The sequence below is a fragment of the Pterocles gutturalis genome, unplaced genomic scaffold (assembly GCF_000699245.1).
Source record: "Pterocles gutturalis isolate BGI_N339 unplaced genomic scaffold, ASM69924v1 scaffold25797, whole genome shotgun sequence".
Taxonomy (NCBI): Eukaryota; Metazoa; Chordata; class Aves; order Pterocliformes; family Pteroclidae; genus Pterocles; species Pterocles gutturalis.
In genome coordinates, this window is record NW_010110944.1 from 1 (window position 1) to 51,117 (window position 51,117).

The following is a 51,117-nucleotide window of genomic DNA, read 5'->3' on the forward strand; positions in this document are numbered from 1 at the left end:
GGGCGGGAAAACGGGGTTAGTTTTCATCTTTCTCCAGGCAGACAAAGGTTTGCAATGAATTATTCAGTGCTCAGGGGGAAGGAGGTAGCTTGCTACTGGTGTGGGGGCTGAGTGAAAGCTTCATAGTTTCATAGCTGAAGCCAAATTAATGTTGAAAATTACAGGTGAAAAAATAGAGAAAAGTTGTATGATCTGAGAGCAGAGTTTGTTCAAACTCAAGAGGAGTAGAAATGTTTACAGGCTGTTTTTTTATTCCAGGAAAGAGTTCTTTATCCCTAGAAGCAGTTCCAGTGGTTATGATAACTCAGAGGCTGCGGCGTTCTGTCAACTGCACTACAGGTAAAAAGACGACTGTGAACTAAAGAACCCTGTTGCATTGTCTAGGAGTGGGAAATGGAGGAAAAAAAACAAAACAAAACCTGCAGTGCGGGTATTGAATGAAAAATTGTTATGGTTTAAAGTTCCAGTGATGTTACAATGAACTTTTACTGTATTTCAGGTAATTACTATTAGAAGATTGAATGAATGCGATCTCTTCTTTGTGTGCTCCTTATATTAGGCATGTAGATTTACTAAAGGAGGGAGGGCTAATCTAGAGGAAAAGGACCCCAAATGTCAGTGAAAGGAACCACCACAAGAAAGAAGTCAGTGTTGGTAACTATTATTTTTCTAACTGTAATTAGCAGCAACTGAACGTGTAAAACTGTGTTTTGCAATTGAGAAATTATATTGGCAAGTAAATACAGAAATTATTGTCGAAAATACCTATAGTAAGCTACTCTGTAAACTTGTAGGCTGAGAACTATCCCTTTTTTAAGGGGAAAAAACCCAGGTTATTCTAGTAATGGTCTTTACCTTAAAAATAAATCAGTTATAATCCTGTAGTCCTGAAAATAATATTCCTGTTTAAGAAGAAATAATAAGTCTGTTAATAGCTTTTCAGTAGCTGAATGCTTCAGCAGATGAGAGGCTTTCAAAGCACCTAACGAATTTCACTGAGGGTTGAATTTCAAAGGTCAATTCATAGTATGTTGTAAAGAGACAGTTTATAACTTCTGTGAGTAGAAACCCTCACGTAGGTATATGTAGATATTGATAAATATAACATGAACTTGGACTCGTGGGTGGTTTCTTACTAGTAACAGTTGTTACTAGGAGTAACAGCCAAAAACTTTGCTGATACGGCTCTTTGCTTAAGAGGATTGAGTCTCTTGCTTTGTTTACTTTCCTTTCATTTTATTAGAGGGAGCTATCAGGTTATATTTACTTTACTATGAAGTGTTTGTTTTCTCCATCTTTGCTCCCAGTTGGTACAACCAAACTCCTCATTTATTCAAATAATTAGTGGGAAAAGTAGTAAGGGCTAGTGGTTTGGATTAGAAAAATAGGAGAGGTGTCAATCCCTTGGAATTCTTTGCATCATCATCTGCATCTCCTACATCCTTCTAGTCTGAAAACTGCATTCAGCCTGATGCCTGGGGGGAATACAGTAATTCTCTATCTGTCCAAAACAAAATATTTCGTATTTATCAATACTGTATTTATGGAACAGAGTTGGAATCCTCAGCAGCTGATTTTTCTCATCTAATTTGTCATACTTAGTAATAAATGTAATACAGCCTTTAGACATGTAGAGACATTTCTCAGCAATGCCAGTGGTGCTTCCTTTGTTCAACCAACCTGGTGATCGAGTGTGCATATGCCCAATTCTGTTTCGTTTGCTACACACCTTGCATCCTTAAGTCTGTGGTGGTTCCTAACCAGCAGTCACATACCTGTTTCTCAGGTCAACAGCTGGTCTCTCTTACTGTTCTTTCCCTTCCTTTTCCTCCTGCCACATGTAATATTATGATTCACCTTGTCACTTTTTACTTGCACCATATCAAATTTGCTTGGAGGTATAAACAGGAAAACAAGAATTTCTGTTCTCTGTAAGTAGGCAGGACTGGACTGGGAGTAGGGAATAATTAGCTCTTACTGCCTGTTTCATTTAACCACCAGAGGACTGCCTTTGGTTCTGAAATAGGTATTCCCACAGTTAGCACAAAGCAAGAGTCAAATTGTGGCCTCCCACTTGGCCTTGGGATCACATAGCATCTTTATATGCTCTAAGAAGTATGCATTTGCCTTTTAATCTCTGCTGTATGAAATACTCATAGAATCTCCTTGTTTGCATTTCCATTTTTTATCTGGCCATATTACCACCTCTCATTTATCATGCCTTCTAAAGAAACTGTGGAGCTGTTGTTGGAAGCAGTATCCTGGAGACACAGGTAAGAGTACATCTGCTGAACTGTAGCTGCAGTTTCTTGCAGGACCCTTGATTTTTGTAAAGAAGTTCCAAGAATAACTTTAATCACAGAAACCTGAAAAAAGTCAGGAATCTGTGGTCTTGAAACTCCTGTATGTTTTCAGTCATGCTAAATTTGCATAAATGTGCTTCAGTAGTCCCTCCAGAAGGTGAAATCAGAATCAAAACAGACTTTCTTTGGTGTTGAGCTGGATTCTTTCAACATCTAAACCTGAACAGGTATCATGTTTTCTACAAAGCGATCAGGAAAACACCCTTTGAATAATATTTTTAACCTATGATTTTTGATCTTATTTAAAATACACTTTAAAAAGGCTATTTAAAGTGTAACAGTTTAATGCAGTGGTACTTTAGTGGTACTGGAACTTTTTCCCCAGATGAATATTTGAAAAGGATGTTTTGTACAGAAACAAGCTCTTAGGAAAATCTTTTTGCTCATGATGGAAAGTAAAAGGTCTGTATCTGGAAGGAAATTTCATTGATGGCATTTGTTTTGAGCTGGTTCAGGGCAGTGTATAGTGAGTGAATAGCATTTTTAGAGGATTTTTCTGAGGGAAGTTTTAATTAAAATTGCAACAATCTGTAGTAACTAATTTTAAGTAATAGGAAGACAGAAGACCTGTTTTCATAGTGCAGTTTCGATTGGTTAAGGGCTGGGCATCTCTAAGTGGTCTGGGCCTGTAGAAAATTTGACTGCAAATATGACTGGATAATGAACACCTGTAGATAAATGTGAAAATGCAAGCTACTTACTTGGGGTCCAAAGCAGTCTTTTCTACAGAAAGGAAGCAGCAAAACTGTTCCTAGATGTTGCCTCTCTTCAGGCCAACTGTTGTTTTGACCTGACAGGATGTTCTGCCTCTCTCCAGTTACTCACAAACAGCTGCTTCTTTCCCCAGGTCGGCATTTTACAGCTGCCTTTTTCCCCCCCTTACAATTCTCTTCCTTAATTCTAGATCATGTTCTCCGGCTCTGAAGGCAAATGGCATGGTGCAGCTAGCATCCCTCTTTTCTTTGTCCGGACAGGGTAGTCGTTAACATCATCTCCCAGTAACAGCCCCTGGCCTAGGCTATCCCCTGGCTTAGGGAAATGGAAGCCTGCACAGGCTGAAACCATCCCGGGGGGGGGGGGGGTCGCGTGGGTAGCTTGAGCCATTCCCTGGATCTTTTGAGCTCGCTGGTACGGAAGTAGCCTGAGTAGCTACACTAGACTTCCTTATGTCCTGGAAAGTAATTTGTTTAGGCAAGTGTAGAAACTTCCCCAGTATATGATGGGCCTGATTTGGTGAAGTTGTAGAAGTGCCGGTGTAGTTGTGATGCTGGAGGAGGTGCTTGGCTGTTGTAGCACTGGGTTTCATAGGTATAATTGACTTGAAGACATTTCCTAATGTAATTAATCTGCATTTTCTTTAAGAAAATAACTTAATTGAATGTTCTTTTTTTGAAACTAGAGTTAATAAAATCAGAATTGCTTCAACTTGTGTGAATAAATTAGTTTGAAATTTTGGCAAAAGAAAAGATTTGCATCTTAAAGCATTGTAGACTCATTAAAATTCTTCTCATGGATAATTAAAGAAAACTGAATAAAAGAAAGTTTACCAGTAAGCAGCTCACAGGCACCGCGACATTTCAAGCATGTTAAAATCAGAAATAAATAGCTTTTGTAGCTGTAGTCTCCTCCTCTTGTATTACGTGTTGGTTTTTTAACAAATAACAAGCTACTGTTGGTTTCTTCAGTTGTCCAAGTAGCTTATTTATGCCTGACCCACACAGTTCTTTACCATCTTTGTGACCAGCTTTCGGGGGTTTGTCAGCATGCCTCACAGTGGGGAGACTCTTATGGAAGAATCACAAGATGAAAATGCAACAAATATTTCGGAAAGCCATGAAAATGGGTAAAGTAGCTTGAGTATTTATTTTTACAAACTGATTTACCAATTTTTTCATGGCTTAAGTTTGTCTTCCACTACCGCGCAGATCCACAAGAACCTTGCCTGCCTAATGATGTCTCTCCTGTGTAATGGAGAATAAGGCGTATCTTTTGAGGGTAGAATGAGAAAAAATTGTAACAAAGATTGTAAATGGATTTCTTTTCTTATGCTAACTTTAGTTTGGCATTAAAGCTAATAGCATCATTCAGTATGGACTATGTTGCTTGTATTCTATTTGTATATATCTTTTTGTATAATGTACATTTTATAGCACAGAGGCTTTTAGTCCCAGCAGTGGGCTCAGCAGAAGTTGGTGTAGAGCAGCTCTGACAGGAGGTATGTTTAGCTCGGCCACTCACAGCTTAGCAAAAATATGGAATGCTAGATGAAAGTCCTGGTAAACTATTAGACTTTTATGCTTTGGTATATTAAATGATTAATGGTTTCTCAACCATGTGGTGAGATTACAGGCATTCTCAAGTACCAGAGAACAGCAAAGTTCAGATAGTCAAGAAAAAAAAAACAGTCGATTATGCTGTACCATCCTTTCATGTCTCTCTGATGATAAGAGCAGCACTGAAGACTCTAGAAGTTCAGGTCCGATTATTCTTGCATGAATTACAATGCATATAATCTACTTTGAATGGACTTTCAAAAGTACCCAAGCTGCAGAAGGTCTCTCTTCCCTTCTGAATTTGGGGGAATAATCCTTAGAGGATAATAGGCCTTTGTAGTTGAGCGTCTTCTTCCCATCAAAGGCAACAGAACTTAATCAGGTAACGCATATCTCAGTGACAGGAGTGGGTAACTTACTTTTAGAAGAGGTTTTTTAGGGTTTATATTACCTTTTTTACGTGTAAGATAACGCTACTGGCTGCTGTCTTTCTGTCCTATCACAAAAGGGAAAAAATACTTTCTTTTTCCTGTTACTCCATCACTGGAGTATTTTCTGTTAGAGAAACCTCCCCATCTCTGGAGTTTTTTGGAAATACCTATTTTTCAGAATAGAACAGCGCATCTCACAGGAAATATTTTGACTTCTAATTGTTATAAGTTTGTCAGTATTGCTGAGTACTAATTATCCATTCCCAGAGACTGAACTATTGTATTGGGTAGATACTTACATTTCTGTTAAGTTAAATATAACTTCACATTTATTTAGGTAACAACTTTTATGTTATGCCACTTGGAAGATTTGCTTGATCCTTTCAGGTAAGCTGTTGGTTGGGATAATTTTTATCATAAGTTTTCTTCTGTTCTGGGCTTTGTAATCCTGGATAAGCATCATTAGGAGCAAACTGTAGACTTAACATTTTTGGAAGAGAAAAACGTTTAAGAAATCTTTGAAAGCTTTTGGATTTGTTGTTGTTGCTTCTGGGGTCCTAATGCAGTTATTACTAGAATTGTCATTTTTTTGTTTAATCTGTGCAAAGATTAACAAACAGTATTTGACTTGTGATTGGTGTAGGTCTATGTACACACTGACCCATGAAAGTTAGGATTTTGCTGAACTAGTAATGATGCCTCTGTTTTAGTCCATCCATGCTTCTATTTGTGGGCTGCTTAAGCAAAAACCATTTCCAGGTTTTCTTTATTAAAAAAAAAAAAAAAAAAAAACAAAACTCAAAAAGAGAATTGAAAAACATACAGTGATGTGCAACCACTGCAAACAGGAAACTTAAGCTTCCTGTATTTTGTTTGAATTCATTAGAAAGATGTTTAGCATGTGGTTTCTTTCAGAATTTCTGTTGAAAGAATATCACAGAGACTAGAACTCCAAATACTTTTGATGCATTCAAACTTGGCATAAATAATACTTTGTTAGTTTTTTGAAGAAGTCTGCATGTTGTCCTGTCAAATAGTGTTGTCTGTCTGGTGTGGTTTGAAGTTGGGTAGCAAACTTTATATATAATTTTTGTATGCTGGAAGTAGTTTTCCAGGTAGAAGGAACTAGGCAAAAGAAAATAAAATTCTAGCAAAATTGAAAGATGGAAAAAAAAACCCCAAACCTTTTATAAGGCTGAAATTGAATCAGTGTGACCTAAAAAATGAGGAAGAGATGAAATAATGAGTTCTGTGTGACCTAACTTTGCTTCATTCCCTGCAAACAGCCACACAGAGGCAGCTACTGGAAGATTTCAGCTTCAGGTCTGGGGTTTTGCTGTGCAGGGGAGAACAGAGCCAGAAAATCTGTGCCAAGGTCAGTGAGGGGTTGTAGTACACTCAAACTGCTGAACAGAGCCTTTTTGGGAGGGGAATAAAAAAAGGCTGGATACATTGTTCATTCCTTCCCATTCACCTACACAGTTCTCAGCTAGCTGTAAAACTGGTCTGCTCACCTAAATAGATGGCCTGATTTTTGAGGCTATTTAGTCATAACAAAAGAAAAAAGTACTTCAGTTTTATTTTTTGCAAACAAAGAGATAGGCTTCACTAGAAGCTGTGTGCCAATGATGTTGTCTGCCAAAATAAGTCATAGCTGTTATATTTAATGCCTTGTTCTTTTTTGAGCATTTGTGTTGCTTTTGAATATACCTTTGTGCGGGAAGAAGTTATATGCGTAGTTTGGAAGAGACTGATTTCTTGTGCACTATGAAAAGCCAAGTGATTGTCGAATCAGCTGACCCTTTGTGTAAGAGTAAGAACATATCTGGGCTGATTTGTGGCCCCCTTTTTAAGTCTCACGAGGGTGTGAAAACCAATTAAAACCTAAATTTAACGTCTTCTTCGAGGACAGATGGAAATTTTAAATAGAACAAATAAGGAAATGTATTATAATATTGCCCTAATTTAAATAAAGGAGTAATTAGTAAATAAGGTGACCAGTCATAATAGACAGCAGTGTCCCTGTAAAGGACCATGAGGACCTCTTGTGACTCTTAGCTTCTTAGTATACGAAGAATCTTACATGTAATACAAAATCAGGGTTTAAAGAACTAATGTTATGTGTCATTAATATGGGTGTTTTTCCTTATCGTGTTGAAAAACATCTTCAAAATGTCTTGGGTAACAATTCACAGCTCCTCAAAGCCTGGAGATGTAGTGTTTGCTACTTGGCTGTTTCTGTGCTGGTCACAGATTTCTGTTTAGCTACTGAGCTATCAAAGCTTTGGTACTATGTTGGTATGTTGATTGTAGTCGGAGTGACTTTATTGTCCTTGTCTAGAACTTCAGGACAGATCCATGAATCTGAAATTATTATCTTGCGCTCTGTCCTGCAACCTCTCCCCAGAGTTCTATTTTAAAATACTGGACTCAGCGCTTTCAAGATGCGTGGGGAATTGGCAAAGGATTACTCATGAATAGGATCCAGATGAAGATATTTAGTTTTTGAAGTTTCTAGGCAAAGTGCCAGGATCATTAAAGCTTTCAGAGGTACCCCTAGGTAATTTAAGCCATCACTTTTTTACTGCCAAAAGAATTGTCAGATGATTACTTAATGATTCCATCTTGAATTCAAATGCCCCAGTGAGCTGTTGAAAATACCTAACACCTAATGAAAAGTACTTCGGAATGTGCAGATGTAGACCCAATACATACTACCAAAAGCAGCTCTAATGTAGATTAAGGCTGGTGGAATGTGTATAGCTGGGTTGTCCTGGAGAACATGTAACAAAAGCTTGGGGGGGGGAGGAAACATAATTTCCCATTGTTAGAACAGAGACAGCTATTTAGGACACTTGTCATAAAGAATGAAGCAGCAAAAGGCGCATGCTGATTGGAAGAAGGGTTTTTCTCATCTGCTTTATTAGGGATTATTTCAGTAATCAAACAACCCACCTAGAGGAGTTTAGAGATGAAATTCACCAAGTCATTGTCAGGAGAAGCAATCAGTTAACAAAAATTATGAATTTCTGCCTTGCAAAAATGCATATTTTACAGTTCAGCCTACTTTTTGTATATTAATTAAGATTCATATTTAGTAGTTAGGAAAGCCAATTCAACAGAAGTGTTTTGAGAAAAAAGTACTTGTGCAAATGGAACTTTGTATACATTGCTCCCTAAGATACCTGCATATTACAAAACATTTATTTGAGCAAGGCAGGCAGAGAAATGAGTTGGATTATAAAATGGAGATTGTGTTGTAAGAAATATGTAGTAACACCCTTACTGTCACTTGAAGGTAGCCTAGGGGGTGAGCTTGTAAATTATCTGCTCCGAGGAACAGTGAAGCAAATGAAGAAGCTGCACTGCTCTGGATCATTACAGTGGGTGCAAAACACAAGTGAGCCTTCCTGGGAGCCACTGGGTCTGCAAGCAGTGCCGAGAGCATTCCTGGGCAAAGCTGGATGGATTGTTTTTTGGAAAAAGCATGACAGAGAAATTGTATGCACTTAGGAGATGCTGTAACTGAGCATTCCCTCATTATTGCCTATGTTCTTTTTTGTAGACAATCTGTGGGTTAACTTATTTTGAAGGAAAGAAAGAACAGAAATGCTTGTAATAAAGCTTTGGAAGTTAAGCAGGCAGAACTGCAGTAACACGGTTGAACATAACCTTAGCTTTGTACTTTGAACATATGGTTCTCCTAAAATTAGGCATCACATTAATCTCAAATTATCAGATAAAATATGAATGCTGTCTCTTCAGCAGTGAACATTACCCATGCATTAAACCAAAATAAAATTAATTAATAAAAAATATTTTCACTGTATGGTGAGCCCAGATATATGGTGCAGCATTATCCAGGAAGGAGGTGAGAGTGGAGAAGCCATGTAATGGCAGAAGCTTCTGCATGACAAATACCAGGAAACGGAGGAGGGGACAGTATCTTTATTGTGAGTCCAGACAGCATCGGTCTGGAAGCTAAGATAATGGGCTCCAAATGAACTACTGACTGTTTTAACTGCAAAAAAAAAAGCCTACCTCTTTGTTGTGAGCAGTTGTGAATGTGATTTCCAGACTTTAAGTACTTTGACTTGCTATATGTATATAAAGGGTTATGAGTAAATATCCTGAAGTCGAAGGGAACTGGTACTGAGTAATGTATTAGTATACATATGTAGTTATCATTTGATAAACTGCTTGCTTTTGCAAGCTTATAGAAAGCAGGGGGTTTTTTTGGTTGTGGGTTGTGGTTTTTTTTTTTTTTTGTTTTTTTTTTTTAATTCTAATAACCCCTGTAGAGGTAAAACTTTAACATTGACAAAGCTACAGGAGTTGAATGATAGTGATAAGGAACAGGAATACAAAAAGAATATGAGGGGTCTTTCCATTTGCCGCTATACATGATGAGTTTAACATATAGCTTGCCCTTAAACCTCATGATAATATGACTGCTATTGAACAGTGTTCATCCTCCATTGGTGCAGGTTGTGGGCTTAGAAATCACTCTGCAGAATTAAAGCCAAAATGTATTGAACCCTACAACATAAAGTTCATAGTTTTTAAATTTGAGAGAAAAGTTTCTAACCTAATTGTACAGGACAATCAGTGTATTCCCTGAGGCTTATTAAAGTGAGAACATCTGTAAAACATTTTGGATGTCCATAGAAATAATGGATTCATTATCATATTGGATACTGACTTTGTAAATTCTTAACACTTTTATTCTTATTATTTTAACAAGCTTTTACTATGAGAAGATAATTTAGAGGATAGCAAATATCTGACTGTAGTTGACCTAGGATATGAGATGTAAGCAGAAATTCCACTTAGCAGAGAAGGAAATGTAGAGCCTCTGGAAGGAAAAGGCCAATTCCAAAGTCCCTTGAAACTAAAATATTATGGAAATTAGTGCCACAGTAAGTAGTGCCGTTAATCAGACACTTGGTGTCATTATGGTAACAGAAATGTCAGTTTTTCTAAAATATATCATTCATCAAAAGAGCACTGCCATTTCGTAATGATAAAAGTGGAGAGATTTAGCTCATACACTTAGCTTCTGTAGTTGCAATAAGAAGTGGTCCTGTATTCATTGGATTCCATTCAATATACTTTGTTAAAAAAAGTAATTGCTATGCCAGCACATTCAGATTGCATTCTTTGCTTCTGGTGAATCACCACCAGCAGTAAGGACTCAGTTACATCAGTCGTTTTTTTATCAGTGTAATATCTCAGTCACACATGCATTACTTCCACTGGTTTGCAAAGATAAAACTCACTAGAGCTGTTACAATGTTGGAAACAAGGAATAGAAACTTTCCCTTTGTTATTCAAGTACAGAGAATGTTCAAATTCTTGCTTTTTTAGGTTGGCCTGATGTGTGAGAACAGCTTCAGTACAACATCTAACTGGCACAGAGCAGGGGTGGTAGCTGCCTGCGAGGTGTGCTGCATTATGATTTGCCCCAAACCTCCCAACAAGCCAGTCAGCCTGAGCGTGCTGTGCCTCCATCTCAGTGTGCGTGCGTTGAATTCAGGCAGCAGATGAGGTCATGTGTGATAGAATGCTACCTTGCAATTAAATCACAAATTACCTCAGGAAATATTGTCATTCAAAAACCAGTCCGGCTGATGGACTTGTACAGAAGTATGCTTTGTTTAGCTCTAGCTGGTCAGCGTTGTGTAACACAAGCTCAGTTTGTTTTAGTTGGCTTGCTAAAGTCACCTCTCCTGTTAAATCCTCTGTGTGCTTTGTAGAAGTTTTTGTGTATTACCTTTGGAATCATAAACTGTTTTTTAAAGCAAAAATCGGATGTAGAAAATCCCCTTTTAGACTGGTAGTTGGATTTTGGAACATGCTGTCCCTGCACTAATGACATAAAATAATTTATGCAGAACCTCAACCTTAACAAATTTAGCAGACAAAGTCTAGATTTCCAGCATTTTGGTTTTGCTGGGGCATCTTGCCACCAAACCATTATTCTGCAGTGTGTTTTCTCCTTGCTGCAGTATGCTCAGTAAACTCTTGATCAAGCAGTCCCACCCGATCTGCTCTGTTCGGTCTTGAACAGTTCCAGATAACATAACTGTTCTTAGAACTTTATTTAATCTTTAAAGGAATAACTCCTAACAAAAGCTGAAATTAATAACATTTAAAACATATTCTTTCACTCAGAAGGAATGGTTCTGAATATACACATAAATTGTTGATGGAAGAGAAAATTTCTTAATTGTACTTTCTGGGTAAAAATAGCCCAGCTCTCAGATGGACTGCTTCGTCCACAGAGGCAGGTAACAATTACTTTGCACGCAGCGTTACTAACTTTAACGCTCCTGAATATATTAGATGCATAGAGCTCCTCATATGACATAGAGCAAGTCCAGAAGTTCAGACTTGGTTGATTATTTTTCTATTAAGGGAACATAATATAATCTGAACCAGTATCCTGTAACACTCGGATGAGACTAAAGCAAACTCAAGAGCTTTTCATTTGGGAAAAGTAATTAATGATGGTTAGAAGTTTTGAGTAGCCTCACAGGAGGCTCTTCTGATATATTACTAATCAGATCTGTTTTCTTCTGAGGGCTTTTTGCTCTTCATTTTTGGCAAGAGTAACGTTCAGTTATCTTTTGACTAAGACTTTATTTGTTTTGTAAAATAATAGTAATTTCAAGAGCTTTGGTATTCAGATGTTTAAAGGAAAAGATGGCACTAGATTTCTAAACACCAAATGTAGTATTTCTTTAAAATAGGAACAATTGCAAGAACTGTTAAGTGTTTTGAGAGGGCAGACAAACACATGTTTTTAAACTATTTCAGATGTTTTTGTTTTTATTCTAAAGTGTCTTCCTGGTCTGTCATAATGTCCTTGCAATCCCACTTAATTAAGTCACTGTTTTACCATATTTCAGACACAAGCTTACCTTTCAAAATGCAGTATAATCCACCTCTATATTTAAATTATTTAGTTTCTCATCAACATCTGCCTTCACCAAGCCTATTTTCAGAGCCTAACTCTGCTTATCAGACAAGCCCTTTCGTGTTTGTTTCCCATTATGCTGTTAACAAAAGAGGAAATATCCTTGCAGGCAAGGTTAGTGATGACTCCTCATTTTCCTTCAGCTGCCTTTGTGACCTGTGCTTCTGCTCTGAGACAGAGATCTGCAGCACAGCTCTAGCAAGGGAGGAAATGAACTGCGAGTGTCACTCCTGATGGGTGATGAATTACAAAATCTGCTAAATTCTTGTACAAGGGATCCAGCTTGGTTAAGGCTTTCTTCAAGTATTATTTCATTGTGAATAAGAATAATAAATTCTAGGAGTGTCCCACATACAGGTACTGTACAAAATGTAGTTGTTAACATGAGATAGGAAATAACACCTGATGTAGTGTTTGGTTCTATTGTTTGCTGCATGACGCTGCTGTGTAAAAAAACTGCTTTTAAAATTCTTGTTATTTATTAGAAAGCTGAGAAGGGCATCTTTTGGACTTTCTTTTTCTACATTTTGAGTTTATTACATTGTGGCAGGGAAGGACTTTCTGAGCTTCACTCAAGACTCTTCTGTTGTACCGGTTGAGATGGAATGAAGGTAATCCAAGCATGTTCTTGGTCTCTGAAGGCTGCTGATTCCCACCCCTTGTTCTATTAAATGAAGACAGCTAAATTAACCTACATGCAGCTATTGATGAATAACCTGCAGTGCATTGCTGGAAGTCATTTCTAAATGCTTGGTTGTTGTATAGATTTTTTTGCTCCTTTGCAATGTGTTACTTTAGAGACTTCCTGGTTTTGAGTTTGTATTTGTGCTTTAAACTTTGTCTGGTTAATTTAAGCCAAGAAAGGTTAATTTCGTCCATGTGATGATTTGTGGCTTTGGTGAAGTTTTTGAGAAACTTTATTATTAGGAACTAAATCTCCTTTTCCTAGCCTTAAAAAAACAACAACAACAAAAAACCCCTAACCTCAGAGCTTCAACAGGTATCAACAGTGATGATTTATTGTGATGTTAGTACAGTGGCAGTATGATCAAGGTTAAGATTGGTATTTTTTTCTTTATACGGGCACAGTTCATGGGCTCTTTGTCAAGATTCAAAATTAGTGTCTTCATCTGACATATTCCTTGATGTTGAAACCAAGTCCACTGCATGAAATGCTATCCTTAGAGCAAGCCGTTTAATAGGTATATTTTCTTTTAGAACTTTTACAGATGGACGGACTGTCTGCAGAGATTTGCTGCCTCATTTGGAAGAGACCCAAGATAAAGGCACTGAGCCAACAGGTAAGCATGTAAAAAATGATGCATGGAAATTTGAGCTGCGCTCAGACTTTTTTTAATGTAGTGTTTGTGTCTAGTCTAGCAAGTTATGACTGACAGTTTTTCAGGGCTGGAATAAGAGGCAGCCAAAAATAAAACTAAACTGAAGTGAATGAGTGTGACTGAAAAATTTTCAGGAGCTTTCTATAACCTTGCATGTATTCAGTAGTTTCTCCCAGTTTTTGTCTGTGTTTGAGAGAATTTCACCTTGAGATAAAGGTGAAAAATAACCTGATCCCATCAAATATCATACAAATTCTTGTGTTACTTTTGGCATCGCAGCTTGCTTACCAGCTGTCAGCTATTGAGGATTAGGCATACTGTGTAATAACTGGAGGCACTAAAGGAGTTACCTGTACTTTGGGCAGTTCTGTGTTGCGCTGTAGCATATGCATACTACTGTAATTTTGAACCAATTGCAATGGTAAATTAACCTGGTTGTGTTACTTTGTGGCTTAAAGGAGGTTTACTAGCAGAAATTTTCCAGGTTCTTTGGAAGGTTTGCAGCCCTGAGGGATCTCCCTGTTTCCTTGGTGAGGCTGGTACTGGTATCTAAATTTGCGCATTTAAACAGGGAGTGTTTGTTTTGTGAGACAATTGAAGCAATGGCTGCAAGTGGATTTTGAAGAAATAGCACATCTATGTAGAAATGTCACATCCAGGCTTTATACATATGTATAAATATATATACTTGCATGCATATATATTTATTTTTAACAAGGTAATTCTTTGTTACACAATAGGTTGCTTATCAAGAATTGAGCTGCTAGCCATTTGCTTTTTGGTTTTCAGTAAGCAGGAAATAAATTTGGATGGATAAGGGTGATTAACTCCAGTTTTCAAATTTTCAGGATATTTTATTGAGCTATTTAAGACACACGTTGTGTATGCAGATTATTACTGAGGCTGTTATTCTGCACAGTACTTGCCTGTGTGCTCATGAAGGCTCTGACCTATTTTTCTAAGAATTTATCTGGGATGCTGGTTACTGCTGTCAGCTATCTACCCTGCTTTTCTCCCAGAGGTTGCTGCTGGCTGCAGTTTAGATAATATGCTGGGCTGTAAACCACAGTGCTCAGGAATGAATGCATGTGCCATTCAGCTGCTTCTGCAGGGGAGACCACGGCCTCTGGAAGAAAGGTGAGGTGAAAAACTGAGGGTACAAACTGTTCCAGCTGTTCCATCGTAGTTTTCCTGCAAACACAAGTCACACCCCATCCATTTTAAGGAAGCAGTTCCTTTATTTGAGTTTAGGTGTGTTTCTAAGTTGATGAATGAGGAGTTTATAATTTAAATTAACCTTTGCCTTTTATTTGACTTTGTGAATCTGTGGCACTACTTGTTACCCATTTAAATGAGAAGCAGTGTTTGACTTGGAAACATCACACAGCTATGCAGATGCTGAGTGGTACAGCGAGGACTAATGTCAAAATCTTCTCCCAAAAATCTCTTGGGATAAGGAAGCTCAGTGTCTAGTTGCAGTGGGTCTGTTTTGTATATCAAGAGAAAAGAAGGACATTCTGATGTTTTCTAGTTGTGCAGAACTGTCTTTCTCATTTTATAATTGATATATTCTGCAACCTCAGGAGTAAATTTGCCTAATGAGGACCACAGGTTGTTCTGGATTTTTTTCCCCATTCTACACCCCACCAAGGTGTAGAAGCTCATTGCTGTGGAATCACAGAATCACAGAATGTTAGAGATTGGAAGGGACCTCAAAAGATCATCTAGTCCAATCCCCCTGCCGGAGCAGAACACCTAGATCAGATCACACAGGAACGCATCCAGGCGGGCTTTGAATGTCTCCAGAGAATCAGGCCGTATTTTGGGTTTTCTAATATATATGTAAATACTGAGTAACCTTACTGTTGGCAGCAAGCATTGTATTGGCTTAAAACCAGTGTAAAGTTAAAAGATAACTCATTCTTGCTGATTTTATACTGATGGAATTGCAAAATAATTTATGTTGGAAGAGACCACTGGAGGACAACTAGTCCAGCTTTCTGTTCATTGGAGGGCTCATGGCTTTGTTCAGCTAAGTTTTGAAAACTTCCAAGGGTGGAGATTCCACAACCTCCTAGTCCCTCTTCTTAGACTGAGTCACCTGCATTGTGAAGTTATTTTTCTTTATCAAGAATTTTCCTTGCCGGCGTTCATGTCCATTGCCTCTTGTTCTTCCGCTGGCTGCCTCTGAGAAGAATCTCTCTTCTTTCTAGCACCCTCCTACAGTCTCTGGCAGACTGCAGTTAGGTTCATTCTTTGTCTTCCCTTCTCCAGGTTGAAGAACCCGGCTCCTTTAGGGGCTTCTCATGTGAGGTATGTTCCAGGCCCCTGACTATCTGGGAGTCCCTTTCTTGGGCTTGCTTCAATTTGTCAGGATCTCTTTCTTGCACGGGGGCTTCCAAAGCTGTACGCTGCTTCAGGTGCACCCTCAGGAGTACTGAGGAAGGGGAAATAATCGCTTTCTTTGATATGGTGGCTATAATCTTGCTGTTGCAGCCTGGGATGTAGTTAGCTTTTACCTCCACTAGGACGTACTCCTGACTCGCATCCAACTTGTCCACCAGGAGCCACAGGGGTTTTTCTGCTAACCCAGCTGACATCCAGTCTGTGCTGTTGCATGGGGTTATCCTACACCACATTCAAGACTGACCATTCACCCTTGCCCAGCTGTGAGGTTTACATCAGCCCATTCCTCCACTTTGACCAGGTCCATCTGAATGGCAGCCCTGCCTTTTGGCATGTTGGCCAATTCCCCAAGTTTGGTCTCATCTTTGAAGCTGGTGAGGGTGCATTCTATTGTTGATGACAACAATGCAGTTCATTAAACAGTATAATTCTCAGAACTAACCCCTGAAGAATGATGTCACTTGTAATTGACTGCTACCGAGGCTTAGAAATGTTGACCACTGTTCTCAAAGACTAATTATCCTGACAGTTTTTTTTATCCACCTGTTACTCCAACTCCTTTCAGTCCAAACCTTCCAAGGATGCTGGGGGAGACCTTGCTAAAGGTAAAGTAAGCAACATGCCACTGCTCTCCCCATCTCAGAGCCAGTGATCTCATCATGGAAGACAGTTGTGTTGGATTTACCAAGGCCAAACCAAGTATGTCCATTCTGACTGGACTCGATCACCATTATATTGCTCAAAATGAGTTATAGGAGAGTTTATTCTATCACCTTCCCCTGGAGTGAGGTGGGTCTGGCTAAACTTTAGTTATTGTCATTGGGGACCTTACCAGACTGCCATGTTTTTTTCAGAGATGACAGAGAGCAGCCTTGAGGTGACTGTGGCCTGGTCTCTCAATGTACACTCTCAAGCATCTCCTCTGGAGCCTTCAACATTTTTGTATGTGTCCAGTTTGCATAACTGGTCCCTACTTTGATCATCTTCTGCTGTTGTAGGTAAAACAACTCACCTGTCCGTAGGCACAGAAACCCAGGAAGCCTGATGGTGCCAATAAAGACCAAGGTGAGGAAAGCACAGAGTACACTAGTCCTTTTTGTGTGCTGCGTCCGTTAGTTGTCTCTGATATCACTGGTTCTTCTTTTGGCTGTCAGTGTACCTGTAGAAGCCCTTCTTGTGGCTCTTCACATCACTTAACAATTTCAGTTTCAACTGAGTTCTGACTTTCCATTCCTGCATGCCTATGTAGTGTCTCTGCACTGATGTTTCCTCCTGATTACACCCTCCACACGCTTCCATTTTGGTGCATCGTAATCAGTTTTAGAAGCATCAGTTCTGTTATGAAGCTTAATTGTACTTTTGTACCACTCCCTCCACGTCAGCTTGTCAAGGCGTTCTTTAGAGGTTATCTTATTTCTCTGATCCACACTGGTAGTAGTTTACTGATGTGAAGAGCAGTACATTTTATTGCAATTCATAAATTTTCTCTTTTCCTCCATGAACTGAAATATTTGTGTGTGTTTTGGCTAATTTAAAAATATTTCAGCTATTTATTCAGTCTTTTCTGTTTGAGAGATTAAAGTTACATATTTATTGTGGAAAATTGATCATATAGCAGAAAATGTGCAACATTCCCCAACTGTGGCAAGGCAAGCAACAGGAAGCTGGTTTTTGGTTTGTTTTTTTGGGGTTGGGGGTTTTTTTGTGTTTGGTTTTTGTTTTTTTTTAAGAATAATTATGTACGTATTCTGGCTGATACTTTCAGTTTCACTTGAAATTCAGAAGTTCTGTACTTCTGGTTAATCTGTTCATTTGCACAAGGGAAGTCTGACACAGATGCCAAGCTCTCAGACTCCAGCCTTTGTGCACTCAGCTCCAGCTTTCACTAAAAAGAAGTTAAGCTTTCAGGGCCACAGACATCTTGAAGAAAATGAAAAAATAATGGGTGAGAGGAGGAATGAAATATCTCTATTGTAAGCAGAATGTGATGGCATCATAGCTGTGGAATCTGGGATGATGACTGTCCATCAGAAACGCCTCCAGCAAAGAACTGAATACCTTCTCTCGTCATTATTAAAGCAGAATGATGTTTTGCGGGAACTGGCATATACTCAAGATACTGTTTTGTGAGTTAAATTTGAATAAGTTTCAAGCAGAAGTTATTGTTTTAGTTCCTGCTTCTCCGGGCACATCCATGGAATGTCACCTGGAGTTACTCAGGACATGCAGCAGGGCTATTCCACAATCAACCTGTCTGTTTGCCTGTCTGAAAGGTGAACTTGGTTCTTTTGCATTTTATGTGGCTCTAAGTTGATCTTCCATAAACATGTGAATTCATTTACATTCTCAAATCCATTCTGCAGTCACCAGAATGCTTGCAGGTCAGGTACTGAACAGAGAGAAGGTTTCATTCATATGTTAGCTTTAGACCTTAGGATCGGCATATTTCTTTTTTTTCCTAGTACGTAATCTCCTTCATACATCCCAGAACTCCAGCAGTTTCAGACAGGCTGATCAGTCATGTGAAAAAAATATACAAACTTGCTATTTGTTCATTTGTTTAAAATAATTTTTAGTATTTAGGCTGGGAGATACAGCCTGTGCCATGTCAGAACTGTTCAGTCATACATGGTGGAAGGGATTAAAAACTGGCTGATAAGCACACTATAATTTTTATATTTTTATGTTGTATATTATTTCAAAGTTGGTAGAAAATATTTGAATAACAAATGTATTTTTATAAATCAGTATTCACGTGTAAATGGTTCACAAGTCTAGAATTGTATTGTAAAAGATCAGTTGAAAACTTTCGAGCAAAGTTTTAAACAAAGTTTTAAACTATTTTTTTTATCCTGTAAGGTTTCTTCTAGAAGATTTACACTTTACTGGAAAAACTGCACACCTAAAATCAAAAATATTTAGATCAGATGTCCGCAGAGTAATTCCTAAGACAAATTGCAATACAGCCATCCTGTTATACAGTATGTGTATGAGACTGCTCTGACCTGTCTCTTCCTTCAGCAGCAAAGACAGTGTCGTGGGAAGTTTAGTCCCATCATGGAATTTGGCCTTGGACAAGAATGACATGGGGGGGAAAAAAACACTTGAAGAGGCTCGAAGAGCGGAAGTCAAGACTAGCTACCTGAATAAAATCTTCAAGTCTTCCTGCAAACTCAGAGCAGAATATATTGTGCACGTTCTGCTGTTTTTACAAATTCGATGGGACAGACTCATTAGATCTTTAGACTTTCTTGGCTTATTATCTAGATATAAAATCTTTTTTTTCATATTTAAACTCTACCTGCAAATATGTGGGTGTTCAAGTTTATATTCCTTTGCAATATATATTGTGTATTATTACAGTGATTCACTGAGTCTCTCTGTAATGGATTCTTTTCTTAGTCTTTGGTATGAAGCAAAGATGCATTTTTGACACCAGAAAAAAAATTGCATGAGGAAAAGCAAAAGGAGACCCAGTTTCAAAGTGCATTTTTGGTTTCTGTGTATAGGTATTGCAATGATTTGGTTGATTTTCACTTTTCTCTGTGAAAACTGTTCCTCTATCTACTGTATGTCTGCAGTTAAAAGGTAGTAATTAATGCCAATTGTGTAATGTTGCAGGACTGTTGCCAGTATTTTCAGTTCCCTTGAAAAGCAATATTCTTGTTCAAGAGCATTTTTATAATACATAGACTGGAATGTTTTATTTTAGCTCTGTATGGTATGCTTTTGTTTTTAGTGGAGCAGTCACCAGCCTGTGCCCAACCACACCTGCAATCCCTTCCATCTTTGTTGGTTTAGAAGCCAGAACATCATATAGAGTTTTTTATCTGGGCTTTGGTGTGTCACTGCAGAAAATAAGCATTTGGATTAACATTAGTTTCTGTCTCTGACGGTTTTATCTCCCTTTTCATGCCAAGATTGGGATTAGGTGCAGAAACACCTACTTTGCCTTCTCAACTCCTAAAATATTTGTTGATTTGTTTTCTAAACTGTCTGGATTTATGAAGCCCTTCCTCCACTGACCTAAGCAAGGCTCCACACCTATGTTTTGAAGATAATTATATGCAATTTACACATGAGAAAATGAAGACACATGGAGACCAAGCAGCTTTATTTGTATTTATTGCTGTCATTATTACTTTCTATTTGTCAGGATGGTCAAGAGAACAAACGCAGGACTGTGAGTCAGGAACATTAATCCTGGCTTGACACACATCTCAGCTTTGGCTGCTCAGTTCCCTTTCTGCACCAGGGTTTTTATCACCTTACCTGGGAGGGAGTAGAAAAGAGTATTTTGGTTTTGTTTTTTGGTGTTGGTTTTTTTTTGTGGTTTTGGGTTTTTTTTTTTCTCTTTTTTTTTTTTTTTTTTTCTCCCCTCTCCAAAGTGCTCTGCATGTGCTAGGGTATAGTGTAGGGCAGTGAAATCTTCAGAAATAGTTTCACAGAATACTGGCAGCAAATCAGACTGGCTTTGGTATTTTTCAGTTTAGTGGTTGTACTTTATCAGCTGATTGTGAATGAGCTTTTCTCCACAGCTCAGTAATGAGAATTTTCTTGCTGCAAGAGAAGGTTGCTTGTTTTTATTTTTTTTTGGGGGGGGTGGGGAGGGTCATGTACATTTGTGAGCTTACAATAGCTTGCTGTGCCTCTGGTTGTCTGTGCAGATTGCAAGCCTGACTCGAGGGAGGCTGCAAGTGTGTTCTGAAGTGCTCGTGTGGCTCTAGCTATCGTTGATGTGTTCATATATTGCCAGAAATGCTCAGAGAGGTAGTTTCCAAAGCAAGTAGAGGAATAGCATTTCAGAGGGATGTGAAGCATGTTGTGCTTTTGAACACTTCAGAACTGCTTTTTTTTAGCCACTGAGGTACCAGGAAGCAGTGTACATACTGGCTGAGCGTTATTTCCAGTTTTTGCTTTCTGTAAGTAAGAGACAGTCGTGCTTATTAACTTGTATCAGAAACTTCAAAAATCGTATTTTCTGTTACTCTTAATTCTGATAAACCTAAGCTCTTTGGTCTGAAATTTTCTACCAGCTCTCTGTAGAATGTGTTGGGTTTTTTTATGTTTGCGCTGAAGGTAGTTCTTCTATTTATGAAAGTAAATCTAAGGGAAAAAAATGTTGTCCTTAAAATGTTCTCGCACTATTTTGTTCAGAAGTATGGGAACTAACTGTTTGTAGGGGAGTTGTGAGTCACTTTTTGTCTTCCTTGTGAGAATTCACGTAAATTTTGCCAGCTTACTAACCCCTAGATTCTCTAAAGAACACATTTGTACTCAGCCTGCTTGTTGCTGGGTTTGCAAGAGCCAAGTAGAATTGTTGAGACAGTAATTTCCTGTGACTGCCAGGGACTGCCCCAGTCCTTGGCACCAGTGGTGAGAGCCAAGTGACATTGGTTGGTGTTCTGTGTCTGTGTCCTGACAAGGAAGGGGAGGAAAAATACAGGGGAAAAACCGTGGGTGGCAGAAAGACAGGGTGAGGAAGGCAAGAGCAGAAGGTGAAAGATGATGTGGAAATAGGGCAAAACAGGAGTGAGTGGAGTGGATATACGTACTAGAACACAGGGTAGATGCCCAAGGAAAGAGACTGTGGGTAGTGGGGAACAGGGGCAGGATGAAACAGAAAAACTGGGCAGGAAGGAGGGAGGAAAGAGCTATGACAAGCAAAAGGAGCTTGGATGCCCAACAGGTTTTGGATCTCTGTAGGTTTCTGATTCACCTGCTACTCCATTATCTTGAGTGATAGTGGGTTGTGCAGGACTGGGCAACAGCAAAATGAGTTTTCTGGAACTGGTGATGTGCCTGTAACACACAGAAGATCAGCATAATTTTGTATGGTGGTACTTTTATTCAGGATGCAGAACAAAGTGTAGGAAATAAAGATTTCTGTTTGTACGTGGAATTTTTGATAGTTGCAAAATTGGAAAGCCCTTCTCTGAAAAGGTGGGAAGTGCCAGAGTTACGTTTATCCTGCAGTCTTTGTTCAATCATCTTGTCTTTTGGTACACAGTCACATGGTATTTTTCAATGAGAATCCCTTGATGATCATGTTTTCCTTTCCAGAGTCTCTGTGGACTTCCTTTGCTGATGGCAGAGTCAGGCTGAGAATAGATAACTCATGTCCACAGACTCCCACAACAGTTCATCAGATGTTCAAGGAGAGCCTGGAAAAATACGGATCCCTTAATGCTTTGGCCAGCAAAAGGAATGGAAAGTGGGAGAAGATAACTTTTTCAGAGTATTATTGCCTTTCCAGGAAAGCAGCCAAGAGCTTCTTGAAGGTAGGTACAGGAAATAAAACCAATTCCTTTTGATCCCATTGTGTCTCCTAAAGCCAAACCAAAACAAAAAAAACCCAATCGCAAAAACCCAATATAAGAGGTTTTTCCCATTAACTGAAGAATCAGCGGTCATATTCTTTGTTGAAATAATAATGATGAAAATTGGTTTTGAACAAAGAGTTAACATTGCTGTCAAGGGAATTTGATTGCAGGTGAAGAGCTGCTGTGTTCCATTGTCTCACTTGAGCATGGGTACAAAGCCCAGCATAAGGCTGTAAGATTAAAAAAAAATAAAGGAAAAACAGGTGAAAGCAGCAGTGTTATGAGTCTGAGAAGATCAAGACAAATTTTAAAACATTCTAAACATAGGATAAGATTAGTATTCATTATGCTTCTGTTCGTATTGAAAAGTTCTGGTTTTTAGTCCTCTCTGGACAGGAGAGCTAGTGGAAAGTTTAGATCATGTTAATTGCTGATAAATACTAGTTTTCCTATGGATATCAACGTAGAGATGTCAATACTGAAATAAGAAATAAATCAAAACTTTCCATTGTTTGTATTTGTATGAAGGTTTCATGCTATATGTTTCTCTCCAGCATGTGTGTATTATATAACCTTATGCTTATTATTTTTAAGCTTGGGCTTGAACGATTCCACAGTGTAGCAATCCTTGGATTTAATTCTCCAGAATGGTTCATCTCAGCTGTTGGAGCTGTTTTTGCTGGGTAAGATTTTTTTTATTTGGTTTTTGGTGGGGGATTTGAGGATTTCTGTTTTGCTAGTTCTAGAAATGTAGCAAATCGGTATTTGGTGCTGTATCTTGGAAGTTGTGCTGCACCTCAGCTGTTCAGCATGTTCAGCGCCCTGCTAGAGTCTCACGGCTTTCAGTATGTCCGAAACAGTCCAGACACTCATAAATTAATCCTGTTTGCTATGGGCTTAACTGTGAGAGCCACACAGAAGCTATTGTACAGTATCTTATTACTGGAAGATACGGGAAACAGATGAGACTCCCAGTTTTATGTTAATGATATTTGTCTACAGCAGGATACGTTCGCATAGATGAAGTGACAGATAAATACTAACTAGCCTCAATCCTTCTGTCCTGATACCTGTTTATACAATTTGGATTTTACCTCCAAAGCTGTTTGTGTGCCAGTGAAATTCAAGTTAGTGTCTGTGTGCAGCTTGAACAGAAAGGTGACATAAGTGGGTTTTTTCTGCTTCCTGAGCTAACTCTCATGTAGCCTCAAGTGGGTTAACATGCTGAATCCTAGCCTATTGGCATCTTCTGCTGAAGAGAGTTTAGAGATAAATTTTTGCAGTGTGTGTATATGTGAGATATTAATGTGTATCTGAATACTTGAAACAAACATGACAGCTGTGTTGCTGCTTACTTACACATCTTCATCCTCTTTCAGCTTTCATCTGATCTTTGGTTATTTTTCTCTTTTTTTGATACTAAGTGCATGTATATGTGTATCTATATAAATATATGTACATTCTTGATGCAGAGGAATTGTCACAGGAATATATACAACCAGTTCTCCAGAGGCCTGCCACTACATTGCTTATGACAGCAAAACCAATATCATGGTTGTGGAAAATCAGAAACAATTGGATAAGATAATGCAGGTACAAGATGGCTGAATGGTTACTTAAAATCCTATTTTTCCCATTTCTTGGTGCTATATATATTTATATATACACTATATTCGCTATCGGTATCACAGAACCTTTCATGTTCTGTGTTCTTGTTTGGAAATCTGGTACCTGGTATTTGAGCTATTGGATAGCTTGCAGCTCTGTTCTCTGTGGTGTCTGTGGCTCATCCCCAAGCAGTTCTGATTCTCTCCAGCAGAGAGCTCACTGGCTGGTTCACTGCAAACCTGCCTGGGGAAAAAAAACCCACATTTTGATCCCATGTTTATAATGTCACCACCTGATTCTGTTTGGAAAAGCACAGACCATGCATGGAAGAGACTAGGATAATGCAAGTTTGTAAAGGCTTTCCATTTAAATATTAAGGATGTTAGTGTTCAGAATCTCCTCTTCTTTCTTTAAGAAGATAGAACTTTTGTTTATCAGTTTAACAACAGTTTTTGCTGAGGGACTTCTGTCTTTGTTGGTAACCACAGCAGCTAGAATCAGCTTCTAGCTTGACCTAGACTGTTCCTTGATGTGCCCTTTGGTCCATTATGAGAAAGGATGCTGAGGAGCCATTTTTGATGTTTTTTTTTTAAAAAAAAAAACAAACAAACCAAAAAAACTTTTGACTGAAAACAGATTTTCTAGAGCAGACTCTGTACCATCTCCTTTTTTTCCCTCCTTCCACTCCTGTCCCTTCCTTGTTGAGCTGGTTGGTTGTGAGTTTAGGGGAGAAAGTTTGAGGATGGAAAGAAACAGGTTTCTTGTGACTGTCAAGCTGTTACAGTTTTGGCAGTATTTTAGTGGAAAAAAAACCATACAAGATGTGAATAATAAATAATTTCTTTTAAAAAAATCTAACAGATCTGGAATCGCTTGCCAGACTTGAAAGCTGTTGTGCTATATAAGGACTCCATTCCAGAGAAACATCCAAATTTGTATACGGTATGTGAATGCTAGAACAGCTTTGTAATTCATGGATATTATTTACTTGATTAATTTCTATTATGTTCAATCTGTGAAGTGTCTACTATTTAGAACATATTGCTGTGTTCCAGCAAACACATTCAACAGCTTCATCAGCTTTTTCTGTTTAATTTACCTGTAACTTCATGTCTGATATTTGACATTTAAAATTAGAGTTATCTTGCTGGACTGTTTATCTTGTATTTTTAACCATTTGAGAGTACGCGTTCCCACCTGAAGCCTATAGGTGTTTTGTTAATCCAGACAAATAAGAAGCCAGGAAAACACAAGTTATTTACTGGTATCAGTGAAAACTGAATTGGGATTTGTTATGCTGGATCCAAGAACATGAAAATGCTTTTACTTTTACAGATGATAGTTGCATTTTGTTTGCACCAAATATTTCTGGTGATAGGCAACAAGTGAAGAGAAATAACAGAAGAACGCATTTTCTTAGTAAATGTAATGTCTTAGTATGATATAGTAAAAATAAAGCAGAAAAAAGAGACAACGCCAGGATTGGAAATTTCTGAGTGTTAAGTCCAACCTTTAATATAAGAAATATGAGGACTCTAAGCAGAACAGATTTTTGTAAGTATGTTGTTCCAATGTATTTTGAAAATAGTTAAGTAATAAGAATACAAAAATCAGCATTTTGAGTGGACTACAGATTATCAGATTCTAGGCTGAAAATCTTCAACTGTGGAAAAATATATTAATGAAGAGTGAACAGTGTAGAAATATTTTGAAATATTTGTAATTTCGATGATCTAAAGGGTTACTAAGTACACAAGAAAAAAATCCACACTTGTTTTAATCCTATCTTCTTTTGCTATGTTGAGTAGCGAAAGAATAGTAAATAGTTACTGTTACAAAACTGTACATAGTGGTATAGAGCATGCCTTGCATCTCAGCACAATAAAAAAGAAAAACCAAAGATAATCTTACTATAGTAAAAAGAACAGGTACTAGCAGTTAATTCTGAAACAATATTCAGTTGCTGAAACCTAAATACCCAAGAACTGATATATTTGAAAACGCCCCTGTTCAGGTGTCGTGTTGGACATATTTTCTCAATGGGGAAGGGTGGCTGTGAGAGTGTCTCCCAGTTGCCATAGTTTATGTCGTCCAGAGGAAAAATTGGAGATCAAATTGCCAACAGCAGGCATGATTGCTTATTAGGGCTGATGTAAAGCAAACCACCCGAACCATGTGGCATTTGATAAAAGGGATTTGTGTTGCAAGTTGACAGATAACATGTAATGAGCAATTGCTGCAGTTCTGGTCAGTGCACGTTTCCAGAAGGCAAATGTAAAGTCAGTAGTGTACGTGACCGTTTGTACCCTTCACGCTCTGTGGAATGGGAACGCTGTTTGTTGCAGGTGCTGTTCAGTAAACAAAGCCTAGGCAACAGATTGACAGTGATTAACGCATTCTAGTATGAGAAGACGGTAAGGTCAGGGAAACAACAGCAACCACTAAGTCACATAGAAAAAAAAATTACATCCTTGACGGCTCCAGACTTTCCAGGAGCTAGTGAAATTGATGCAGCCACATTCTGTGGGAAGGGATAGGGTGTGACAAATCCTCTAGTGGCTACAGAGCTGTGCATTGTTTGTTGGGAGAAAGTACAAAACCGATGATTGGTAATTAGGAGAATCCTTAGAACAGCCTTGCTGCCCAAGAAAAGGAAGTCTAGGTGCCACAGGGGCTAACTGTTGTAACCTTAATAGCACACTGGCAGTGGCAGCGATCTGAAGGGAACAAGAAACACTCCCTCAAGCACAGGCTCTCCTTTACCTCTCTTGTCTTTTACATCATCCCCTTTACTGCTGTGTGCTCCTCGATACAGCTCCAAGAAATCATCGAAGAATGGAGGTGCTGCATCTTGCATTTGAATAACACAATTCTGTAGCACGGTATGAATCACTGCTTCCAGTGGGAAACTGACAGTTTGGTTATTGACTTCAAAAAAATCAAAGTTTTCGGATAGTATTGGAATCACTTAGCAGCATATCAGGTGCATACAATCAAAGTATCTGGGAGCAACCAATATATGACACGGAGGATCAGGTTCAGCATTCTTCTGGGGCAATTTGTCCTGTACAAAAGTCCAGCATCATAAAGGGTTTAGCTCATTCTAGATTGAGCCAAATTTGAATGGAAGTTGTGGTGAGCATCATATGCTCTGTTTGCTGTAAAATAACAGATAATTCGGGCAAATATTTAGACAGCTAAATGATGATGCTTTTACACAAAAGCTTTCATCCAATTGCTTTACATTTATATTTGTATAGAGGACAAGGAATTGTAGATGCAATGTTACAAGTGTACTCTTGCTTAAAAGTGGTACATCCAGATTCCTTTAAATAGGACTCAATTAATTCTAGTAGTGTGACCAAGTAACAGAATTTATGGACTATGGACAAGTGATAGAGCGTTGAGTAGTGAAAGTCCATAGTCCTCCATCATGGAGGAGAAATAGTATTACCATTCCCTTCTTAGACACTGAAAAGATTCATGGCAGCACAATGTTAGATAGTCTGTTTGCAATTTGCACATAAAGCTCTACACTGTTCTTATCTTTCTTACATAGGCAAGACCTTGGGGATACTTGCCTTGGAACACGTTCAGAGCAAGGCACTGGAGTTTTCTGCCATTTTTGAGCCTGATAAGATACTGTATCTTTCCCACTTGTAAGAAGCCATTTGATATCCTGGATTTTCTGTTACATGTTCTAGATGGAAGAGTTTTTGGAGTTGGGAGATGACGTATCTGATACTACTTTGGATGATATTATTAATTCCCAAAAGCCAAATCAGTGCTGTGTACTAGTATACACATCCGGAACAACTGGGAAGCCAAAAGGAGCCATGCTGAGTCATGACAATGTATGTACTTCAGGGTTTTCCTTTAGTATAAAAATAGCAAAGTATGAGGTTATGTATTGCTGTGTTCTGAAATGACTGGTACGTACTAGAGCCTTGAAATCCTTTTGCTTTTGCAACATAGCTGGTGTACTACAAAGCAGTATTCAAAATGCTGTTGTCTGTTTCTGGTAAAGTATAAGCATGGTAAAGAATGAAATTCATTTCAAACTAGCACTTCACAAGGTTCAACAGTTTGTTATTGCAGACATGGACACTGTGAGGAACAATTCACCCAAATGTAGAGGATCAGTACAGTAGTATCTGGAAGCAGAGCACAGTGGACTTGATAGACAAAAAGAGTGATCTGACGTTGCAGATCCTGTGCTCTTCCATTTCAAAGGAGTCTGGTGTCATTTCCATGTTATGGCTGCCAAACTATTCCTGGCTGCAGATCACAGGCTATTTTTATGTTGACAAGCAGTGGAAAACATGCCTTGTCTGTAACTGTGCTGCGCCTTCTTTAGTCAAAAGATGTTTGCCACTGTCCATATGCAAAACCAATGCTGAGTCAGTCATACATGCACCCACACAGGTCTGCTGTGAGTGTGCCTGCGTGCTGTGGGGCTTGGAAGATAAGCAATTAATATAACCACATCTCAAAGACATCCCGTTCTGCCTACTGTGTAAGTCTCCTGTAGCCACTCGTCCAGTGCTGCCATCTAAACTTGGAGTGGCCTGGCCTGACAGCACTCTGCTGCTTCTTAAAAACCTCTCTTGAGAATCTGTGTTTCCTTAGACCAAACATACACTCATACCTTCTAATTTATTACGAAGAAAAGGAGTTGGCAGGAACATCCTGTGATAAAAGGTATTGCATGTAATTTGTATCTCTTCACTGCCATTTTCAGTAATCTCATTTCTGTGTCCTGCCCTACCCATTTTAGATTACGGACTCCTCTGAGAAAGAGCTGTTTCTTTTTTTTTGTTTGGTTGGTTGTTTTGGTTTGGATTTGTGTTGTGGTTTTTTGGTTGTTTTTTTTTGTTTTGTTTTTGGAGGTTTTTTTGCTGTGGACATAGATTCTTTTTTTTACCTCTACCCTCATACCATCGCATATATTTGTGGGTCTTCCATATGCTATATTCTGATAATGAAGATATGCATATTTAGCATCACTGAATTGCATCTTCGGAGATAAAGTGCAAATTGGTAAGAAGCGGGGGAAACATCATACAGTTTCACAAGAATTCAAGCAGCACATCTTCAAAAATATTCACTTACACAGTACCGCTCATGGGGATATATATGTATATGTGTGTGTGCGTGTATGTGTGCGCGTGTGCGTATCACTTGTGAAGCACCGTGGTGAATATCCCAGGGGCTTCCAGAGGAGCAGAATGCAGCGGCTCTCTCCCTTGTTAGTGCTTAGCCAGGTGATGATCAATACAAGACAGTGAGCTTGTAGCTGATACTAAACTGTCCTTTGAGCTCACTCATCACGGAGTATTTATTGTTCTTTTTCAGGTAAACGTATAGACATTGTGCTGGTGAAAAGTGCCAGCTTGATAGGAAGTGTGCACAGTAGGAGAGGTGCCAAAGAAGGGGCAGATCAGTTTACTCCCTGTCCATCCAGCCCGCGGCTGCCCTGCTCAGTGTGTCACTAGGAGGTGGGGAGTTGGTAGTATTCAGAGCCCAGTCAGGCAGGAGAAAGGAGAAGCAACTGCAGTCTATCTGCAAGTCTCCGTTGTTGCTAAGTTCATCTTGCTTTTGACCAAATGTCCCCTAGGGAACTGACAGTCTGGTGTTTGTCAAAGATTGCAATGTCTTCGAAGTTAAATTTAGCATAGCTTGAGGATCCTTAGTTTGTGTTAAAAGGAAAAAAGAAAAAAAACTTGACTATACCTAATGTCTTATTGTTTATTTAAACAGATAACTTGGACATCAGCACATTGCAGCAGAGCAGGAGATATGCAACCTGCAGAGGTCCAACAGGAGTCTATAGTCAGTTATCTCCCACTCAGCCACATAGCTGCGCAGATATACGACCTGTGGACTGGAATCAAATGGGGAGAGCAAGTTTACTTTGCTGAGCCAGATGCTCTGAAGGTATCTGTCTTGTATTGCACCTAGTTAAGCTTGCACTTCTTCCTCTCAGAAAACATCCCAAGGAGAGAATATGATCTTAAAAGCTGTGCAGAAGATGAAGATTGACATTCCATTATTGTAAGAATTATGGAAAAATAAAATCCATTAGGTTTGTGATCCAGTGCTCTAGAGTCCAGTTATAATCCAGATCCATAGGCTTCTGTTAAGGCAGAAGAGTATGCATCTAAAGCAAGAAGTATCAGCGATTTTTGGAGGAAAGGGAGGCAGAAGGAACTAAAACCCCAGTGCATTTCCTTCTTGTATACATACCTCCCCTGATGTGTCAGAATTGGCACGTGTTTGTGCATATGTCTGACTGAAGGAGGAAAAAAAAATCCTACACGTTTAGTGATGTTCTATGTATTAGTTTTGCAAGATGCAGACTGCATCACCAAACCTCTCTATCACTGCCGTGGACCTTTTGCGATATTTTGAAATGATTTAATGGTTTTAACAGGGCAGCTTGATCAACACACTAAAAGAAGTGCAGCCAACATCTCACATGGGAGTTCCCCGAGTATGGGAGAAAATTATGGAGAAATTAAAGGATGCTTCTGCTCAGTCAGGATTTCTGAAGAGGAAAGTCCTGTCATGGGCTATGTCACTTAGCTTAGAGAGAAACCTGAACAGCTCAGGCAGGTACGTATTACAATGAGTGAGGTTTCCATTGACCTGAAAGTAGCTATCTGCTTGTAATAAACAATGAAGCATCAGTGAGACACATCCCCCAACTCTGTCTTCCGTGAATTGAACCTGTTAGTTTTCAGCTTGGAGAGTTCCCTGATGCAGTGCACCATGTGACTGTGCAAGTGCTAGTTACTGGTGTGAGGGAAGAGTATGAATTTGGAGGAGGTATATGAGAGGTGGGAAATTCTGGGGACAGCCCAGGCAGACTGGCTCATGATAATTTGGGGTATGCACCGTGTAAGAATATCTCATCTCCACACACAGAAACTTAGGGACACCTCGTGCAAATTCTCTGAGCTCTAAATACATTTATCTCTGTTCTGAATACTATTGGTGTTTTTCTCTGTCAGATTGCCCTGATAAAGAATGCTGTTAATTCGAATATTAACTTAATTCACAATTCTTTCCTGTTACAAAGTTCTTTAAAGTGTGACACAATGAAGTGTGAAATTGCTTACGGAAAATTGTATTCCAAAAGATCGTGCAGTGATACTGCTTTGCTTGGTGGATCGTGAAGCTTTTCGGAGAGGTCCTGCAAATTTTACATTTTAGAGGTATAGATTCTCAGAGGCACATTTAACTGATGAAGAATCAGGAATACAAGAGCTTAGGCTTATGCAGTATGTTTTTAAAGATTCTTTATATATTTGAAATATTCAGACACCTCAAGAGTTGGAGTTCACTAGCAATGAAAGACACTGAATAAATCAAAAAAAGGAGAAATCTGTAACCTGTTCTTACAGATGTAACTTCTGTCAACACCCAAACCAATGGCAAATATATCTCTAAACAAAATTTGTGTCTGATTTGTGTTTTGAAAATTCCATAGGTTGCTCTGATTTACTATCTCCTTCTCTCGTGTGCTTTGTGCTCAGCAGTGATTTAAAGCAGTTCTGGACAAGGTTAGCAGACTACTTAGTCCTTGCAAAAATACGCAATGCACTGGGTTTTTCTTGCTGTCAGAAGAACTTTTGTGGTGCTGCTCCTCTCAATAGAGAAACGCTGTATTTCTTCTTGGGTCTGAACATCACCCTGTATGAAGCCTATGGGATGAGCGAGACCACAGGCCCACATTGCCTATCTGGCCCCTACATTTACAGGCAGCACAGGTAATTTCACCTTTTAAAAATTTTTTTTAGTAGGGTATGGTTCATTATATCTATGAGAAGAGTATTTACTCAGTTCAGCAAAGATATTATCATTTATTGTATTTCTTCTGAATGCATTGCCACTCTCTTGTGACTTTGGGAGGCAAAATAACTTCCAGGTCAGAAGCTGAACACGTTGCCTCCATAGCATGCCATGCCAAGAGCACTGAAAGTGATCCACAGCATTATATGCACAGCACGGTTACTCAGTCTTGACATGTATCATAGTCCTGGCCCATGGTAGGATAACTTTGAAATGCAAAACCTCAAATACAAAAGTGTTTTTACGCCTGAAGATACAGAGAGGAAAAAAATTGCAGGAAGCACAGGGCAAGATAGGCAGCTGAAAAGTGCTTCGAAACTGTTAACATGTCTGCTTAGTGAATTCATATGTCATGGGTTTTGAACAGTTATAGCAGGGTGTTATTTACAGTCACTAATACTTTGATAGGTTCAGGGATTTGGCGTGTTAGATGTGTTATCAGTATTATATTTACTATTTCTGTGCTCCTTGTGTTTTTTTTGGCTCTTCTCTGATAGCTGTGGTAAACCAGCACCGGGCTGCAGAGTGAAATTGGTGGACAAAGATACAGAAGGCAATGGAGAAATCTGCTTCTGGGGAAGGACTGTTTTCATGGGTTATTTAAATATGGAAGACAAAACAAAAGAAGCCTTTGATGAGGATGGGTGGCTGCATTCTGGAGACTTGGGAAAAGTAGACAAGGATGGCTTTCTCTATGTCACTGGAAGAATTAAAGGTAAGAAGCAAAATCTTGTTCCATGTTCAGCACTGTTCAGTCACCTGTCAGATGTGGCCCATCTAATTAAGGTTCTTTCCTCTAATGCCAGCAGCATTGACCTAATAGGAAGGTAAAATAAACTTTCCTATGAGGAAACAATGGTGTGCCCTGTTCAGGAAGGTTTCTCTCTACTCTGTAAGAGGTGGAGATGACTCTATTCCTACAATGAGGCTTTTTATCTCCCAGACCTGTATTCAGTATTAATTACAATTAGTAATATAATAACACAGGTTTAATGGGTCTTCTTTGATTCTAATGATCCATTAAGCTGTCCAGTCTCCCTTTGAATCTTGCTAAATTGTCTCAATTGCACATTAGAATGTTTAGACAGTAAAGAGAAACAACCCTCTGTTATATGCAAGTTGTTGCTGTAGTTCAGAGAGAGGTTCCTCTGATGCCTTAGGTGGTGTGGTTGCAGAGACTAGTGCTGAAGCTTGAGAGCAGAAGGGAAAGTTAAAGCTAAAGGAATAAACCTAGCTATTATTACAGTACATAGCTTGAAGTGTCGTGTGAGTAAGACTGGTCACTTGCTTACTGGGAAGCTTCTTTTTTTTTCACGATACATACTCAGAGAGTGAGATTGGTCACAGTCGATGTAGCTGAAGAAGATTTAAAAGTTGAGTAACTGTCATCTTAGAATATGTGATGAATCACTAGGGAGGTAACACAGATGAGTGAATTTGTCATAGGGTAACATAGCATTCCTGTTAGGAATCAGGACTTAAGTAGATGCTATTAACAGCCTGCAGCAAGTGCAGCGATCTTGATTTTAACTTCCTTTCTTGTCTGATTCATTTTCCTTTAAGCTTAGCAGTTAGAAACTCCTAGTTTCATTCTGTCGTAACATTTGTTTCACTTGCATCTTCCTTGACTAGTGAACTAATAATGACTTTAAATTAAGGATAGGTAGACCATCTGCCATAAAACAACTGTCTATTCAGTTTAATTAAAATTTTAAATCCAAGTCCAAGTAAGGTCAAATCTAATAGAAGGTAGTAAAGAAGCTTTTCTTCTAGTGACTGAAACAGGACTTCTTCCTTTGGTTCTGTGGGCCTTATGTGCTTTAGGACCCATGAGCTGCTGCATATCATCAAGATGTAGCTCGAGAAGTCTGTACAGGGGGAGTATTTGTAGAGGTGTGGAAGAAGTTGGTACAATTATTACAGTTGTCTGGATCAGCTAGGAAAAAGCTGACATCTCAGACAATGAAAAACTAAGTGCCAGAGAGACTGGGAGAGGATCTAAGACAAAGAGAGGACTAAGGCAAAAGGAGGGGGGAATGAAAGGAAAAAAAGCCCTCTTACAGGTTTGGATACACAACTAACTTTGGTGTGTATCAGTGGTTTGACGGGGGTCTTTCATTCTGTAACTGCTACTTGTGCTTCCTCCAATGTGTGCAGTGTGTTGACTAGGGAGAGAAATAACTTCTCTAGTTACAAGATCAATGCCTGTTCCATACCAGAAGGTTCAGTGTAGACTGGAAGTTATTTCTCATTGTAGTTCTCATGGAGCAGTAGGGCCCAAACCTGTGAATGCTGAAAGGCTGTATTCCCTTGTCTGCATCTAAATTCTTCAAGTTTATTGCTGGCAGGGAGTCGGGTACCAACCTGGTCCTTGATACGTACAATCAGCTGCATGATTACACAAAGGACTGGTATACCATTTGTCTGCATTATTTGTTGAAGCATGTTTTGAAATGCTGCAGACTATTGTTTGAGGACAGTGAGAAGTCACCAGTGTGATGAAAGCAGAGTTGGAATTTGCTTAGGTAATACTCAGATTTGTAATAATTACAATGAGTATTTGTATTATACCTCGGAATGAATGCATCCAAATAAAAATGCACATTCCTTTATCAGTAGAATAAGGTATCACTACCATTGTTTAAAAACCTTAAAAATATTAAGATTCCATTCTGTCATTATATTCCTTTCATCAAAAGCAGGACAGGAATCACTGCTTCCACTGCAAACTTCCTCTCAGAGTTTTGACTTCTTCCTCATGTTCCTCTCTCCCTTCTTTCCATGTTGCTTCTGTGAAGCCTTCCTATACCAGTAACTTGTTTTTGTCTGACCCCTCTTGGTGGCTTTAATAATTGTTTTTAATCACAATGTTAAAACAATGAACTTGCTTTTTGGTGAGAGAGGAACAGTAAAATGGGGAGCGAATCTTATGCTAATCTGGAAGAGATAATTGCTCCAAGAAAAATTCCAGGTTATGCAACAGTTCCTTGAGAATACTTTGAAAAAAAATCTCTCGTTCTTTATGTCAGAATAAGAAAAGTGGGTCAATCCAGACATGAACTTGATCTTTGGAATTCATTTAAATTCAACTAATAGCCTTTCTTTTTTGCCTAGATTTGATTATTACAGCTGGAGGTGAAAATGTGCCTCCAGTTCCAATTGAAGATGCTGTTAAAAAAGAACTTCCAATTATTAGTAATGCTATGGTGATTGGAGATAAAAAGAAGTTTTTGTCAATGTTGCTGACCCTAAAGGTACACCAGTTTTAATATTGATTTCTGTGAAATTATACTCCTGCACCTAACAAAACAAGAATTTTTAACTGTTTGTAAAAAGACCCAAAATGAGATAGGAAGATGTCAGTGGAAAAAAAACATATAGCAACTACAGACCAAATCCTGATGGTCTAAACTTCTTATGGTTAGATGATCTGCTAAACATTTGCATGTTTACTGCTGTTTATCCTATACATATAAATATTTTTATTTAAATGTAAATTTTTAATTAAGAACTATTGAAAGAGTGAGAAGTGTCTGTAATGGAGCATAGTAACAGCTTTTATTCTGACACAAGCAAAGCCAACAAATGTTTCTCTTGGGGCAAAACCAGTTTCTATCAGAAACTTTCCTCAGAAACAGACTTTCCAACAGAAACATTTATCTCCAATTTGTTCTCTTCATATAACACAAGAAGGATGACTGTAGAACAAAATAATTAATAGCTTTGCTGTGGTATATACTTCAATTGAAATCCTTTTTTCTAAAACATCTGCACTTTATGTTCTGTGTACATACATTGTGAACTACCCTTTAGATTTTTTCTCAAGTTGTTTACCTCTGTGACTGATACTCCCTTATCTACAGGTACAATAGAAATACTAATTTAATTAGTCTAACTTCAAAGAAATGCTTCTATCTCAAGCTGTTTACATTACACCACAGTAATTCAAATCAATGATGTAACAGTGGAGTAATTTGGAAAACATGGTAGGAATTCAAGGACTATAGATGGACTTCATTGCTTAATTCATTGACACATTTTAAGTCTGTTCATGTCATCTGCATATAAGCCAAAAATCATCAAACCATAGAATGCTTTGGGTTGGAAGATATTTGCATTTGGTAACCAAGTGGAAAGAAAAGCACAATCCTCTGTAGGCATTTTCTGCTTTTTAAGGCTTACAGAATGTTTGGGTGTTGATGCTGAGCTTTCTTGATTCTTACTGGTTGGGGACGACCTGATCAGAGAAACAGTTGATGCCTTGTAAGAGCAAGCATTTGATGATTCACTTCATTTGATATTTTAGAGCGTGCTGGACCCAGATACGTCTGATCCTACTGACATTCTCACTGAGCAAGCTAGAGACTTCTGCCAGAAGACTGGCAGTAAAGCCACTAAAGTATCAGAGATCGTAGCTACAAGAGACCAGGCGATCTACCAGGCCATTCAGGAGGGAATAAACAAAGTCAACATGAATGCTACTAATAAGGTTCATTGTATTCAAAAATGGATAGTCCTGCCAAGGGATTTTTCCATTTCTGGAGGAGAACTAGGTAAGATTTACTGATTTATATTGAGGTATACACACAGTAAAGAGGCTGCTGATCTAAGAGTACTCAAATACAGTTTTGTATGCCAAATTCTGGGTACAACCACTAGAGGGAATGGAAAAAAATGTTATGCAGCATGTGTTGAATACAAAAATAGGAGTTTTTGCTGTGTACATAGGTATCGTCTGTGCTCACTTACAAGTACAGCTCCATAGTTAAATGTCAGATTGCTTCAGGCAGTTAAACAATAACTTCTGGTTAATTCCTTGTGCATTACAGGATTAATAATTTCCAGTAATAATACTGAAAATTTCTTGTTTAAAAAAAAAAAATAAAGAAGCAAGACAATTAAAGCCTGCAACAGAGCCCCAAGCACGTTACTAGGCTCTTTGAATAAACTGGGAATTGTTTAAAAGCTTCAAAAACATCAACCTTTTAATTATTTTTAATGACAAGGAGTAGTAGTACTCAGTCATCCCTCTCTTAGCTGCAGCTTCTTAAGAAGTCCTCGTACTCACGTGGAGGCAGTCTTACATACCACACTTGTCACTTTTAGCAGGTATCTACACTTACAGAGTGGGAGAAGTTCTTCCAAACAGGCTCTTTAATAGAAAAATCTTAGGAACCAAAGCGCAAACTGAGTAGGAATTTTTTTTCGTATTTCTGCTGTTGTGACTAATTCTCTCTTTTAAGGTCCAACAATGAAGTTAAAACGGCTCACCGTGCTTGAGAAATACAGAAATGAAATAGACTCCTTCTACAAAGAATAAGTTGTTCATCCAAACATTAAGAAAGATCTGTGAGCTAAAGAAAGTATTTCCTAATCAAAAGCATTAATGAAGATTTGTGCTGGTTTTGGTTTTGTAGTCTATGGAACTGAATCACTAGAAAGCTGCTGTGTCAATTTAGGTGTTCCTGATACTCACCTGATCGTTTGTCCTCTTTTTACAGAAGCATTTACACAGCATGTCTGTTTTCTGATCGTTTCTACTTTATGCTCTAAATTATCAAGATTAAAAACATGCTCTTGTGTTGTATAAAGCAGGTATAACTAATTAATTGCTCTATACTGAAACACAACATTTTTTAGAGTGATCTTTTTTTTTTTTTTTTTTGGTTCTACAGGATGTTGCCTGTAGCGCATGATACAATTTGGTAGATCAGTAGTTAGCAGTACTGCTTAGTGAAACTGTTATACCACTCCAGTGATAATTCTTTTGAAAAAATTTATTTTAAAAAGGGCTGGTTTTTTTCCCCCCAGAGAAATTTTTTTTCACTAACGCAACATTTCAGCCACTCTTCCATTTTTACACTGGCTAGAATTCAGACTTCTGTGAAAATGGCAACTCATCCTTTCTTAACTCCATGTTGAAATAAGCATTACTGTTTCTCTTAAAAACAAATAATCTGTAAGGCTGAAAGACATCAGGAAAGAAACAAAGGAACACAGGAGCTCTCACATTGAAGTGCTATTTAGAACAGAAACTTCTTTAGAATTGTTTGCAGTTCTTTTTAAGCAAGAGTTTAGAAGCAATGTTTGTCAGTGTCTATCTGCATGTTTCAGTATTCACATTGTACTGACACATGCATTTCTTCTTCCCCTTATTAAAAAAAAAATCATATGTGATGGACATACTTGACAGAAAGTTGTCTAAAGGGTTTGTTGTTAGTAAGTGATCTTTGGCAGAGTGTTACAGTGGCTAACACAAGCAGGCAGGCTACAGCTGCTGTTCTCGATCAGAAAAAATCATGCAGAATAGGGTATTGTTTCCATAAAAGTTCCCTTACCAGTCTTACACATCTTGTTGACTTGGGATTTGTTGCAAGTACCAACAATCAGCTCAACACATAAGACAAGATAGCAGCCTAGGATCATGAAAACAAAACAAGCAACAGGAGTTCAAAAAGTTTATTTTCCCCCATTTTGTGTGTAATGGTAATTCAGAAGTTCTTTAACAATGTTAATCTAAAGGAAACAAGGAAGCAGCAGCTTGTAAAACACCGAAAGAAATGTTGCCCTGTTCACCAAAAGCACAGTGCATGAGGAATAAAGCTCATTGTCCTTCCTCCAACATGTTGTTAGACTGTAAAAAAAAGCTGGGATGCTTACTTTATAGAGTGACATTGTCAGAAGTTACTCAAAATTGATTTTACTTCTGAAACAACCAGCCTCAGCAGTCTTAACAGAAGATAACTATGTGGAGTAATATCTATTAATAGAATTAAGCTTTAAGAAGCCTGATTCTGGCAGTAGGGATAATGCTGTGCTATAGTCATAAGTAAGTTCTAAAATACACATTCTCTTGTAGGGTATACTAAAGGAAGCATACCCTAAGATACACAGATCAGAATGACTCCTATGATAATCTGAATTGATGAAGAAGGGAGAGGAAAAGAGTTGCTTTTGGGCCTATTAAGCTTAGGAAGCAGGAAAAAAATAGTCTCAAATCCCCTTGAATAGGGATGAAATGTATTTCTGGAACATAGGCACCAGAGCCAAGCCTTCGATCTGTCTTAATCCATTTAGGACTAGTCCCTTACATTCAGAGTTTTAGAATAAAATTACTAGTCAGTACAGTAAGACACACTGCAAGGATGATACATAGAAGTACAACACAAAAAGCATTCTAGCAGAAGTCATGAAATACTTCATATAAATTTGAAAAGTTAATACTTTCCCCTCACAATATATGTCAGAAGTAATTGTGTTACTCTCATTAGAACTGCGTTGTAAAGTGTTTCAGAGAGGAAAACTTTCTAAGAATTATTCTGGTATATAGATTTGAAAAATAATTTTACTTCAACATTAATTCTCACCCCTTGCTGGTTAATGGTCGTGAGCTTTTAAAAATACAGAAATAGATTAAATCTCTAGAATTTTGTATTTCTTTATTCATGCCCTCGGAGGGCAAGGCTGTATTTTGTGAATCACCAGAGTATCTAAAATGTATTTTTCATTGCATTTAACATGAAATTGCTATTTTATTTTATACCCGTTTCTGTTTATGAAGCTTGTGCTACTGTTTGGCTGAAAACCTATCCCTTAAATTTCAGTAAGATCAATAAAATAGGTTTTAACCATTAAGGTGCTTTTACATTTCACTAATTCTGTTACTGATTTATTTGCATAATTTTTCTTTGTGGAAAGTAAAAACCTCTAGTTGAAATGGGAAACAGTAGACAGTTACAGTGGCAATAAAAGAATTCACTTACATAAAAATGTTCACCAGATAAAAAATAAATAAGACAAAGCACTTAGAAAAGTCCACTGAAAGCAGGCACAAGCATCATTTGTAGCCATTTGGACTAAATTTATTAACGGAGAGGCCCTAACTAAGAAGCTTGCTCTCTTAAGAGACGAGCAAACTATATGCATATGGATATCAGGTTACATATGATGTACTTGTTGTGATGTGTCCTTCTGGAGTTATTGCAAGTAGCATGAGAAAAGGTTAGTCTGTGTCCTGTACTCTGCGGCAGATCTCCTCTGTGAATTCTGAACACTTGGCGCTACCTCCCAAGTCTTTTGTCAATACCTGAAAGAAAGAAAACAAAAATAATATTACTAAAACATTTGATGGGGCTAGTCTTGTCTCTGAATAGTTCTGCATGTTCTCCTTATACATTGTGTATGAATACTAGAGGGGGGTGAGAAAGAATACATCAAGTTTTTCCACATCCCATCTAGCCTTCATCAATAAGGACGATGCAGACTGAAGCAGGTAGAGAAAGCTTGAGTATGAACATCAAGTGTTATGTGATCAGATTTCAGCGTGATTTTATCTTAACTACAGGAAGAAAGTGCACTTGGCCAAAGCTCTCCCAAGTCTCTTGGACACATAACAGTGTAATTAATTGTTAAGTATTAAAGTTTTCAATAGGAAGTTTTTCCTTTGGAAGTAAAATTTGTATAGGAAGGCTCAGTGCAAAGCCAACTAATTGAGAGTAATTCAGTAAGGATTTTTGGTTTTGTTTTTTTAAAGGAAACCCACACAGAAAAAGCACACAGAGCTCTTAATACTGCATGTTAACAGTTCTGTAAGTTTGCTTAGTTTAGTTAAGAGATAGAAAGATGCAGAGTTAAAAGAAACTTTTTCATTGAGTACAACTCCTGACTGGCAGCATGAAGATGGTAAAAGAAAAAAAAAAAAACAAGTGGACACCATTGCTTGTCCAACCTAGCTAGATTAAAACAGTCTAGGAGATAATTTAAAATCATTAGTTTTCCCCTTACATGACTCACACACACCTCTTAATTAAATGGGTGGGGGAGCGGGAGAAATAGCAAGCATGAGAGGCAATAAAGGTTCCTATTCTAGGATCTTGTCATTTTAACTGCATTATGCTTTTCTCAATGTAAAAAGATTGTCTCCATTGTTGAGCATACACTCATAACATTGTAAGTAACTAGCAACCAAGTAGCCATATTACAAAACTTGCACTATGTTATCTTCCATAGAATTACTGACCTGCAGATGGAGGATTTCATTTCCAGGGCAGTAAATGGGAACTTGACAGGAGCATCTCTTTATTCACTTGTAAGTTTAGATTTTAATTTTTTTTTAACTGGCTCCTACACACAGTAAGATAGCTGCAAACAGACCACTTATGAAATGATGACAGCTTTTTGTTTAAGCTTGCTTTTTACTTTTTATTACAAAGCAGAAGCAGCTTCTTATGCTCCTGCCCAAGGTAATTGAACCAGCATGGCTAATTGCTAATCCTCTTTAAATGCAATCCTCAGGATCTTTCCAGTTATGTTTTGAAAACGTGGATGTCAAAGTAGATGAGTGAACCACTAATGTTAAGAGCACAAATTCATGTCAGGTTTCAAAGTATAAGCCCCCCTCTGAGAATATCCTATTTGAGTCTCAAATCTGGAAACACTTATTGCCAAAGGGAAATCACATACAATCTTAAGGTAAAATGTAAATACTGAATATAAACTGTTCAAAAGTAGTCCAAAAATGAGTGAAAGCAGGTAGGAGGAAAAAAGAAAATAATTGACCTGAAAAAAGAGGGCCCAGAAGTACTACAGTCAGGACTGAAATGCTATAAATGAAGTGGATGATCAAGCCTGTGAAAGGCAAATGAGTGTCCTTCATTTCAGGATCCAGATTTAATATCTACGCTTCGTATGCATTATAAACTTCACAAGTGCAATACCACTAGTTACTTAAACCTCTCATTACCTTCACGAAAACCAGGCATCCAGTTCTAGCTTTTAGTTAACAAAGCTGTGGAAATGTAAGATGAACATTACAGAGACACAAGGAGGGCAACAGCCTGTCATTGCTGAGCTGGGCGGATTTAAATACCACCAATGACAATACAATTACTATCAGAGAAGGAACAGTGGGCACTGCTCTTGTGTCAGGCCAGCACAGCAGGTTATCCACTGCTCTGGTGTTCATGTTCTTAGTTAATTTTTGCTGTGATAGAGTAGGATTTTAATTCACTGTATTTATTTGCACACTCCCATGTTACCTTTCCATCTTTAATTGTAGCAAAGCAAGCTGTCTCAATTTTTGTGGCATGTTTGTGCAGTCCCATGTGACGCAGCATCATTACAGCACTTAGGAGAAGGGCGGTTGGATTTGCCAAGTCTTTTCCTGCAATGTCTGGTGCTGTTCCATGAACCTGGAAATAAAAGTGAACCTATCTGTTATGATGTCAATATGCTGTTTAAAATGTCCTAGAGTATGCAAGCAGCCTGAAAGATAGTCCTCATGCACAGTCATGTTAAAATAGGACTTAATTCACTGTGATGGTTAGTGGAAAGAAGATAGAAAAGACCAGAACAAGTCAGTTCAAAGGCATCTGAAAGGGGAACTGGGTCACCTAATATCTCCTAATTGAGCCCCTCGAGTTGTATTTCACAGAGGGTATTTATCTTATGAAAAAGGGGGAAAACAAAGTGTCAGTAAAATGAATGCAAAACACCGTGTAATACATACTTTAACTACTCTCCCTGGGGAAAGTTTCAGCATCTTCACAGTAAAAAAAATAGTTTTATGGAGAACTTAGTTAAATGACAGCTACATTGTACGTCATGGAAAAGTTTCAGATTGTCTCAACTTGAGACAAGGTAGTTATTACTACTCTACCTTCCATGACAAGACTTACCGATTCGAAAATTGCAACTCCGTTTGCACCAATATTTCCACTTGGTGTTACTCCAAGACCCCCAATCAGTCCAGCACACAAGTCACTGGAAAAAAACCACAAACAGAAAACCCCAAAAGTTTTTCCACCTCTGCGAGATATTAAATTTTTTTCCTCATTTTATTGCAACAGTAACTTATTTGATACACCCACACAGTCTGAGAATAATACTGGGAAAGACTAGATGCTGTTAGCCACTTGTACTCCATTGGAACATTTGAAAATTTGTAGAACTACTAGCAGGAGGCAATTTAGTAAAGGAACATTAAAAGGAAATTCCAAATATTAAAATAAAACTGATTAGGATATAAGCACAAAAAAAGCTACTCAAAGCACAGAATACCTGTAGAAGTCTCAAAAACTAGCAAAAATTGTAATGTACGGTTCCTTGTAATTATCCAGAAGTGTTATTTCCTCTGAAGAGGCAACAGAACTACTACTTTTCATAGATAAAGTCCTTCTAAAAAATGGGGAATAGTTTTGCTCAGATAGATGAATTTCTAGTAGTTTTAAAGTTTACTGCATGTAGCTTAAGGAGTATGTTCCAGATGACACCAGCCTAGCCCTCCCCATCTCTTTACTGACCAGCCCATCAGTCACAAGTCTGACATAAGCAGATCAGCAGATGTAGCTAATCAAGGACTAACAAACAGAAAAGTTTGGATGATCCCACAGAAGAGTATTTTAAGTTTAAACTAAAAGAAACCAATTAGCCTTAGTTGTATAGAGGCTAGGGGGAAAAAAATTGATAGAGTCTACATTTGTCATTTTAGGTATTTGATGCTTCAAGGTAAGAGTTTTCCTTCTGTACCTATTCATTCAGGCCAAGAGACCTGTTTGGCATTATGTTCATGCTTTAAAAAAGCACTGTGGGTGAGACTTTCCCCAGTGACAGAAGTGTTCTTCTTCAAGAACAGACTCAAATTTATTGAAAATTTTTAGAACTATGAAATTCTTTATGGAATTTCTATGAGAACTTTAAAATTGGTGATACTGAACTAGGTAAAGTGAGCTGAAATAGTACTGATGATGGCACTCATCTGATTTGATCTCCTCTAGTTAACAGCATAACAGCTGCTGTGACTCCTCTATGGACTCCTTTAACAATACTTAAAGAAGCAGCATTAGCTGGAGTCTGATTTTTTAGAGGTGACAGACAGCCTTATCAGAGAGTGCAATTTTAAGAGAAGCTCAACAAGCGTTTCTTACATGTAAGTTACCTTTATGTTTATTATCTGTACAAAAACAGGAGATGGATTCTAAGATGTTAAACTAATTTTGATTCGGGCTGTTTTCTCAATCCCTCCTTAAAGATGCAAGGAGAAGCAATGTTATGTTATACACTTAAAAGTTCAGGTTAAGATCCTTAATTTTACACACGGTATTTAACTGAACTTACACTCTACCTAAACATTTTACAGAATGGAAAATGTGTGTTGATGGATTTTGCCTTCAACACATCGAGTACCTCTAGTATTAATGTTATTTAAATATGAGATTTAATTTGAAAAGAAGGAAAAAATACAATACATAAAGCAAGAGCTGGTAGGATATTAAGAGGCCACACATTTCATTCTTCAGTGACTATGCAGAATCATTTAACTGTGTGGCTAGCTTGCTCTAAACATGGTTCCAGAGTTATCTTACCCTATCTATTTTAGTGCTTAAGATTAGAAAGTTTTTCCCCAACATCTACAAAACATTCTCTATTACAATTTAAACCATGAAATTCTTCGCGCAGTTGGAGAAATTTCTCCTCTGCCTCATCTGAAAAATATTGGTTTCCGTAAGCAGAAACTTTTTTTTTTTAAATAAAAAGCACGTTCTCATCATACAGTCCCTTCCCAACAATATACTGATAAATGAAGTGTAATAATGTCAACCTTTCATCCCATTAAGAGTCTGATTTTAAAAGTTTTAAATTCTGTATGCATAAAATGATCACCCATCTGACTCACATATAACTTGAATAACTGTCAGGAAAGTAACAGTATTTTACACATTGGGTTAGCTTAAATTAATATCTCCGTACCTGAGGATGTCACCATACAAGTTTGGCATAACAAGCACATCAAATTGTGATGGATCCTGAACCATCTAGAAAAAAGTACATTTTCATTAGGGTTGAGAATTTAAACTAAAAAACAACCACAATTAAAACACACAAATACTCACATTCAGACACACAGTATCCAGATACATTTCATTAAATTTAATATCTTTACAGTTTTCTGCTGCCTCCCTGCATTTTCTCAAGAAAAGCCCATCAGACATTCTCCTGCAATTAAATAAGCAAGAGAATATTGGAGTTATTGTAAGTAACCCATCTGAAGATAAAGAAAACTGCATGCAACAGACGATTAAATGAAAATTAAATTAGAGTACAGAAACTTGTGACTAGCCCTTATATTAAATATAATACTTTAAATATATTACAGTCAGAGAAGTTACGCCTTTTAGATTTCCTCCTAAAATATTTTTGTATCAGTAGTTTAACAGGCATACATTCATTCACAGAATGACTCATATTAATTTACTAAGGGCCTACTGAGTTTGTAAAGGTGGTGTCACATAATATCACACGCGTTATACCTCAGTTCAGTACAAAGGGGCTTAGAAACTGTAAAAGACACTAGCCATTTTCATCCTCAGTTTTTAAATTAATTTCCGTAGTTTAAGACTGTTTTTAAAATCAGAGCTTTGCAAGGAAAGTCACAGGATTACTACAAACTTACTAGTAAAAGCATGAGTACGTAGTTATTACAGCCCTGTTGATACTGGGTCAGTATTGCCCGTTTTACTTAGGACACATTTACTTTACTTATTGCCCGCTTTACTTACTCCCACTAGCGTGAACGGAAGTTATACGCTTGAGGAAGATGTAACTTAAATGCATATTACTATTTGTTGTTCTTCTCAAAAAGAAGTCTCAACATACATGATATTTGCCTTGTGCACAGCAGTGACATGGCTTCTCTGATTATTTCTGGCATACTCAAAAGCAAATTCTGCAATACGCTTGCTGGCTTCTTCTGTGATCAGCTTGATACTTTGCACAACACCTTCAACAATCTGGAAGACAGTAGGTGTAAATATAGTAAAAGCGTAAGCTCATTTTTCAGGTGGCTAGTTTGAATGTTTGGAACAAAGTAGCAGAATTCTGAGTGAGGCTGTCTCAACAAGGCATTTCACAATAAAATAACTTTTTTATGGATAGCAAACCTGAAAAACACCACCCAACTTCACAGTACTGGGCCACTGAGATGGGCAAAGTTATCGTTCACGAAACACAGAAAACCCGCTGGAAACACACCACTTCCATCAACGTACCACATGCTCAATTCCACTGTATTCGCCTTCTGTGTTCTCTCGAATGGTGACAATGTTCACATCTGTATATGGGGTTTTGTACCCTTCAATTGAGACACAGGGACGTACATTGGCATAAAGGTCAAAGGTTTTGCGCAGAAGCAGATTCATTGATGGGTGCCCTGCAGCGATTGGGGTCTTTAAAGGCCCTGAAAAGAAAAAAAAAAATACAAGAATGAATGAGAAGATAAACCTTTCTGTGAATTTTAGAGTCGAAACTCTATGAAAAGTGGTAGTGTTACAGAGGATCTCCAAATTCCTGTTTAACCCTTATGCTGAAATGCCATGGGAGTTCTCTGTGCTACTGAGAGCACTGCACAGCGACATTCATCAGCTGTTTAAAGGCCAAATCACAACCCCTACATGGAATAGGAGTTTTTCTAAAAGGTTTTCACTGAAAACAATGTAAAAAGATACTATTCATTAGGAACAGGGTTATCACATACTATTGTGTATCAACTGCATTAGAAATGCATTCTGCAGATTTTGAAGGTTGGATGCAATAATACCTGCCTTCAACATATTTCCTAGAAATCTGTGAAAGTTATGGCTTTGAAATGAAGGACTGGTTTAAGATTACACAAGACTATCTGACAGACTGTCCTCTATAATTACTCTTTTTTATTGTGTTACAGATGAAGGACTTTAGCTTTAAATCAGACTCACAATAAAAACAACAGTATTTGATATCTTTGTATTAACCCCTAAAGTACCTTTTAATCCCATTTTGTTTTTATCCATGGATTCTTTGGCATCTGGAGGGATCATCCACTTCCCTCCTGGTCCTTGGATAGCTGTAACATTCCTCTCTTCCCACTGAATCGGAGCCTAAACACATTTACTCCATGTTAACTTAAATATCATTACTTTTGCTTCAAGTTTTAACTTCCCTTTCACAAAAAGGTGCACAAGGACTTTTGTCCAGGCCTTCCCAAGCAATTTTTGTCTGGTGAGTGAGATGTTTGAACTCAAAAATAAACAGTTTTTAAAAAATGTAATGAAGTGAAAAATAAACAGTATGAGCAGCACATAATCATAAACTTGAATACCACAAGATGCTTCCCTAGGTGTCATACACACAGAATTCATTAGAATTGCAATATACATCCTACTTCTTTCAAGCTCTGAGAGCTGTTGAGTTCCTTGTATACAAGAGACAAGACATGTGACAACTGAATTCCTTGAGAACTCATCATTCATACTGCCTGGAAGACAGTACATAACATAGATATGTATCTGTTATCTAGCTGAAAATCTGCAAATGTTCCACAATGCTTTCTGAATTTGCATTCACCACAGGAATCTTTTAAATGGGGACAGGCTGCCGGCTGTTCATTTCATCTGGAAGGACCACAGAGGAAAAGACACAAGGGCTTTCATAAGCAAACAGAACCAATCTAAGCATAACATACTAGACAATCTCCTTTAAAACAAACAAATCTGATTAAGAATTGCAAACATACACTCACACATGAACTTAAATTTTACTCCTCTGCACCTCCTGCTTGACTCCCCAGAAACAGCCAAAACTATTACAAGGTTTTCATATATAATTAAAGAGAATCACTTTTTCCAAATCTCAGATGGATAGTTATAATAGAAAGGGAATATGCCTTGGTGCTGTTCCTGGTGTGGAACAATTTAACAGGCATCTTTCCTGAAGAGCTGTATTTCCCTTCAAGGAAACCAGACAAATTCTGGCAAAGTTCCTCAGGTAGTAAAACAGTTCTTGGACAGACTTAGTTTTCATATCATGTCAGTTAATGTGTTTGGCGGCGCAGCACAGCAATTGCAGTTTGCTTTCTAAGAATAAGCCAGTCGTCCTTTCACACACTTTCATCTGCACTGTATGTCTCAATGAATGAAAGAACATCCTCCATCAGTTGCACGGGATTGCTACATCAACAGCATGATTTCAGAGGATATATGGAGTTCGTATTTCCAAAAATTAAACCCAGCATTTGCTCTCAACTCTCTACTCCTCTGCCAGCTGACAGTTTCAAGCCTTGCCTTGATATCGCAATCCTGTCTTATTTGCTGAAGCTTCAGACTCTTTCTATTGTCAAGAAGTTTTAATAGCTTAAACTTGATCTTTTGGAAGTTAAAGAGAAAACATTTTTAATACACTTAGTTAATACTTGTTGTTGTAGTTAAACTTACAACACTTACAGCAAGACAAATATGACTTACTTTGGCAGCATCAAAGATCTTCATGACAGCAGCAGAAATCTCAGGTCCTATGCCATCTCCTGGGATTAAAGTTACTGTTTGTACCTAGGTAAAGAAATATCAGTAGTACAACACATGAATGGTTTCTTTTCTACATAGAAAACATTCACATGTGTTGTAGGAGCCAAGTAACTACTACAAAAGAAAGGAAGGTTTCAGTTACCAGATACTCAATATGAAGAACAGCAGTATGGGACAGAAGGACTAGCTTGCTTTCAAAGGAAGCGTACAAATGATTTGAGAGAATAATTTAAAAATCTGCCTACTACCTATTCCTATTTCAAAACAGAGAGGTTCAACCTGAAAGGCAGGTTCCTGCTCAGTACTCCTTCAAATGAATGATTTCAGCATGCTTTCTTCTTGAAATTTGCCGAGGAGATAACGTTACCTAGTTAGAGCTCTGTTACCCACGTCTCCAATATTATCAACATGCTGCGTAATACTGACACGTGCTAGAAAAGATTAAATTTATGAAAACCTACATTCACCTTCAAAAGAAAATATCTCATGCATATCTAAACTTCTCAAGGGACTTCCTAAAAATCTCAGACCCATTTTTAACAATATCAAGTTATTTTCCTCCCATAATGGTCTCAGTCTTGTTTATTTTATCATCTTCAAACAGATGAAATAAATGGCACAGCCCAGGCTCACTGAATAACAGGGGAAGGTACTCCACTTGGATTTAAAAAAATAAATTATGATCACTATTCTAATAATACGATTTTTGTTTTATTTAAAGATTTCCAACAGTTTTGTAAGGGCTCCTTATTACCTACAAAAGAGCCAGCTCAGATAGAACATTATTTGCAAAACCCCAATTAGAATCAACTCATAAGGTATGTTTCCATCCTTCTCCACACATAATATTCAGGATTTCAATATATATGGACTGATTTTTTAATTAATTGGAGCCAAAGAAATTCAGTATGCACAACAAAAGCAGCAAAGCTGCACATAAAGGACACTGCTGTTGAGCAAGCCCATAACTGATGGAATGCCTCCAGATTAATTTTGTGCTGTCTTGCACTGTTGCTTCACAGCACACAGCAGGACTCCACCCGAGCCAGAGTACCTTTCCTCTGAAACAGTGATGTGGTGTAAACAGAACGAGAGGTGCCTCACCTTCTCAATCTTTTTATACTGTATAAGGTATGAGCAAGTAGCTGTTCTACAAACATATAATTAAAAGCCACAGTTCCTCTTTAAAATTAAGTCCTGCTTAAGGGTGCATGGAATGATGGTGAGCCCCGCTTCTGCCTGAGCAGTTTTCAAGGCTGCCTTTGCTGAAAAAAAGGGCCCGTGGGCACTTCAAACACATACACATAAAGAAGGTAAAACATCTACAAGGAAATACACAACCAGAGTCTAAAACACTTTAACAACAGCCTTGAAAATGCAGAGCTTCAAGTGCAAGGCTTTCTAAAAGCAGCAGTAAAAATAAATCTAGTGCTTAGAGGAAAGTCTGCAAAATAATAATGAGAAGCTTCTCAACAATCTTTCTACTTTGCCCAATATTTGTCCACTTCCAATGAGTTTCAGAAGACTGGCTTATGTCCGTATTTTGTGAAAAGTTTTCATGCCACTTCTATCCTTTGTTAGAGCCTTTTGTGTTATCACTCACACTTTAATATGCAATTGCCAAAGACAGTAATTAACCAATATAAATGCAACATGACATTAAGAGTGTACATGTTTGCTTATTTAGGCCTTATTTTTTCAGAAAGTAAAAATAACAGCAGCAATCTTAAAAATTTCTGAACCCCTTTCTTGAGAAACTTCTTAAAAGCAACAAAAATGTACTGTTATACTCACAGCACTACCAAAACTTCTGGTCACCTGTTTTTGGTTTTTGAAAGCACCTAGCAATCGAGAAACCTGCCAGAATATAAACCAAAAAGATGTTATTTTACTACACAAATGGGATTTTTAAAAGTTAACAATATTGCAGCAAATCTGCATTTAAAAATCATATTGCTTTAAACTTCCTATCTCAAACTCTCAAATGAAACAAGACTACAGAACGCTTTGCCAAGTGGCTCGCTAACATTCTGCGCACCAACACCTCCTGTGGGTATTCTTAGCACAAGGTAAGCCCAGGACAGCCACGCTTTGCAGCGCACCACGCTCTCCTGTCTTGCCTGGCGCTGAGGGGAAGTTACTAGACAGTAACCCGAGTCCTTACATACCACACATTGGAAATAAGGTTGCGGTAACTCTAACTGAATAGATGATATACTAAGAATTAGCATTCGTGGAAAGCTACGTGAAAAATCAAACACTTTCACTAACAGTTGGGTGGGCAGTATTTTTACTACACAGTGTAGGTAACGTTTCCAACTCTGCTTTGCGTTAGTGTCGCTTCTTCCATTCCCACTGCGGTGAATTTTGTTCTTCCACCTTTCACAATCCGTAGGTTTTGTACTGTTGCCTTCTGCGTGCCTGATAGTTTTTAAAAAGCGTAATTGAAATGCACATTAAAGGCAAAATTCACCATAGCAACGAGTCTCCACAGCACAGTCAAAGAATTACACTTTCTAACATATGAATATTCCAAACTGGCATTAAGCTTCAAAACTGGGATGATAGCTCAGCTTGAGCTCTTGCCTCGCTGAGCACCACGGATAAAATCCCCGATTGTATCAGGATCAGTAACTTCAACATGGCAAAAGGGACCAACTATGCTGCCACCAATGGAAACAACGCAATTCCCATGGATGTTGTGATGAATGCTGTGGCAGGAGTAATTTTAAGCTAGAATTTATTTTGACTTGTAACCCAACGTGAGATGTACAAGGTCACTGCCACAGGCAAGCCATGGTCACCGTAGCAAGCTGTATCTTTGAGGCAGTAGCGGGAGCACTAAACGCCAAGGTGTGTTTGACTACACCCATACGTGTAGGTATGTACAGATGTACCGTGCCCTCGGCGTACCGTTCCCAGACAGTCAGGACGCAGCAGCCCTGGCAAGGGGACGGGCAGGAATGACGGGGCCTAGTGCCTTGTGCTTCAGCTCCACGTCTGCGACACTGGCAGAGAACCGAGCAAAACCAAACCGATCTGTCCTGACCTTAGAGTCACATGTCGCGATTAACTCGTGACAGTTCTGCCCTACTAAAGCAGATACGAGAAGCGGGGCTTCCCTGATGCCTTATTATTAAAAGCCGCAAATGACATTTCCTTTATCAGGACAAAAAGCAGCAGCAGCGCCTCCGTGACAGCCCAGG

At 38.2% G+C, this 51,117-nt stretch overlaps 2 protein-coding genes across 2 annotated transcripts; one reads left to right on the plus strand and one right to left on the minus strand.

The window, feature by feature from the left end:
* The first annotated feature begins 4,126 nt into the window (after positions 1 to 4,126).
* Positions 4,127 to 37,128, plus strand: ACSBG1 (acyl-CoA synthetase bubblegum family member 1). The gene is made up of 14 exons (XM_010073598.1): positions 4,127 to 4,206; positions 13,265 to 13,347; positions 21,856 to 22,073; positions 22,710 to 22,798; positions 23,588 to 23,708; positions 24,585 to 24,665; positions 27,428 to 27,577; positions 29,484 to 29,660; positions 30,157 to 30,338; positions 31,262 to 31,495; positions 32,075 to 32,292; positions 34,692 to 34,831; positions 35,884 to 36,130; positions 36,821 to 37,128. The coding sequence occupies exons 1-14, from the start codon at positions 4,127 to 4,129 to the stop codon at positions 36,895 to 36,897; spliced, it is 2,097 nt and encodes a 698-aa protein (XP_010071900.1). The 3' UTR covers positions 36,898 to 37,128.
* Positions 37,129 to 39,414: 2,286 nt separating this feature from the next.
* IDH3A (isocitrate dehydrogenase 3 (NAD+) alpha) lies at positions 39,415 to 49,768 on the minus strand (the record flags this gene model as incomplete). Its single annotated transcript, XM_010073599.1, has 10 exons — positions 39,415 to 39,663; positions 41,615 to 41,767; positions 42,254 to 42,338; positions 44,325 to 44,389; positions 44,468 to 44,570; positions 45,231 to 45,364; positions 45,623 to 45,810; positions 46,375 to 46,489; positions 47,852 to 47,935; positions 49,706 to 49,768. Coding segments are annotated over 10 exons (1,074 nt in total), but the record flags the coding sequence as incomplete, so codon positions are not given.
* Between the last annotated feature and the right edge of the window lie 1,349 nt (positions 49,769 to 51,117).

Coding starts and splice junctions, on each gene's coding strand:
- ACSBG1 (XM_010073598.1), top strand. CDS start 4,127: ATGCCTCACAGTGGGGAGACTCTTATGGAAGAATCACAAGATGAAAAT. Junction 4,207..13,264: donor TCGGAAAGCCATGAAAATGG/GTAAAGTAGCTT, acceptor ATTTTCTTTTAG/AACTTTTACAGATGGACGGA. Junction 24,666..27,427: donor AACATCCAAATTTGTATACG/GTATGTGAATGC, acceptor TACATGTTCTAG/ATGGAAGAGTTTTTGGAGTT.